Below are 72,089 nucleotides of genomic sequence, written 5' to 3' on the forward strand. Positions count from 1 at the left end.
ATACACAGGCAGGTGTCTCTAGCCAGTGAATTTTGTATTTATAACTATGCAAATCCAAAACTTCACTGATACTAAGAGACACCACAAGGTCTTAAATTAAAAAAAAAGTGAACCAAGAGAATTAGGAAATTTCCATTCAGAGAGCACTCAGAGCGGTTCCAAGACAAGCAAGATGTGGCTGCAGCCAGACCATTTGCCTTTGACTCTCAATCAGGAACCAAACTGTGCAGTCAAATCCGTAAATTCCTTGTATCCAGTGCAGCCACGATGTCTCAGAGGGGCTGATCCAAACACCAAATCCGCTTCAAGAGATTTTCCTCTCTGCTGACCAGAGCCCTCTGTGTGTCGTACCCTGATTAGCAACCAGATTAGAAGAATCTAGCAGAAGCCGCCCCATAAAGTTTATTTTCCAGGAGTTGTTGTGTAATTTCTCTTAGAATTGGTGAGCCTGATTTTGAAACTCTTGATATTGCATGGAAATCATCACTGTGCTGATTCCAATCAACTTAAAAAAAAAAAAAAAAAAAACTAGGGCAGAGGAGTCGAATGAAAGAGGAGACGAGGCCTTTAGTAGTGGAAGACACACCTACACAGTAGCGTATTTTAGGGGAGGAATACGGTCAGTTACAAGCTGTAAAGAGAGCCAGGCCTTTCCTCCCACTCCTTCCTATTTCTCCTGCTCACCTTGGGTCCCCACTTCTCACATACTCACCAGTGACCTCAGCTTCTCTACCTTCTGTAATTTCACCTCCTGATGTGGGGGTGGTGTGATAATGAGGTCCCCCGAGCTGGGCCCTTGAGAAAGGAGAATGATCCCCGGTCTGCTGGTGTTCCACATTTCTTCTGAGGCTTCCAATGGCTTAAAATAAGGCTCTTCCTTATTTGAAGGGTACCGCAGACGTCATTAAATTTCTGTATTTTAGGGTCAAGAACTGAAGGAAATGAAACTCTTGTGGCTGGGTCACAGCTTCTATTTGATTCATTTCCAAAGCCAAGTTTGAGAAGCTGTCATTATGTATGTTTAAAAATAAAAAAAGGGACCGAGAAACTCTTTAATAAAAAGTGAGAGAGAAGGAGAGAGAGAACAAAAGCTGCAAAAATAAGGCCAGGACTCTATCATTTGCTCTGACATGAACTCACCCGTCTAGGTTTTCCCTGCACCATCCCGAGTTTGCAGGAAGAGCATAGAGAAATAGACGCGGCCCCATCTTCTGGCAGTCCGAAGTAATAGCGGAAGCAATTTGACTTCTCAGCTGTGGTTTGCTTGGTTTATACTTTAAGGTATTCTTCAAGATTTGACTTTCCTCAAGGTACTTGTCAGAGGATAACCGTGAGAAATGCTTCGCCAATAGTTCTGCTCCCAAAAACAGAAACACGGGGCCCAGTTGAGTGGCTGTCAAGGAAGCTGTGGGATCTAAGGGCAAGCACATCACATGTCTGTCTGGGTAGAGGTCAGACCTCAGTGTAGGAGCCTGTGGCTGGGCAGCTGCTTTCGATCCAGAGAAGTAGTGCCCCTTGAAACTGACACCGTGAACCTGAATGTTCCATAGCTGGAGACAGCGCCTCCAGCGTAACTAGACAGTAACCTGAGGTCTGCAAGAACGACGGGTGATGACACAAGCTCACATCTAATGTGCGTTACAGTGCTGAGGGCTGTTCCTCAAGACAGTCTCGGAGAGTCGAATTCACCCAGGGCTCACGCGCAACCAGGAATTACTGAGCTTGGTGCCGGTGGGTGAGGCCTGGAGGAGTGGGGGTGATGGCAAGGTGAACCAATGCTGCCTTTATTCCTGACATGAAAATTAGACTAAAGAGAAGGGCGAGAAGCAGCTGACTGAGTCTGAGGGTTGGGCAAGAGCATCTGCTTGTTTTTCTTCCTCTGAGGAGTCTGCATCCCCAGGCATGACTGACTGTGCTGAGACGGACCCAGAATTACCAAACTCGTTCCAGCGGAGGTGGGTCTGGGTGGAGAACTGAGCTAACCCGCAACTGCAAACAAGGCCTCTCAACATCCCACGGAAACAGCAACGTGTTACAGAAGGTCAGATCGTGGTGACTGCAAAACCCGGAACAGGGTATTATCCACCTACATAGACCATTAAACCCAGGACATGGGCCTCTGTGTTCTGAAGTCAGGTAAACGTCTCGGATTTCATATCAAAGTACAAACTAAGAAAAAAACACCTGCATGCAGCACCTGCCCAGACAATGACCATCACCCCTCTAGATTGTCCTCAGAGAACTCCCTCCTGTCTCCACCATCCAGCTTGGGTTTGAATCAGACTCACTCTAATCATATTGATGTCAATAATAGCAACAGCAATCATTAATCTACCTTGTGCTTGCACTCTATGCCAGGTACAACATGATGTACTTTGCATAAACTGCCTCACTGAACTTTTAAAACAGAGCTATGAGATAGGAATACCTTTGTTAAAGAAAGAGATTTGTGAGGGCAGGCAAGGACACACCAAAGATCACCCAGTTAACTTCCTTTTTCATATGTTCACGAAATCACAGGATTTTTTCTTGAGCCATGGTTGTCAGACCCTACTTGGGGCAATAGGGCTACAACAATGCACAGAACATAGCCAGGTTTTGTGACTTTATAAAGGCCGCATCAGACAGATGGTAAATAAATGTGCCACACTATGGACTGAATTGTAGTCCCCTCAAAACTCAACTGGAGCATGCAGAAGCCCTGATTCCCGATGTGACTCTTTTGAGAGAAGACCTTTAGTAGGCAATGAAGGTTACAAGAGGTCACACAAGTCGTCATAACCCTCATCTGATAGGATTGTGTCCTTGTAAGAGAAACTCTGAGAACACACTCCGGGAAAGGTCACATGAGGGCTGCCCAGAGAAGGCCACTGTCCACAAGCCAGGATGAGGGCCCTCAGCAGGAACAGAACACTGTCAGACCTTGATCTGAAACCTCCAGAATGGTGAGAAAGAAATTGCTATTGTTGAAGTCACCCTGTCTGTGGTATTTTGTTATGGCAGCCTGCGCTGACTAATCCATGTGGTATGTCAACTGATAAATGCTATGGAGATTGCTGTTTTATATTTCAGGGCTAGGGATGGCTATTTTGCATAAGGATTAGGTGTCTCCTCTCTGGTGGTAAGCCTTTAGGGGAGAAATGCAAAGTGGTGAAGCCAGCTAAGTGGGTGCCTGGAAAAGGGGTGATGTCAGCAGAAAACACTGGTGTGAGAGCTGTTGGAACACCTGAGGATGAAATGGGGAAAGTGGTAGGGGAAGTGGCATGGGGATTCAACTCCAGGCAGCCTGCTCCAGAGCTTTGCGCTTAAATAGTTCACGCAGTGTAAGAGCCTGGCTTTATTTTCTGATTCCCATTACCTGGTAAAACTTTTAGCTGTTTGGCTGGAGTAGAGAGGTTACGATCTGGGAGTTTCCGTCTTTCCAGACTGTCCTGTTTTTGGCCTTCAGCTGGAGACAGCAGATATTCCTTAGGGTTCTTGGTGTCCGCGCTCACTGGCTTATCTGGTCTGGTAGCTCCTCCACCACCCAATCCAGGATGTACGCATATTAGACAACAACAAAGCTCAGGAAACTCATCACTGTCTTGGTTTCTCGGTTTCTGGGTCCTGAGTTCGCTATAAAGTCTGCCTTCACTCTATTCTGTGTCTGCTTATGCTTGTCTTATATATAAGGTTCAAGTTTTTGCTTTTTGCAGCAGTAGGAATATAGAAAATTGTATCTTCTCCATCTTTCCAGAAGTAGAAATCTCCATTATTTAAAATTGCATTCTTTCCTCTTTGTCAGAATGTGTAGTAGCCTACATTTAATTTTCCATAAGACATTTCATCAGTGTCTTCCCAGTCGTCTCTGGGTTGATTGAAGCTCATTCTCTGTAGGAAAAGCCTGCCCCACTGTTTCTTTTCTTTGTATGCTGTTTGAAGAAATCTAATACCAAATTAATTATCTTGCCTTTCTATGTTATTCTGGTTTTTTTTGTTGTTGTTCTGCAGAACCTGGATATTTCTTCTTTTCCTTTCTTTTCTTTTTAAGACTTATTTATTTATTTGAAAGACAGAGTTACAGAGAGAAGGGAAGAGACAGAGGGAGAAAGAGAGGTCTTCCATTCACTGGCTCCTTCCCCCAAAGGCTACAATGGCCAGGGCTGTTCCAAGCTAAAGCCATGAGCCAGAAGCTTCATCTGGGTCTCCCACATGGGTGTAGGAGAGCAATTACTTGGGCCATCTTCCTCTGCTTTCCCAGAAGTGTTAGCAGAGAGCTGGATTGGAGGTGAAGTCTTTATTGGATGCCAGCTTCGCAGACAGTGGCTTAACCAGTTGTCCCACGATATCAGCCCCTCTTCTTTTCTTTTTAAACAATTTATTTATTTGAAAGGCAAAGTGATAGAGAAAGAGATCTTCCATCCACTGATTCACTCCACAAGTGGCCGCAACAGCCAGGGCTTGTCCAGGTTGAAACCAGAAGCCAGGAATTCCATACTGGTCTCCCATGTAGGTGACAGGAGCTCAAGTACTTGGGCTATCCTCTGCTGCGTTCCCAGGTGCATTAGTGGGAACACCAGATCAGACATGGGATCACCAGGACTGAAATTTACATTCTGATATGGGATGCTGACATTGCAAGCAAAGCTTAATCTGTTGCTCCACAACACTGGCCTCTCTTCTTTTTTTTTTTTTTTTTTAAACTTTTATTTAATGCATATAAATTTCCAAAGTACGACTTATGGATTACAATGGCTTCCCCCCCATACCGTCCCTCCCACCCACAACCCTCCCCTTTCCCACTCCCTCTCCCCTTCCAATTTAAAGTCTTTATTTCAATAGTCCTCGGCCCACAGTCAGTTATTGCAAGTCAGTTTTCCTTAGTACCCTGTCCATGTGTAAAGTCAGTTCTTCTACTTCTTAAACTTCTGGGTTTACAGTTTTAAATACCAGTACTACTCTATTATTTTTATTTTCTTCTTTGGTTTGCCAATTATAGGTATGTTGGACTTCTATTGCCAATTGTTCTGCATTTCAACCACTTTGACTCTTTTTACATTGTTCTTTCTGTCATTTTATTCTTCTCATTGTGGATTAGCTTTTCAATATTCTCTATCACATTTTTACTTGATTCTTTATTCCTCCTAGCTACTTTGTAATTTAGTCTTTCTTCATGAATGAAATAATTTTGTTTTTTGCTCCATTTCTTTCCAAAGTCCTTTCCCAATACTCTTCTACTCATTTCTTCCTTTCTTTCTGGACTTGGGAGCAGGGAATATACTATTCTACTTCTGCTCTTAGTTTCTGTATTTGTAATTCAAGTTTTTTTTCTATCCAAAATTGATTCATTTTGAAGTATTGTTTATAGTTGTTTCAGACTTTTGTTCTGCACTTTGGTTGGATTTCCTGCCAAGAATGTCCATTAGCAAAAATGATTTATCCTTATTTGCTAATATTTTTAGAGTAGTGTTAAATCCATGTGATCTGATTTTCTTGATTCTTATTCCTTTCATGAGCTCCCTTTCTTACATTTCTTCCCTCTTATGTGAAGTTCCTTTTCTGGATGATTTTGGTTAGGGTGGGGTGAGGTGAAGGAGAGTTTATTTCTTTTGGTGACTCATTTATATTCCTTGCTTATTTCTGTCACTGGTTTGGTTCCAAGCAGTATTTCTTCTTTCCTAGTCATATGTCTTCCAGAAGTAATGCCTCTCAAATGGTACTATTTCTATGCTCTCGCACACTCAGGTCCTTACCTTGTATCCAGTACTGTGAACTTCCAAGTCACAGCTTACAATTTTTATTTTAACATTTATTGCTGTACATTCTATTTCTGGATCTGTTTGATTTGTTCTTCATCTAAGTTTTCTGCTAGTCTCTACATTTCTCATGGAATCTTTTAAACCTCTCATTTTATACTCTCTCACTCACAGGTGGGGACTCTGTTGGAATTCATCTTTAGCTCTACTTATGAGTAAATTAGGGGCTGATACATCTCTGTCTCCTGGTAACACAGAAAGGATGATCATGTGTGGTTTTATTTGCTCCCTTTGTTGATTCTGTGTGTTTTCCTTTTGGGAGGGTGCAGGGATGTTTTGAAGCCTTCATTGTTCTCTAAACCCAGAAGTGTCCCCCGCCTGGCTTGATTTCAAATATTCAGCAAAGCAAACTCCTCCCACTCTGCTCTACTTCTTACTCAGTCTCAGGCTTGATGAGACATTCTGTCCCACAGCTCCAGTTGTCTCTTTCTTTAAATTATTTTTATTTTCCCCACAAAGACATAATGTTTTCAATGATTTTTGTCTACCAAGAAAGAAAATCCTATTAAGTAATAATTTCATTATTGATCCTCTTGTAACCAATGATGTCCCATCTGACAGTGGTATTAGCACAGAGCTGATAAAATAACCACTGAGCAAAAAAGGCATTTCATGCAGCTAGAACTGAACTGTTGAGGAGAGACGTGCAGTTTCCACTAACATCACTTAGCTTTGAAAACAGCTTGGGACTCATGGTTAATGCTGTTGTGAAACAGTACCCTAGTCAGGAATTACTGCCCTGCCCACTCAATCTCATTTAGTCAGCAAACATTTACAGGGGACTGAGGGTGCAGAGTCACAGCCTATGTCAGTCCCCAGGGAAGTCTTCAGAAACTGGAGGATACAGATAAGGTACTACGCATGGTCAAAGCCCTTAATAAATGTTCATGGTAGAGCAGGGACAAAAGGGCAAAGAGATCAAACCTGCTTGGGTAAATCAGAAAATGTGTCACAAAGTGTATGTCTAAATGGGGTCTTGAGAAGATGAGTAAGGAAATGTCTAAGTACACTTTATTCCAGGCTTCATTACCTCTCAAAACTCCCTGCTCCAAGCAATGAGCCACACAAGATGGACTCACCTCCCCGCTTTACCCCTCAACACACACATGTACACTGTTGGGAAAATGGCGCAGTCTTATCTATGGCGCGATCTACACCCTGACACCATCCTAGGCTCTAGCCCCCGCCGCCATTGCTGAAAGCCAGGTGGTCACATGGCCCAACCACCATTGTCAAGCTCCACCCACATCCTAATGGGATTCGCTGTTCCTGCTTCCCTGCCCGCCCTCCGGCAAAGTTTTAAAAGGACCTGTTCTTGAACATGTGGCTCTCTCTAGCCTCCTCCTCTGGTCTCCTTGCTCTTCCCTCTTCTATCTCCTGCTTGCTCTCTCTTCTCTCATCTCTCTTCTCTCCTTGCTAGTTCCTCTCCTCTCTCTCTCTCTCCTTCTCTCTGTTACACTCTCCTTCTCTTTTTCCCTCTTCACTCCTTCCCTCCGGTCTGCTGGGTTTTCTCCAATAAACCCTTTCCCTTACTCTGGTGTTTGGTGTGTTTTGTGCTGGCCTAACATACACTAAATACAGTCTTTTTTTTAAGGTGATGGTTCTGATCATGGGAGTATGTGGGAATCTTTTAGGAAGCATTTTTGTTTTCAAAATATCCAATCAAGGGACCTCTCTGCTCATAATCTTTCCATCACTTTCAGTGTGAATTGGGATTGAAGCATTCATAAATTTAAAGTCTTAGGTAATTTTTATCTTTAATGTGGAGAGAATTAGACTAAAAACCTGCATGTCTACTACTCTAGTTTTCCCCAGGGCACACAAAACTTCTCTCACACACAATGATAAGAATAAGACTCTCCTACAGAATGCAAATAATGTCAGTCACAATACCCTTGAGAATTCCCAGCATGAGATATAGAATGTCTTCAATTTCTGAAGAATAGGTTCATGTCCTCCATAAAGGGTTATGGGAGCTATTTCTCCGCCCCCTGTCAGGCTGTTCCAATCAATACCACTATCAAAGTGCTTTCTTCTGAAGAAAAACAGCAAGTCACTCTCCTAGTTCTCTCTTCCAAGAAAATATAACCCCATTGAATTGGTTGTTCATTTGTTCATTCCACTTTGTTTGATCAAAGCAGTTCTTTGGGAACCCTTTACGAGTGGAAGAGCCAGCTAATGGCAGCCCATTATCCAACTCCCTGACCGACAACCTAGTGAGAAGATGTAGAACATCATGATTCAGTGTTTGAGTCTGGCAGAGACAGCTGCAGTGGGATGACAAGCAGTGTATGGGCACACATCCCAGGAAGGTGTGCGGCTCACGTAGTACTGAGGGGTTTAGACTCAGGAGCCTGTTTTTCAGCTTGTCAGGTCCATGTCCCTTGAATGTTGAGGTGGATGGAAAGTAGTGTGGGAGGAGGTAGGAGGAGTCACAGACAAGGCTATTATTGGGAGAGATCTCACCTTCAAAGCTTCGATCTTGTACTGGGGACTTGCCTCCAGCTACAGCCTTGCTGTCTACACTGCCCAATGGCTCTTTGAAGAACCATAAAATATCTTCCACTTCCCATTCCAGTTCAATCTCAAATCTGGAATAGATTATAGAGTTTGTAGGAGAAAGACAACATTTTTTTAGAAAAACAAATGAATAAACATTTATTGAGTACTTACTAAGAGCTGGCTATGCCTTCTTATCTTCTCTAAGCTCCCTGCCAAGGAGGGAGCTGGACAAGGATACGGATGAATTATAAATCATTCAGAACTGTCGCAGAGCTCTAGTAAAAACATGGGTGCCTACAAACATGGAGCAGCCCAGTTATCTGCAGCCCCTTGCCTATCCACCAAACTTCCGCTCAAGCCATTCTCCCTCTTGCTAAGTTTTTGTATTTATTTTACATTTATTTCCTGTTTTTTTGATCCAAATTCTGAAGTGCTTTCTCAGCACAGGGCCTTTGTCCTCTCTGTAACCTCTACCTAAAACACTCTTTCCCTAGATTTTGGGAAGTTGGTCTCAGGTTCACCCCTCAGCTCCTGACTTTGATGAGCCCTTCTTTAATGACTACACTGTCAAAATGGGTTTCATAAGGCCTATGGGAGAAAGATTCCAGAATAAACTGAGCTCAGCTCCAACTAAGAGGAGACTGAAGCATTAAGGGGAGAAAAGAGAGGGAAAAGAGCCACAGGAATTGTAAAGGGGACCAAAGAGGACTCAGGGGGCTGTGGAGAAATGGAAAAATGTGGTTAATGTTGGCAGCACTGCCTTTTCTTGAGCAAAGTCTGGGCCCCGAGGGTGAAAGTCACCGTTAGGGACCCAAATTAGTACAAGTAGAAGCCTGGCAGAAGAGTGGTCAAGTCTGTTAACACAGAGTTCCTATAGGAATTTTGAGTATAGCTCACAATGCATGCATTTTTGAAGGTTTTTTTTTTAAATCACTATTTAGAGTTAATTCTTCCCAAACTGGATAAAACATAACCATGTTCTGAATTCCCCCATTTCCTTGCTCTGTTTTCAGTTACAGCATTGAGATCATCTAGGACTTTTTATCAGGTATTGTGATGATCAAAAGATTGTTAACAGCAGTAATATATTTTACTGTTTTTATTTTCTCTTCTCTATTTTACTTCACATATTCCTCTCGAATTTGTTTCGGTTTCTTTTGCCAAGCACAATTTCTAAGAATTCTTTCCAATGGAGTTCAAGAATGATCAATGCTCTGGCTCAGTGATAGGTGTCCTCGCACTAGAATTGACCTTTTGCTGGCTATAGAATGATGATTTTTTATTTTAATTTTTAATTGGTTTTTAACAGGTTCAATGTGATTTGTAGATACAATTATAAGAACATAATGGTATCCGATATTGTGTATGAGAACACTTATGACAGTAAAATTATTCTTTTCAGGCAAGATTTTTCTTTCTTAACCAAAACGTTTTTTAATTCTCTTTTTGTTTGATGGTTTGATTTTTTTCTACAATCTATCTTGATATTGATCTTCCATTCCTCCTGTGCAGTGCCTACTACATCTTTTCAACCTGAAAAAACTCACATCTTTCTCAAATTCAATGTGCTTCTTCCATTATTTTTCAGCTATGTCTTTCTATCTATTCTTTGTTTCTCTCCTTTGGAATTGCTCTTAGGAGTTTTTGTTTCTCCCTTTAGTTTCTTTTAGCTTTTGTGTTTTCATCTTCGTGTTTACTTCATGTTCTGAGGAAATTTCCAAACCAGCTCTTCAAGCTACTAGTTTTATCCTCAGTCCTGTACATTCTGACATCCAGACCACTTCCAGCTTTTCCTTTCACTTCAGCAACTCTCTGTGTCCAACACTGATAGTGGATTCTTTTTATTTGGATGCCAGTTCCTTTCTCATGTCACTCTACTTGCTGTATTAATATGGTTTCCTTATTTCTGACAACCTGGGTTGGTTGACTTTGCTGTCTCTCTGTTATGATATTGAGTTGTTTAAATGTTTGAGTTTTGGTATTGGCTGATCTTTGGGTTTCTGAGTCTCTGCTTGACTGTGTAAGAGCTTCCTGAGTTACACTGCCTATTGCCGGTGGCTGTGCACCCATCGAAGGGAGGAGGTGTCTGCTCACTGGGATGGCCAGGAGCTCGTCTCTTGGTCCCTTGAGCATCACTAACCACTCAGAGTACTGTTCTGCCTCTCAAGCCCAGTGCCTCCACTTACTGCTCCTGTCCAGGGACAGCGCCTGCTGCAGCACTCACAAGTGGGTGTTTACGGTGACGAGAGGGAGGAAAAGCAAGCACTCTGATTTCTTTTGTGGTGGTTATTGTAGAAGTCACCTTGACTATCAAGAACTCCCTAGGCTCCTTCCTGCCCCAGTATCTAATCCTCAGCATTTAGACAAAGTGGCTGAAGCCACTCCCATTGGGAGCTGGGACCTCCAGGGTAATGTTTAAGGATATGGCTTCATCAATTATGCATATCCCATCTGCCTCAAGCTGCTCAGAAATTCTTTATAATTTCTGTCATTGTAGAGTAGTACTTATTTTACAGTATTGCTATAGATAATTTTATTCTATGCATTTGGGGTAGGGAAAGAGCATTGTAGCATATGCTCTGTTTATCATCTTAATGGTATCTCTTATGTTTAATTTGTGAATTTGCTTTTGATTCATAGCTGTACAAGAACTAAAATTGTGATGATATATATCCAATTTATTTGTGCATATTGAAGTCATGTTGCAATTACAATAATTGAACAATACTGGGAAATCACCATATTTTATAAAAAATTCTTGGAAAGGTTGTCTATATATTATCCCTGTTTTAGAAATATTGTTCTGAGTTTTTAAATGAGAAGTTACTTCATCTAGATTTGATTCAAAATTTACATAGGAAAAGATTCACAAAACCTGCCTCTGCTTCACCCTGAAGCCTTAACTAAAGAAACAACACAAGTTCAGTTTTTCCCCTTATTTACAGACGTCATGGCCCATTTTGGCCCTGCCAGGATTCTGGATAAGCAGGGCATGTGGAAGGAAGGTAGAGAAAGCTGAGATGGAAGTGACGGCTTATGCAGTACTGTTAGTGTGTTGGGTAATATTCACACCTGGTGTGCTGATTAGTTCCAGCTCAAAAGAACTTTGGTCTCTTGATGTCAGTAGGTTGTGTCTTACTGTGATCTACAAAGGAGGAAAACAGGGAATCGGAGTAATCCAATGACATGCCCAAGGTTCCAGAGCCTCTCTTCTGTCTTGAAGTCAACATCCTTTACCAGGTGTATCAGTTGGCTTTCTAGCAGGACACAGATGGTGTACTGAAAGTAAAATTACTAAAGGTGGGACTGCTGACAAAAATGGTGGGGATGGGAGGGAGTGTAGTTAAACTGTAAGGAACAGCATAGTTCCACAAGGCTAGTAATAGTGGAGCAGTTACCACCATTAGGCAGACCAAACAATGCACCAAAGTGCTTTGATTCTCCTAACCTTGGGTCACTGTGATGCAGCCCAAAGATCCCTTTTCAAGATAATTTTTAAATGAGTTTGGAAGAATATTTGGAATTACAAAATAAGCCAATATATTAACAATCCAGTGACTAAAATGACTAAATAAAATGTTTATGGCTTATTAATATAAGTGCTTTTTTACTAACATGCCACCTAAAACATAGTGGTGGGTCTAATAATGCCCGTAATTTTGAGGTTAAAAACGCATGTGAAAGACACTTTGACATCTCTGCAATGTTAGGCAATGTGGTATTTCAAGTACTTTTGTGATACATTGCCTCAGTGGATCATGGAAGGAAATGGTCAACTGGTTAGAGGTTAGTGATTATATAGGTGGATTTCTAGTTTCTCCTTTAAAAATTCATAGACCTCAGATTAACAACCCATTCGCTATTGGAAACCTGAAGGAGAAAGTCACAGTAAAAAGCCGCTGAAAAGAAATAGCAACCTTTGGTGGAGGGATACAGCCGTGTTAAAGAAAATACCAGAGGAGGCCGGCGCTGCGGCTCACTAGGCTAATCCTCCGACTTGCGGCACTGGCACACCGGGTTCTAGTCCTGCTCAGGGCGCCAGATTCTGTCCCAGTTGCCCCTCTTCCAGGCCAGCTCTCTGCTGTGGCCCGGGAGGGCAGTGGAGGATGGCCCAAGTGCTTGGGCCCTGCACCGCATGGGAGACCAGGAGAAGCACCTGACTCCTGCCCTCGGATCAGCGCGATGCACTGGCCGCAGCGCGCCTGCCGCAGCGGCCATTGGAGGGTGAACCAACGGCAAAGGCAGACCTTTCTCTCTGTCTCTCTCTCTCACTGTCCACTCTGCCTGTTAAAAAAAAAAAAAAGAAAGAAAGAAAAAAGAAAAAAGAAATAGCAACCTTTGGTGGAGGAACACAGTCATGTTAAAGAAAATACCACAGGGCAGAAACTGGGTATTAAATACCCCGAATTCTTCCTCTCTTTTCCACCCAATCTCATGCATGCTCTTCCTGTTGATGAAGTCCCTGCAGGTTGGTTTTGCCAGGCAGAACAGGGTGAAGAAAATCTTGGAGAGTGAATCTGGGGGGAAACTGAATGTATCCGACCCTCAATAGTCTGCCCTCCTGTCCATTTCTACCCACTCACACACTTATACTGCCTCTTTGCTTTATGTATTTAAGACTGACTTATCTGAGTTACAGGAAGTCAGAAATAACCTAGAAATAATCTAGAAAACACTCAACTTCTTCCAACTTCAAAGGACATTTTCTTACCCTGGAAAAGTTTGTTTCATCATCTACAGCATATTATGTATTCTCATTAAATACATTAATTCTCCTTGAGAAGAACATTTCAATGAAAAATAAACATATAATTTATATTACCATTTGTTTAATGTTTCCTATCAATTTTATTTGCTGCAATCGAAAAGAGTAGTTCAAATAACTCACTTTTGTTTTCATTATGTAATAAGTCCCAGAGGCAAGCAGGATGGGGGCAAGTAGTGTGGTGGCACAATGCTGTCACCATGATCCTAATTCTGTTTCTGCCCCATAATCCTTAACATGTGCCTTCTGTTCACGAAGTTGCCTTTTGCTTCCAAGATGGTTTCTGGAATCCCAACCAGTTTGCACTAAAGCAAGAAAAAGGAATAAGACAAGGGGATACATTTGTTCACTCTGGACCAGTACCATTGTTTTGGAGATTTCTCTGGAGCTACAAGAGAAAAAATTAGCATGCAAGATGTTTGTTAGGGGTGCTTTTGTAACTGATTCTATAGAGGGGAGGTGATGGAAACAAGTCTGGCAGGGGAAGGGGAGCCTCTGTTAAGGACCAGTTACTGCCTTGACTGGCTCCTTGAGGAGCTCCTGAACCACCTGAGCTCTTCAGAGCTGTCACCTTTGGGCTAAGATGACCTATCCTTTATTCTCTCTCACTGATCACTGGTTAGTGGGCCACCTTGGAAAGGGCATGACCTTGGACAAGGTGGCTCTCTGCAGCTGAGATTACCCCTGCAGAGAGTGAAAATGAAAGCCTGGTGATCCCCAGATAGTGGCACAAGAAGCCCATCACAGCAGTGGGATCTTGAGGGTAGCTTCCAGTGTCCACCATACAGTAGTCCATAGTTTCTGATATATCCCATTGGATAGCATAGCCACCTCAGTCAGCACAGGATTCAACATACTGGTCAATACCAATAAATTAGAATTTTGTTAATGAGAAAGAAGGAGGGATTGCACATTAGGGACACATCTGGAGACCTATGCTGTATGTGGTCACGTGATCTTCATGACAGTAAGGAACTGATTTGATAGTTAGTGTCACAATGCCTGTAAATAAATATCTGGCAAACAAACGAATGACATATGAATTAAATGGACAAATCATACTTAGAGATCGTAATTTCAAGGCTTGTACTCTCGTCTATGAAGGAAGGAGTTCAATAATTTTTGTTCCAGATGCGTCCCTGGCCCCCTTATTGGAAGCTGCTGAAGGATGAAGGATTATCCATTAGGTTACCAAAGTTGCCAGAACAAAGTACTGCAGAATGGGTGGTTTAAGCAACCAAAATTTATTTTCTCTCAGGTCTAGAGTCTAGAAGTCCAAGGTCAAGGCGTCCTCAGTGTTGATTTCTTCTGAGGCTTCTCTCCTTGGCTGGCCATGGTTTCCTTCCCCCCTGCATCCTCATATGGTCTTTCCTCTGTATGTGTCTATGGTCCTAATTTCTTCTTCTCACACACTTGTCATTTTGGGTGAGGACCCCTCCTGATGAGTTCATTTTAACTCAGTTATCTAAATATTCTACACCCAAAGATAGTCACATGCTGAGGTACTGAGGGTTGTGAGTTTAACATAGGAACTTTGGGTACTCAGCTTGGATCACAACAGAGCAAAGGTTATGAAGATAACAGGGATCATCCCATTTCACCAGAGCTCTTCATCTTCATGGATTTAATTCCTGACATCTTGATCATCTGTTGTTTGCTTCAAGAAGGTTTTTCCCTACCCAGCAGTCCAGAGGTCACCAACCTGAGTATGATAACCCCAGTGAGAAGTGTTGAAAGTCTGTAGCCCAGAGCGGAGATAGAATAGCAGCTTTCCTTAAAACTACTCTGTTCCAGCATTCTTCTTCACTCTAATTGCATGGATTGTATTAACCAGTGTATGATGTCTCTTTCTCTGAGGGAACTATCCATTAAGTCATTTTTGTTATTCATTTACTAATTTATCTGGGTTTATAGCTGAGCCCCTGAAATTAAACAGATGTGATGTCGATTCTCAACTTTATTATTTCTAAGTGGACAACTGTTGAAGTCTCTTTTATAGTTAAAATTATACTATATATTTGCATATACAAAGGTATATTATATAATATATCAAATTATTTTATAAAATATATAAGTTTTATAGTAAAATTTATATAAGCTATCAATATTATTTATAATTATCATTACAACCTCATTGGATCATTGTAGATATTAAATAAGCTATTGCATTTGAAAGCTATATAGAGGTTAGTTGTTATTTGGTAAATGTGTTGAGTGTGGACTATGTGCTATACAACAGGGCTAAAAAACAACGCTAAATTTCCTATCCTGAGTCAATCCATCATGTACAAGGGAACAGCCAATCTGCTATGACAAGTGCTATAAGAGATGCAAGAACAAGTCACCAGGAGAATAAGAGAACACTTGGGCTAGGAAGGTCCCCTGGGGCAGATGAGCTAACGGCTGATCCTTAAAGGAAAAGCAAGAGTTAAAGAAAAGATTGAAGGGCCTTAAAGACCCAGGGAACAGCATTTGCAAATCTGGGGAAGCTGGAGGACCTGCCTTTGCAGGAATCAAAATAGGTCTTTGTGCTGGGAAGAGGAAGTATCAGGAAAGATGAAGCCAAATGTGGGGGACAATGGGAAGCAGCTCCTGGGTGTCTACAGTGGGCTGGGTATTCCTTCAAAGAGATGATTCATGTGTGAAACTGGGTCAGAGCTGCTTCTGGTGAGGGCGAGGATTAATGGCGATCTCTGTGTTACTGCTCTTATTAAAAAAATTAATAGTGTTACTGTTTTCCTGTAAGACTGATGCATGTTCCCAAAGTGGCCTCTCATCCAATTAGCTGCAGAAGACACGAGCACCAACATGATTTCTACCTCCACCTTTTTGACTCATCATGGGAACTCTGAGTAATAGGTCTTGTCACTCCGAAACCTTACCTAAGATTAGGTATCAAAAAAGGAACAGCGAAAACAGTTGGTGCCACCAACATCCTTTGATAGCTACATCTTCTCTTGTTTTTGTCTCATATTTTCTTTCTTCTTTTCCTACTTCTTCACCCTTCCTTCCAGCCATACTTTGGGCCACCTAAAAACCCTTTGATTAATCCTTTCAACATGACTTAGAGACTAATCTATGTTTCAAACTGAAAATGACAATCAACAAACATGTATCAAGCACCTCCTGTGTGCTATTTCCACAAGTGTTGTCATTTCTATTTTATAGGTGAGAAAAGCTGAATTTTAGAAATATCCAGTGTCTGATTCATCACTGTCCATGACCTCCTCCTCCCAGAGTAGGCAGCATTTCCCAGCCCATTTATATTTAGAGGGGGAGGCACACATGACAAGTTATCACCAATGGAATGTAAGTGTATGTGGTGTTCCACTTTCAACCTTAGTTGGTTAAAAGTAGATGGGCATAATCAAAGTGGAAGTTCTCTCCTCCCTTCAGAGAAAGGTACCTCCTTCTTTGATGGCCCGTTCTTTCCACTGGAATCTCACTCACAGAGATCTTTGATTTAGGTCATGTTTTGCCAGTGTCTTGGCTTTCCATGCTTGAGAAATTCTCATGGTCTTTTTAGCCAGATCCGAGTGTCTTAAAGGCTGATTTTGAGGCCAGGGTGCTGTTTAGGGCATTTGCCATTCTATGAGTCTGCTGTGTATCCCACTTCCCATGTTGGGTTGTTCTCTCCTTTTTAATTCTATCAATTATTATCAGCAGACACTGGTCTTATTTATGATCCCTTTGACAATTAATCTTATCTTTATAATCAATTATGAACTTGAACTGATCACTTTAATTAGTAAGATGGCATTGGTACATGCCAACTTAATGGGATTTGGAGTCCCATGGCACTTTTCTAGCTCTACCATTCGGGGTAAGATCAAGTGAGTGTGTGCTGAACTATACATCTCCTCCCTCTCTTATTCCCACTCTTATTTTTAACAGGAATCAATCTTAATGTATTGTACTATGCAAATTAATGGTAAAACTAGTATTCAAACAGTACTTTATACTTTGTGTGTTTGTGTGGGTACAATCTATTGAAATCTTTACTTAGTATATACTAAGTTGGTCTTCTATATATAAAGATAATTAAAAATGAATCAATGAAGAATGGGATGGGAGAGGGAGTAGGATATAGGATGGGTTGTGGGTGGGAGGGTGGTTATGGGGGGGAAAACTGCTATAATCCAAAAGTTATATTTTTGAAATTCATATATATATATTAAATAAAATTTTTCTCATGAAAAGTGGATGGTCTTCTCTACACTCTAACTCTTTCTTGGATATAGAGGACCCACTGGAATACTCCAGAGTCCTTGGGGAAGACAAAGTCCTTGAGGGAAAGATACTAACCCCCTGATGACTGTGTGGAGCAGAACTCCCCTGACCTTACTCCCCTCCTTGTCCCACAACCAACATACATTGGACTCTGAGCCAACAATGTAACTTGCCACAAGGAAATTTGGGGATTGTATGCTACAGAAATTAGTCTACACTGATTAATACATCTGAGGCAAGATTCACATCAATCAACTAACACTTGTGGAACATCTTCTGTGTGAAGGTGCTGTCTGTGTAATTCAGGGCATTATATGGCAAATTCCAAGTGAGTGGCACACACAGGGTGCAGATGATAAGCTCTTGGAGAAATTTTGCCAACAAGATTCCCAGACCAGGTGAATTTTGAGGATTAGGTGACTTTGAGTGGCGTCCTCGACCACATACAAGGCAGAGGCCTCTGTAGTGAACAAGATCCTCTCTCTGGAGCTGGAGAAATCATGCTGCACTCTAGATTTGCTCTTTATTAACTGAATGGCCTGGTGGACTCTAAACTTCAGTTTTCCTATCAATAAATTAGAGAAAAAGAAATACCTTTCTTCCAAGGTTATTGGTTACTCTGAAGATGAAATGGAATAATGTGTATACATTGACATAGTAGGTCCTTGATAAGCAATAATTATTCTTCTTATTATCAATGTTATAAATATAATTAGAAACGTAATTTCTCACAGACTTTTCCCCCACTTCCCCACTGGCTTAGACACAATCAAACCAAGTATTTCCCTTCCCCATAGATATTTTTTATTCTATTGTATAGTGGCATGGATGCATCAACCTCACTGATGCTTTTATTTTCTTTAAGAATCATCAAAATCTGAATCTAAACTTTGTGATATAAAAGATTCCACATAATTTTGGCCCTCACCTAATTCTATCCTTTTATCTTTGACTTAAAGTTTGGGTCATTCCAAGGGTGGACCTGGCCAAGAACGTGGTGCTTCTTCTTGGCATGTACCCTGGCTTGCAGACTGATATTTCACTCTGTTATTTAGATTCACAAGATACTGTAAGATATTACAGCTGACAGGGATTCTCAGGGCATTGATCCACTTTATCATTTTATATGTACAGAGAAGTGAACTTGGGCCCAATGTTAGTGTGTCACAGGTGTCAAAGTACACATTTTTTATTTCTCCCAAGCTCAGGTCCTATGATAGCTTAACTAGATGATCCAACTGCCATTTACAAGTTTCCATTAATCAAATTGCACAGGGAATGAGGTGCTATGGCCATTTGAATTTTCTGATTAGGTCAATTGACAACACATTTTATATATACAAAGGGTCTGCAAAGAGTTAATGAAAATATGTATTATCTTTTAAACCTATTTTTCCAGAAATATTTTTAAACACCTTCATTTACTCTTGTGTGTGTGAGTCTGTGTGTGCGCATGTTTGTGTGTGTATACACACACATTGTTCCACTCTAAAGTACACTAATTCCCCTTTCCTGCCTTCTTAGGATAGTCTAGTGAACAGAATCAAGTGTTTCACTTAGCAGCAAAAGGAACCTAGAGATCACTTAGTCCATATTTTTCATCCATCAGGTACAAAAATAGAAAGTTTTTAAATCTTTACACTGTCTTTTAGGTGCATCATCATTTCCTCAATAATTCAGGTGAGAGAACTAAAGCTCCCAGCTATTGCATGTGTTCCTCTAGTAGACCCAGTAGCATGAGTACCAAGCCCAGTTACTGTGTCTCCTGGGCTCATGGTCAGCCTGTGCTCTCCGGCCCCTTTGCAGCTGAGGTTGGCCTTGTAATTGAATTCTAAGCAGCAGCATGTGAACATAAGGTGTCTATGCTAGTCCTCCATTCCCATCGGCTTTCCTCCACGTCCTTTCCCTTTCCAGCTGCCCGCAATAGAGATGAACCCCAGGTGAACCTGGAAGCCATTAGTAAAGATCCTGAAAGCACAGATGAATGGCACTTGGGTGTTTGAATCACTTTCTATAATAAGAAATAAATTTACATCTTGTTTAATCCATTGTACAATTTAGGATTGGTATACCAGACCAGGCTGCACATCCTTAACCAATACATAGATCATAATGGCAGAATCAGAAATACCAACTGTAGGCAAGGCATCACACTAGGTTAAGAGTTATGAATATGAATTAAAATAGTTTGGGGCTCTTAAAAAGCATTAAATGCAGTAGGGCTATAAAATATGACTAGAAATAATGATCATTAATACAAAATGGATATTTACCATAAATATAAAAGGACATAGGAATTCAGAGAACAAATAAGTTGGGGACTGTGTAATGAGTAGGGTGAGGGGGGAATCCTCAGGAAATAAGTGGGATGGAGACAGGACGTACTCATAAAAAGAATGGTAGCACAGGGCCTCACTGTGTCATTAATGACTTTGAGTGTCTTCTACAAGTTCGGCTGAGCATTGTCACCCACACACACTGGCTGTTCTGAAAATGGCAGCTCTTGAAAATGCACTGAAAGCCAGGCTCTCAGCATCTGATGATATTCCTGGGGTCACAGAATGTGGAGGGTTTTCATTTCTGAGAGGCTGAGAAAAGCAGAGAAAAGTAGGAGTGGAGGAAAGAAGTAAGGGAAGAGAATTCAGAATCTGTCCACCCTGGCAGGTGTCCAGTCTATATTAGTAGGGCTTTTGTTACTACAACGAAATACCTAAGACAAATTACTTGTGAAGGAAAGAGGTTTATATCAGCTCACAGTTTTCTGGGCTCACAATCCAAATTTGGGCAACCCCATTTGCTCAGCATCTGGTGATGGCATTTTTTCTGGGAGCACATAGCGTCCTATGGCAGGAGGACCCTTGCCTATGTGATTTCTTAGAAAGCCACCAGGATTTAATCACGTGGGTCCACCCTAGTAACTCAATCCAATCTAATCCAATCCTTCCCAAAGCTCCTACTCTCAAACACCTTAAATAGATTAAGTCTCCACCCTCCTAGTGCCATCAACATAAAACTTTAGGGACAAAATCTTTAATACATGGGCCCATCAGGGACCCTCAAAAACCACACTGATACCCAAACCATAGCACAGTCTCTGATATGGTTGAAGAGAAGGTGATCTGAAAAGCTTTTCGTTCCTTTGCCATTGAAACTTTGCTTGGAAAATGTATGTTGAGAACCTCTTTTTCCCCCTTGGTAGTACATATGGAAATATGAAGGCCATATGGAGGAAAGTGCGTGTTTTGAAATCAGGGCTCCTAGGAAACAATACCTAGGAAGTCAAAGCTTAAATTAAGCTAACGATTTAGGTATTTTTCACAGCTTGACTTAGTGTATTCTTTTCTTAACTTAAAAACTAGGAAAGTCACTTTCTGGGTACATATCTCTATAAAGTTCAAGTATCTCTTTCATTATTTTTATAGTGCACACATGGATCTCAAGCTTTAAGTGTCCTTTTTTATCACTATAGCTGGAAGAAAAAAAGCCACCCAGCTGCTCAGTTTGTTGATGCCAAATCTTGTCTCTGCTGAATGCTACAAATCCCATTCAGCAAAATACCCCAAATGTACAGAAAGGTCAAGCAGGAAAGAAATGGAGACAACTCTGAATTTTCACGTCATTTTGAAGATAAATCAGTTCGGTATCAGATCCTTCTAGCTTAGGGAAAACACTTCCTTTTGTACTCTAGGTCATGTTTTATTTCCCTACAGGGATCTTAATCTGAAGTACTCTTTGTTTCATGGAACAGTCTCTGATACCGCATCATATTTATGTCAAGAGGAAGAGAAAGAATATAGCCTCATTTACTTCATGCTTCTATTAATTCTTTAATTACTGAAACAATCCTATGTTACGGGAATCCATCTTCCCAATTTTCTGAGTAGGAAACTAAAATTTAGTTAAGAGACTTATTCAAGGTCGCTTTACTCTCAAGAATAGTGATAAAAGCAAATTTGTCTGGCTTGAGATTGCATGCTATTCAGTTGCTGAGAACCAAATTTTCAGTCCAGTAATGCAGGTTTTGTGAACAGGCATAAGCAGGTGAAACAGACCACAATGGAGCCTAGGTGAGGTATCACAGATCAGGGAAAAGGTGCGTTCGTTCCGAGGCTCAGAGAATTGAAGGAATGTGCAGGTCTTGAAAGCATGCTGACGAGTGCACGAGCAAACAGGAGCAGGCCCGGGAGGTGAACTATGAATGCCAGGGGTCCACGGGACACGTTAGAACTTTCCCTTCTTTCTCGACATTTTGGAGAAAGGCATCCGTGTGATTACATAGGTAAGCTTGCTTTCTTTTTAAAAATACTCTCCCTCTATTCAGCTCATGACTGTGTAGGCTCCTTCTGACACAGGTCACTGCCAGGGAAACAGACCTTTGCTTGCTTAATCTTTTGTGGTTTTGCAAGAGTGGCTTTATGGTCCTGCTCACAGAGTAGATACAACTACTTCCGTTCTCCTAAGTCTTTCATAATAAAGACACTTCATCAAGTGCTGAACGAATGCCTGTATTTAGAACATACTTTGTGAGGGTTGTGAGATGCTGTATTAGAAATAGCATACAAATATACAAAAACAAACATGTATTTGAATTGCAGGTTACAGAGGGGAATTGAAAATAATTCTTTTGGAGAGAAATTAGAGAAGCAGGCCAATGCCTTCTTACAGTCCTGCTGGAAGACAAGAATGAAGGCTGGAGACATGATCAAGGTCATTGCAGATCCTATTAATCTTCTTCTTTGATGGGAATGATAATAAAGATAACATCTTTTATTTGTGGCTCACGGAGTTTTCAATATGTTTTCACCCACGTTTTCCTCTGGGAAGCTGGTGGGAAAGGCAGAAGAATTTGGAGGACCAAGGGTGCTCCCAACCAGACCTTAAGGTTAAGTAAATTTCAAGTAGAAATGGGAGCTATCAACCAACTTATGATCTATTTTGTCTTTGACACCAAAGCAGATTTCTCAGAGGACAAGGATGGCCTCTACATTTCCAAACATAAAATTTAAAGATAGCACAAGGACAATTTCCCCTTCTTATATAATCTATCATGTACAATTGTTTCTACAAAAGAAAAAAAAGCACTTAAAACTGTGTCAATTTTTAGCTTCTTCCTGCCATGTAGAAAGGACATACAAATTAAATAATTTTCCTTTCGTGCACTTAACTTGCTCTCTTATACAGTAAGCAGTATTTCATACTTAACTGTGATTTCACTATTAATAAAGAGGACTTGTTTTGGAGATATACCCAACCAAAATAAGTACAATAATCAAAGAACTGATTAAGAGATTTAATGGAAAACAACAAGAGGACCAAGAACTGGGAACCATATGATGTGTGTGAGCTATGAAGATAGAAAAAGGGCAACACTTAGGGAAAATCATCCTAACCCAAAGTGTACTCTGTGGAAACCAACCTGGTACATATTTCTCTGAAGAAAAAAGAGGTCTTATGGTCAAATAAGTGAAATGCATCCTGTTTAACACTGTGCATACTGGCTAGCAAAGGCTCTGAAGAGTGCAAGGAAAAAATGTCACAAAACTTTATTTCATCCAAAGTCTTTAAAGCATTTGACTACAGATACAGATCCTCATGTAGCCCTCTGGATCAGGGTCCCATGAAACCCACGTTGAGAATGCCGCTTTGATGTTAAGGGAAACGACCAAGAGGCTGACCCATATTTGGGCAGAAAAGGAGACCAAGCAACACTCCTATCACATAGAAAAAGATTATCGTCCCCAACTCTTCAATCTTATTTTACAGTTTGGGGAACTAAGCATTTGCAAGGAGAAGCATACACGTCGAGGTGAGTGATCTACCCTAGAAAAGAAGGGAGTGAAAGGAGAGAGGGGGAAGAAGCAAACTGAAGGGCCTGCCAGGAGAGCCTGTGGGCTGTGTTGTAGGAGGAAGTGTAAGTGAAAGAGGAAGGAAAGGCCTCAGGGCAGCTTGGGAATCAGTTAGGTAAAGGACTTTTAGAACATGCTGTTGGGGCATATAGATGAGATTTCCTTAATACTCTTTGAGAGACCCAGTATTGAAATTGCTTTTATTTCTTGTTTCCTGGACTGCTTTTCTTTATATGTGATATCCCTTGGCCCTGTCTTGAAGGCTAGCTCTGCTGTCTGTGGGTTATCTTCCCAGGGCTGTACAACTTCTTCAGGTGGTAGACATTGGGTGGGATGAACACTTGGGAACACCAGGTAGGGGAATGGAGATAAACATCTCCTTTGCTCATTGATGTGTGGGCGTGGGTGTGTTACCCAACTGCTCCATGCGTGAGTACCACCCTGTTCTTCAAAATGGTCTGAACTTCAGGGATCTGTGGCAACTCATTTGTGGGGCTCCTAGGGTCAACATACATGGACAGCCCGTTCAAGGACTCCTTGAAATGTGTGACTAAAATCTTTAGGTGTGGAGAAGAAGAAGCCTGAGCCAACACATTAAGCAAGAAGATCAGGCAAAGCTATCATTTTTGGCCACATCAACCTCACAGCTACCAAAAGAGTCCTTAGCCCAGTTAATAAAGTCCATCATTTTAGGTCTTTATGTTGAACCAGAAATTTAGGACTGTGGACTCAACCTTTCCTTTTGTTATCCAACTCCCTCAAAAGCAACACTCACTCACAGAATTTCTTATACCAGGTTATGGAGCAAGGTTCACAAGGTCATCTCACCTTAACTTCACTAGGTACTTTATCGAAGTTGGTCATGCACAATAACTGGATCAATTGTTTTGACTCTCTGACTGATGGGTCACCAGAGTCCCATCCTTCAGTTAAAGATAGGCTTGCATTATCTGTAACCCTAACCAGGTCAGAAAACCAGCCCCAATTTCACTGGCTGCTGAGGGCTTGCAACTGCCACATCACTCTGGTACTGCTAGATACATCACCAGGGTTCTTCATGTGGGGAGATGATTCTAGGTAGCCTAAATGGGAAACAAATTGATCAAATGCATGTTGGTTACACATGGTTTCTAAAGAACTCAAAGAACCAGACTTCCAGGCCACACAGCTAAAAAAATAAATAAATAAAAATGAGAGCCACAGAATGGGTCCCTGGCTGCCATTGCTCTGGGTGGACCCCAAGGCTACACACTGGACTCTACTACTAGAAATACTGACATGTTTCCTCTGCAAGGATGGTGTGTGTTGTTGCCTCCCCTAATTCTACCCATGGCCTGAAAGCAGTCAATCATGTCTCTGCTTTGGAAGGACACTGGCTTCCCATTCAAAGTTGGGGGAGGCAGTTCTGCATAGGGGAGCTTAGGTCATTTGTTGTCTTAGGGTACTGTCCCCAGAATCAGACTCTGATAAAGGGTTATATTAATAAAATGGTACAGTCTTGTCTGTGGCACAATTTACAAACCCAACACCATCCTAGGCTCCAGCCCCCACCGCCATTGCTGGAAGGCAGGTGATCAGATAGCCCAATCACAGGTGTCAGCTCCACCCTCACCTACCCTAATGGGAGATAAGCTGCTCCTACTTGCCTGCCCCCCTGGCAAAGTTTTAACAGGAACTCCTTCCTGCATATGTTCTCTCTCTCCTGATGTCTCTCTCGACCCCCCTCTCTTACTCTCTCACCCGCTCCCCTGGCCTGTTGGGCTTCACCTACCTGACAATAAAGCTTTCCTTTAACTCCAGTGTTTGGTGTGTTTTGTGGTGGCCTTACATTGGTACCGTGACTCGGATCCAGGCTCTTCCATTGACCTTGCTCTTCTACCAGGGATCTGAGCTGCTTTGGGATCCTGGATTTCTGCCAGCCACAAAACACACCCCCAGATCTCCTTCCATGCACCAAACACTCTGTAATCTCCACCCACACACTGGCCTGTGGTAAGACATGAAATGGGGAATTCTCTCATGGCAACCTGCACTACAGGTTATGGTTCTCTCTGCCAACCTCCCGTGGCCTTTCCGCCTTCCACAAACCTGCCTTTCCACAGGCTCTATGCTTTCCAATGGGGTCTGTGCTTCCCACAGGCTCTAGCCCTGGGTCTCCAGTAAGTGCGTGGGTGACAACCCCCACTTCCTGTCCCATACCCTTCCTGTTGGACTGCCATGATCTTGGAAATGCCCGATATCTGCCAATCCGACTCCACGGGTCACTATGAGAAGTTCCCACGTTCCATCCAACCCTCCTCTCGGTTGCCTCCTACCACGGCAACCAGTCCACATCTGACCCTCACACTATTCAAGGTTTTTATCACTTCTGTGAGCATTCAGGAAAGTGGAAGAAAATCTATGTTCAGGCTTTCTCCTATCTCAGCTCTAAACTAACTCCCACTCAAGTTCTCTTAACTTCCAAAGTTCTCCCTAACAAGCCAAACTCTTTTCTCCTATGTTCACTGCTCCAGCTCTCACTGTCTCGCTGTACCTTGCCCTCCTGCCTGGGACTTCCAACCTGATCTCAGAACCTCGTCCAAAGTCTACTCCCCCTGCCTTATCTATGGTCTTCTCTAACACCCTCCTGCCAGAGAAGTAGAGGCAAGTTTGGGAGCAGGCGGTCTCCATGCCATCACCCTCCCGACCTCATTCTCCAACCGGTGGGTCTTTGCCCCTCCCCATCCTCTTGTAATTTTACCGTAAGAATAGCAAGGGAATGGTGACTCCATCCTCCTGAGGTTTCAAGTCCCCTATCCCACCCTTCTGATGGCTCCTTTGCTCTATCATGAACAAGCCAGACAGGATACTTAGGTCTTTTGATGGGTTTTGTCCCTGCCTTGTAACTGAATATCAAGATGACCTTGTCAGGTCTCCTCAATTCCTACAAACTCGATTTCCTAGTCTATTAGTGAGCATTGCCTAGATCTCTCTCTCTCAATCTATGTGAAATAATGATCAAGACCACTGGCCCTTCAAATCAGCAGGCTCACCAGGGCAATTATTATTTCCAGACGTATCTCCTTTTCTCTAATTGCCCCTTACTCTGTCACCTATCAGATTCTCCTCCTTAAAGATCTCTCTCCAACCAAAGGGGTGTCCATCTACTCTGATGGATGCTCTCCCCCATTAAACCTAGCATAATGGTGAACAATCTCCAGTGGACTTCTTGTCTCTGGCACATTGGCCCCTATCCCACAGTCACCCTTGGGACCTGTCTGGCAGCTGCCTGAACTTTTGTTTCAGAGGCAGTCCCAAGTGGCTGACTGTTGACTATTTCATCATGGGCCTGAGGTGTTCTTTGGATAAAAAAGAAAAGTAGACTCAAATTCAATTAAAATCTAAAATGATGTCTTTGGTAAATAAAAATCTTATACATGAAAATTTGGTTCAGCTGTAACTGGACCTTGGGTTTAAAGGAATTTCTTTCTTCGAATCTAGGAAGATCACTGAATTTAAAAATATTGCTTTGTAACTTGCCAAACTTATTTTGCAATTTGTTTTAACAGGTTTCCGATGATATAGAAATGCGTAATCAGTACTCATTATAGCCCCCAAGGTAGATTTTTGCAATCTCTGGTTTAATGTCATTGATCTATAGCTAGAATTTAATAAAAGGAGTAGAATTCCATATGAATACAATTTTGACCTTCATTCAGATAAGGGTATGATAGAATATCAGCATTCTCAGTCATGCAGTTGTAACTGATAAATGTAAATTGAGTAAAGGCAAATGAGATAAATATGTCTAAATGTAAATGCTGGGATTCTTAACACCTTGTATTCTATAGAAAAACTATTGGGGTTGCTAATGTTTTCATAAGTTGCCCAAGTGAAAATAGTTCAACACTGTTTGAAAGTAACTAAGGTTGAAATTTATTGTTATCTTATTTAGAAAATGTTGACGTAATTTGGAGAATTCTAAAGGGTGATTTCAAAATGTAAATCAAGGAAATCAGCAGGTGGAAGGCAAAAGCTATTATTTGACATAGAACTAGAATCTGACCCTCTGTTAAAGCCATGAGGTTTTTATAATATTTTAAAATCATCTTAAAAACCTGTTTAAGCATTTCCTGCAGCATCTTTTGACAGTTTTGCCCAATTGATGATTCTCTTCCCTAGTTCTGATTCTGTTAAAATTGTTCCAACTTATGGGATAATTCCATGTGCTAACTAATTTAAATTTTTTTTTCCAATTTTTGGAGTGACCAAAGAGACTACTGTTAAAGTAATCTGTTGTGTTCTCTACTGTCCCATTAAGCTCTGACTGTTTAGGAGCAACTGAGTTTTAAAAGAGTTATGGTTTGTTTGAATATACACTCATTCTTTTTTTAAGATTTATTTATTTATTTATTTATTTTGAAAGTCAGTATTACACAGAGAAAGAAGGAGAAGCAGAGAGAGAGAGATCTTCCATCTGCTGGTTCACTCCTCAATTGGCCACAATGGCCAGAGCTGCACTGATCTGGATGGGAGCCAGGAGCTTCCTCCAGGTCTCCCATGCAGGTGCAGGGGCCCAAGGACTTGGACCATCTTCTACTGCCTTCCCAGGCCATAGCAGAGAGCTGGATTGGAAGTGGAGCAGCCAGGACTCAAACCAGTGCCCATATGGGATGCCAGCACTGCAGGCAGCAGCTTTACCTACTACGCCACAGAGCCAGTTCCTATACACTCATTCTAAGGCATCTGAGTAATGACCTTGTAACAATGATCACATCTGGTCTATATTATGTCATGATGTTAAGGTTTCCTATTTCTACCCTATATTTTAAATCTCCTTGGCATCCTTGACAGGCATTCCAAAAAAAAAAAAAAATCAAAGTTCTAAATCCTCTGGACTTTGATATTTCCAGTTGGACCCCTAGAAATATTAAAGGTTATGGCCGGCGCCACAGCTCACTAGGCTAATCCTCCGCCTGCGGCGCCTGCACACCGGGTTCTAATCCCAGTCGGGGCGCCGGATTCTGTCCCGGTTGCCCCTCTTCCAGGCCAGCTCTCTGCTGTGGCCAGGGAGTGCAGTGGAGGATGGCCCAAGTGCCTGGGCCCTGCACCCCACGGGAGACCAGGATAAGCACCTGGCTCCTGCCATCGGATCAGCGCGGTGCGCCAGCCGCAGCACGCCAGCCTCGGCGGCCATTGGAGGGTGAACCAACGGTAAAGGAAGACTTTCTCTCTGTCTCTCTCACTGTCCACTCTGCCTGTCAAAAAAAAAAAAAAAAAAAAAAAAAAAAGAAATATTAAAGGTTATATGTCTCTCATCTTGTAGAGACACCAACTAATTAGGCTTTTTGGGTTATACTACCGGTACTGTCAAAATGTGAAGTGGTGTTAAATTTCAAGTTATGATAATGTAAAATGCTACTGATGCTACAAATGTCCAAAAGTTAAAAAGTCTAATGATCTTATGTTACCAGACTGATGGTTATCTTGAGAAAGGCCCAGAGGCCTAAAAGTAATAAATGTTTTGTAAGAGCCTACAGGTGCTTTCAAAAATACTGTGTGGAGTAATCAAGTGCCTCTTCTTGGTTAATGAGTTTATAATTTTAAACATGGCTATTTAAAGTCTTTTGTACTGTTTTGTGTATCAGATTTGCTGTTCATAAAACGAAAACATTGTTGGTTGTGTGTTTATCTGTGTCCTCCTCTGGGTTCTGATGAACTGTTTCCAATGACTTTTATTGTATTCAGTACTTTGGGACGGCTCTGTAAGCAGGTGAAGCCAATAATGGACTACAGGTTCCAACTGAGAGAAAGTATGGTTAACTGAAGTTATTAAGAGAAGAAAGTGATTCAAAACCATTGGTAATTTAAAGGTTAAAGATTTTAAGAAGCTATTACTGGAACTGCTTTATTGTTCTATCTTGTATGTTATGTTATACATATATACATATTGTATGTCTACATGGGAAAATTTATTCAAGAACTGTTTTAATTGGCTTATAGAAAAAAATTATCATAAATTAAAACTGCTAAGTTAATTGGATATACATTTCAGTTCGTGTGACCTGAATCTGTATCAGATGTTTAAATTTGTTGGTAGAAAGAAACTAAAACTGCTTAGATCGTTGACATGTTTGTACTTGAGTTTGCTGGTCAAACAAGTTACATCATGTTAGACATGTAAGAGATGTTTATAAATACAAGTATTCCTGTCTTAAAATTTATAGAAGGCATTGGACCTTCTGGTAAATGTTTTCATAAGCTGTTATTTAATGGTTGAAATTGCTTGCTAAGTTTGCAGTTGATATTGCTATTGTCAGTAAGTGATCTGGGAAGTTTGACTTGTTCCCTCATTTCTCTGTTCTCCTGTATTTTATTTTATTTGGCAAACATTGGTAACTTTTACTTCAAAGATTGTAGAATAAATAAACAGATACATCTTTCACTGAGCTTTCAAGCAATATACAACAAAACATGTACTTTTTAGCAACATCACTTTAAGACAAACTTTAGATTTGACCTGTTGTAATCCACTATAAGGTTTCCAAAACTTCTGCACATTGTGCTTTTCATATCAAATTTTTTTATTAAAGATCTTAGCTATTCTCTAAATGAATATCCTTTTTATTGGATTTTTTTCCAACTACAAATGAAATTTCATTTTATATCTATAATTAGAAGCAACATTTACAATGGAACTGTACAAATTTAGGTCAAAATAAAAATAAATGTATTTGTGGCTTCATAAAACATTTTTGTATCTTTAAAGAAAGCAGAAGTAACAGCAATATATGTAGAAGTAATGATTTAATGATTGTAAAGAAGACAAAGCAATAGAATTGTGATCTTTTGCAGACTGGGGACAATGAAATGTTTAGCTACAATTTTCCCATACAAACATGGAACAATATTCATATAGAGTAAATACCCTTACAAATAACTGATCAGTGATGAACATACACCAGTTTAGACCAAAGCAAAACACAAACTGAAATTTGTTGGGGTTACCCATATTTTAAATTCAACATGCTTGCTCTATTTAAAAATACCCGTAGAAGCTCCCAATAAATTGCTTATATTTCCAGTCATTACAGAGAAGGTATATTTGACTGTTAACTGATAAAGCAACTCTTAAATTTGAAATTACTGTTGTATCACTTATTAAAATAATTTTAGATAAAATGTCATTCACCCTGTCTTTCATACTACTGTGTCTGTTTAAGTGTTTACGGAAGGTGATAATGGAATGAATCAAACCTTCACCAACCAGGCAGTCAGCCAAATGCTGCTACAGGGATATACTCAGCTCCCCACCCAGGGTATCGCAGCTTGACACATGGCCTCATGTCAGCGGAGAGTAACTTGTCACTCCACGTTAGCAGGAAGTAGCTCTAAAGACAGATCATTGTCCCACCACCCCTCCTGGACTTTGGTGCTGATGTAATCCCATACAACACTTGCTTTATGAAAAAACAATGCAGGGGGGGAATGTTAGTAAAATGGTGCGGTCTTGTCTGTGGCATGATTTACATCCTGGGCACCATCCTAGGCTCCAGCCCCTGCCACCATTGCTAGAAGCCAGGTGACCAGATGGCCCAACCACAGGTGTCCGCTCCACCCCCACCCCGTTGGGATTCATTGTTCCTATTTCACTGTCCGCCCCCTCCCCTCAAGGCAAAGGTTTAACAAGACCTGTTTCCTGCACATGTGCTCTCTCTCGATCTCTCTCAACCTCTCTCCCTCTCTTACTCTCTCACCCTCGTCCCCAGCCCGTCAGGATTCCCCCACCCGACAATAAACCTTTCCTCTAACTCCAGTGTTTAATGTGTTCTGTGGTGGCCTTACATGTTATGAAGTGATTTGTTAAAGAAGAGCTTAGTATGTGACATGAGAAAATACAGTATATGTTATAGTAAGTAAAATAATCTAGCTCAGTTTTCATTCTTGCATTTGGGAATCAGTATAGTGCAGTGGAAAGCTTCACATTTTAAATATTTATTTATTTACTTTCACATTATGTGTAAGGCGGAGAGAAAAAGGGAGAAGGAGGGAGAGTGAGAGAGAGGAAGGAGAAAGAGAGAGATTGAGAAAGAGATCCAATCTATTGGTTCACTTCCCAAAGTGCTCCCAACAGCCAGGGCTGGGGCCAGGCCAAAGCCAGAAGACTAGAATTCAAAGTGGATCTCCCACCTGAGTGGCAGGAATCCCCAGTATTTGACCCTCCCAGGGTGCCCATTAACAGGATGTTGAAATGGACAGCAGAGCTGGGACTCAGAGCCAGGTACTTCCATGTGGGACATGGGTTTCCCAAGGGACATCTGATTGCTGTAGTAAGTCTTTTTTTTTTTGGACAGGTAGAGTGGACAGTGAGAGAGAGAGAGAGAGAGAAAGGTCTTCCTTTGCTGTTGGTTCACCCTCCAATGGCCACTGCGGCCGGCGTGCTGCGGCCAGCGCACTGCACTGATCCAAAGGCAGGAGCCAGGTGCTTATGCTGGTCTCCCATGGGGTGCAGGGCCCAAGCACTTGGGTCATCCTCCACTGCACTCCCAAGCCATAGCAGAGAGCTGGCCTGGAAGAGGGGCAACCAGGACAGAATCCGGCACCCCGACCAGGATTAGAACCCGGTGTGCAGGCGCCGTAGGCGGAGGATTAGCCTATTAAGCCACAGCACCAGCCTCTGTAGTAAGTCTTAAACACTGTGCCAAATGCTTGCCCCAAACCTTTACAATTAGAACCTCTTGGGTTTAGATATGACACCAACTAGCTGTATGAACTTATTTAAGTAGGATATTCAGGGAAAAAAGAAGAGTAACAGGGTTAAGTTTGCATTACAGATAAATAGCATTTTTAGTATATTTTTATCAATTGGCACATGTGTATACTAAAAGTACTTTTTGTAATTAAAAAATTTTAATTGCCTGGGGCATTTACATACCAAAAGTTACCATTTTTTGATCTGATAGTTAAATTAGCTTTTCTTACTTTATTTGCCAACTTCAGCCACCCTAGGTTGAAGTCCCTAACTTCTCTGATCCTTGGTTTCCCTATCAGTATAAGGGTCCACAGGAGACTCTCAATACGTCATTGTGACTTTTGATTTCCAGGGCGGTTTGCGTCTAGCACAGCTGCATCTGAGGTACAGCAGTCATGAGTCAGGTGTGCTTGCATTTTCCTTCTCTTCCTGAAACGTGACCTACACAGATTGTTCCCTTATCAGAGGAAGACGTGTAAGACACGGATGGGTACAGGTGCTTCACGCCATGTCTGCATTCCAGCTGCCCACCTCCGGGCTGGGCAGTCAGCCCACAGTGTCCTGGGCTCAGCTTTGCTCCCGACCGGCGGAAGGCAGTTAACGGCGAGGCAGGGCTGCTCAGCTGGTGCGTCCTTCTCAGTGGCTCCCTCTCCCCGCCTCTTCTGTGCGTGACACCTACTCAGCAGCGGCTTCCTCCCGGACTTGTTATCTCTCAGCCAGGTTCCTCTGGGGGCAAGGCTGGATGACGCTGGACTTGATAGGAACCACAGTCCTCTGAATATTTCAGTTGAAAAGTGATTTATGCTACTTACTATTTGTCAAAATGTTCCTGTTGGATGATTTCTAGTGATTCAGAAGAATTAAGAGCAGGCCATATCCCATGCTGAGTCTGGAATCTTACTATGTAATCCCACTCCTCAGAGGGAAACTTGGGGAAGACCTGCAGATTCTGACTTGGCCCTCTTGGCGACCGGGGGCAGAGGCCTCAAACACGGCCTTGTTTCCTGCAGACGTCGAGTTGACCTCCTCAAGGTCAAGACCCTGGACACTGGCAGAGTGGACAGAGCCTCCCTGCCTGCTTCGTGAATATGCTCTTCCCATTGCCCACGGCTGCCGCCAGGGACCCGAGGGACTGGACCAAGTCCGCATCTGCATTTCTGCTCTGTTCTCTCTCCTCCTGATCTTCTCTTCAGGTCTCCCAGACGATACTCAGGGGGGCCTGGGCTCCTAAAAAGATGATGCAGGATCTGTGAAGGGAAATTGAGCTCACAGCTGCTGGAAGGGGCCCTGTGTGGGAGTTATTCACTTTCTATGGATGTTGACCCCTAAACCCTATTTTCTATCCATCCACATAGCATTAAGTACCACATTATGTGTTAGTGTGGAGTCCCCAGAACCAGGTTCAGAGACTGGGATGTGTCTGAAAAGGACCCCTCAGATATCCTGTCCAGAGGCCCATGATTGACCTTATGGCCCTGGCTCTGCCTTTTGGAATCATGTTCACTTCCATAGTGAACACGTGCTTTTCACAGGCCAGCAGCTGAACACAGCAGGTATCAATCCAGGCCCCTTGCTATGTGACGCCAGATCCTGTGCCTGAGTGGCCTGGGCTCATCAGCCTGCTCAGGACTTCCTGACAAGTGCTCCAGAGTGCAAGGCTCCTCCATTCTGCACTCCATCCTTCCACCTCGCCTTCTCAGGGATCATTCCAGCATTGCAGGGGAATTGCTCCCTCCCCATCCCGGCACAAACGTTTCTTCCAGTAAATTCCTGGTATCTTGGCCTTGTCTTCATGAAAGATGCAAACTAACAGAGAGCAATCCTAGAAAGTGCAGTGAGTGAGCAGGGAGGAAAAGAATTGGGGGTGTGGGCAGGGCTATGTCTGTGGGCGCATGGAGGCTCAGCCCTGCCCTGGACCTCTGAGAATTTTCAGAGCGCCACTCAGAATTACATCACGACAAATCATGACACGTGGAGTATGTATTCCAAACTCCTGTCCTCGTCAGGGTGGAGGGGCATTCACTGTCTTACACGCCCAGGCTGGCTGTGCTACCTGTCCAGGGGCGATGATGGGACTGAGCCAGGCCAGCCAACACCTGAGCCCAAGCTCTCCATCACCAAACCATGCTCCTCAGACTTGTACAACACTTGAAAGCTTGAGTTTGAAATCAACGTGATGTCTGCCCATCCGTGACTTTTTTTTTTTTTTTTGTCCCAAGTTAGGGACAATTTAGAGAAGCATCTTTTACTACAACATTCCATATTAGCAGAGGGATAATCTAGCAAGCCTGTGGGAGACTTGATCACCTGTAGCTGTGCGACCTTGGGTGGATGATTCAAACTCTCTGTGCTTCAGTTCTTTCACAGCTCAGAAGTCAATAATCATTCATCATTCTGCCCCTGTAGGGCTATTTTACAGATCTCTAGAGCACATGTGTATGAAGGAGCTTTTTAAATTGCTAAGCTAAGTGCCATCCAAGTGGAGTGGATTATGCTTCTTGGATAACCTTGAACTTTCTCACCACTTCCCTGCTGTGCTCTAATTCTGAAACAAATACCTACATTGTCCCCTCCAGCCTTTCTCCAGCTCCACCCCCACTGTGTTACAGGAGCCCTCTGCTGATGAAACTGCTTTCACAATCTCACCAGTACAGGATGTTTCATTCTGCCCCAACAGAGCTTAGATAACGCAGATTTAAGAGCTTGTAATTCATCCTTCATTGATCAATGTTCTTCACTGTTCTCTGCTTGCTGAACCCTGTCCCATTCACTTGTAAAGCCAGAGACTTAAGAGCAGTGAGCAGTGCCAGGTCTCTCTCATGTCAGGAAGGCAGCTTTCTCTCACCCCTCCCTTCCCACAGAGGTTCTAAATCTCACTGGGTAATTAAAGTACCTCTAGGAGACTCTCATGAAAGCTAAGGCCCCTCTCCTCCGGGGCAGGAGGAATAATAATAAAAACAAAAGCACATGCAGACACCCCCCCCCCCCATATATATAGAGGCACATCGATTAGGCAAGGTTTTGCAGATAGTCACAGCTCCCTGAAACCTGTGGCTGAGTCACCGCGGCAAACATTCAGTCTCTGATGCCAGCTACATCCAGTTTTAAACACTGGGTGTAGTGAAACATCCCCCCACTGGTGCTAGCACACAGGGGTCAACAGGGAAGAGCTGTCCTTAGCCTCAAAGTCATACCACCTTCCCCAGAAGCATATCCTAGTCCCAGGAAATGTGTGAGGGAATGGCTGGGCAGCTTATAGCAGATGGGACAGTTTTCTGAAGGGAAGTTGTTGTGAGCCTTGGAACAAGCTGGTGTTGGCTCTCCCTCTGCCGGCCCGTGGCTAACACACACCCTTGGTTTGGATTCCTCTGAGTGTTGGCTGGACCTACGCAGAAGGCAATGGAATCAAAGATGGGAGATAGAGCTAGGGAGGCCATCTGGGTTAGCAAAAGCTAAGGAATTGTGTCTTTCCCTGTGTGATGCCTCAATTGTTGTTTGCTGGGCAAATCCCTCCGGAGTGTCTGCTATGGGGAGGCTTTGGGACAAGGAGGTCAGTGAGACACAGCACTGCTCACAAGCCCCATCACAGGAAGATGGCCTGTACCCTTGGACTTAGAGATCCTGCAGAAATTGACCCGCATGTGGTAATAGTTAATAAAGAGCAAGGACTTTGGGCTCTGAACCCCAACTCTGTCTGCTGGTGGAGTAATTGATTGACTCACTGGTGCTTGAGCTCATTCAATCTCAGTTTTCTCATCTATAATACAGGCCCAATGATAGTCTCCATATTACATCACTGTTGAGGGGATTAGGTATATGTTGAGTTCTTAGTAGAGTTTAGCAATAAAAAGAACTTATTAAGTGGAAGATGGTAGCATAATTTTTTATCCTAACATAGGAATAATATTTTTAAAAAAGTTTTTATTCTACTTATACTTGACAATAAGACTTTCTTGTTGAATGAGATTGAACCACTTGAAATTGTTCATATTCAGCTAATGGAAGAATTCAAAAATTCAGATTAAAAAACCAGAAATTTCTCATCATTTAGGTGGATATTCCTGACCTTGTATACATGCAAGTAAATAATGCTAGTTTGAAGTAGGCATGCAGTCTCAACCAGACCAGACACTTGATGCACTCAATCTGCCAGCTGGCCACGGAGGATCCACGTGTGCCTGAGAGGGTGGAACTTAGGGGCAGGGAGGCAGGGCCAACATCTATTCTGCTTGAAGGAGACCCTGGGGCTCTATTCTGTTCCATTAGAACTCTTTGGGCTGCAGTGGCCAGGCCCTCTGCCTCTCCCTCCCCAAGGGCAGGCTGCTGCCTCAGAAGAAACACTTGGCCCTGGCAGTAAGGGCTACAACCTCTGCAGGCAATGCCATCAGCTCCTTGAGATGAGATGAATCATTGCTTTGACTTTGTAATTTCCCAACCACTTTGGGTAATCAGGAATCCTGCTGGAGCACAGTGACTTAGAGTAAAACTGTGGTGGAGTTCAACCCACCATTTCCCTTTGTTGGCCTAAGAATTTTGCCAACATAAATAACTCCTCACTATTTTTAGAACAGAGGCAGGACATAGCTATCAAACTGTGCACAGCCTAGCAGAGTTTAGCAATGCATTTTGAGTGCTTTGAAAATATTTGGCTGCTCCTGCGAAGGGGTGGAGGAAGCTAGTGCCAGAAGGTCTGCTCTTTGAGTTTTCTGGCCCCTGCACTGATGAAGCTCTTGCTGATGTAGACACACTTTAACCACAGCGTTGCCACACCCCATTGAGACTGTTCTCATCACTCCAAGTTACAGAAATAGTGGATGTGCCTGAGTGAAGGACAATGGATTAGGAGACGAGAGCCCTGGGCTCTACCCCTGACTTTGTTACTCACCAGCTCTATAAGCAGGAGCAAGTTACCCAGGTTCTCAGGTCTACAGTCACCTCCTCCATCCGCCAAAAAATTAATAATAACCAAAGTGATTGAGTCAGATGATCTCAGAATAGTTTTAAAAATCTATATTCCTAGTGGAAGTCTTGATAGCAAGGAAAAAGTAACTTCTGAATTAAGGAGTCTATGAACGTGAACGTAACAAGGATACAGAAGTTTAAGGGCCCAAAGGAACATTAGAAAAGATAGGAGTGTATTTTATTCATTAAAATATTATTGAGAGGATGAAAAGGTCAAATTTCAGTACATACATTGACATGTAATCAAAAACTGCTCTACGTCAGTAAGCAATAGGGCAGATGACTCAAAAATAAAATGATGAAATATTATGCTTGAAAGGGTAGACAACTGGTAAATTTGTAGAAATTTGCTATTCATCAAGGAAATGCAAATTGAAACTATAGAGAGTATACACACCAGAATAGCTAACATGACAAAGAGTGATGAGGTTAACACTTGGTAATGTGAGGAGCAACTGGAACTTCCTTCGTTGTAGGATGGGATATAAAGTGGCACAAGTATTTTGGAAAACAGTCTGATATTATCTACAAATATGAACACATCCTGATAGTCCCCAACTTAAAATGGTTTGAGTTCAGATTTTTCAGCTTTGCAATGGTGTGAAAGTGTACTAATACCGTCGTTCAGCTCTAACCGTTGCAGCCAATTGAGGAGTGAGCCAGAGGATGGAAGACCTCTCTTTCTCTCTCTCTCTCTCTCTCTCTCTGCCTCTCCTTCTCTCTCTGTGCATGTAACTCTGATTTTCAAATAAATCAATAAATCTTTTAAAAAAATTCCCATAGGATTTTGGAGCCTTGAATTCTAGCTAGTTCTGTATTATCCTTTATGGTCAAAAACATCAATTCTGTCTAACCCTCAATGTACCATTTATAACATTTGCAGAATAACCTGACTTTTTTCATGATTCCTCTGGCTTCACTGAGTTAGACACACTTTTGGCAGCTGATTCATGCTGGATACTGTGCTTTATACCCCAGGGGTGTTGCAATAATGAGACTGAGTCCCTGGCCCCAGGAGGTCTTTGAATGACTGGGGAAGACAGACTCATAAACGGAAACTGTCTCATCAATTCATGAAGTGGATGGAGACAAAGAAGAGTGTGAGTGGGTCAGAGAAAGCTTCCAGAGGAGGGAATGACCCTAGAGCTGAGTCCTGAAGGATAGGTAGAATTTGGTCAATGGTTCTATGACCAATTGGAATCTCTGGATGCGAAGCAGAGGTGCAGAGAAGGCAAAAGTGGCCAGCATCAGTATATGAAGTTACAGACATATGCAGGGGCTAGGTAATGAGAGGCCCTGAATGCCAAGCTGAGGAGCTTGGTCATTGTATGTGGAACAGGGTTTGACAAGCTGAAGCTGAGAGCCAAATCTCACCTTCCACTTGTTGGTAAATAAAGCTTTATTGGAACACACTCACACTTACTCATTTGTGCTGTCATTGGTTGTTGCTGCACATCAATGGCAGAGTGGAGCGGTTGTCACAGATTTGGACAGTCTAGAAGATGACTAGATGATGATGAGCCACTGTGGGCTTCAAAGCACAGGGTAGTGGTAACTCATGTGAGAGAGGTAGGTTGCCCTAACATTCAGTGGAATAGAGATAAGTGATTTTTGCTTTTATGGTACAGAAGTACCTTTGGGGACCCAGTCAACTTGAGTACTGTATTCTCTGAGGCCAGAACTGTGCTGAGCCCTTCTCCACATCCATGAACATTGACCAACATGCTGTATGAGTTCATGAATGTAATTGGACTTCAGTACCCTGAACAGGAACTGAACTGATGCAGGCAGAGCCCTGCTGACCTTGAGTTGATGTTCCCCAAGCTTCAGGTTTAGGGTGCTAAAGAATGTCATTCTTTTTCTTCTTTTTGAGTTGGAAAGCAATTGATAGAAAATCTTAGGCCTTAGGGAAATAGAAATCAAAATATTTAATACTTCACTCATAATTTAAACAAATTCACTATGCTAGACACTGGAGGGCTGAATGACTTCAAGGTTTTTCCTATGAAGTCTTGTCCTTGAATGTTCACCTTTACAACAAGCAGTGATGGGTAGAGATAGAGATGGGGAGTAGAAATAGAGAGAGATTCTGAGCTCCCTCTGCAAACACACAGATCAGCTAAGTCTCTGTTCCTTCTCTGGGGAGATACTGAGGCAAGAGCACAAGAACACCACTCGTGGAGCTCTCTCTCCACGTGGAAGTACAAAGGCAGAGGAAGGGAGCTGTCCACCACCTCACTGTAGGGTTATTTCCCATTGCAGAACTATGTTTTTGGTAATGTATTGATGTTAGGCTATTATGAGATTGTGTATTTTTTGAAGATTTATTTATTTATTTGAAAGGCAGAGTTAGAGTGAGAGAAGGAAGACAGAGACAGAGACAATCTTCCAATGGCTTGTTCACCCTCCAAACGGCCACATCAGCTGGAATAAACTGAAGGCAGGAGCCTGGAACTCCATCTGGGTCTCCCACATGGGTGACAGGGGCCCTAGTACCCTGACCATCTGCTGCTGCTTTCCTAGGCTCATTAGCAGGGATCTGGAATGAAGCAGCCAGGACTCCAACTAGCACCTATATGGGCTGCCAGCATTCCAGGTGGTAGCTTAACCCTCTCCACCACAACCCTAGCCCTGGATTGTGTCTGTTGGGTCACTGGGCCAGAATATACTCCTTGAATATGGTTTTCCTTAAAGGGAACTGAGGTCCCCACTATCAACTGTACTGAGGGAAGATCCTGATGCCAAGAAAGGAAAAAAAAAAAAAGGTCAAGCATGAGTAAGACTGGGGGAGGGGAGATGAGTTTGCCCCAGAGGCTGAAATGGGAAGATGGGTAGAATGGCTTTAATGGTCAGAGGTAGCTGAAGGACAGGCATGGGCAGGACAGGCCACCAGGACAGGAGGTGTTCTGAGAAGAGCCTCGAGGAGGAGACAGAGCCCATAGGAAAGGACTGTGAGTTGTTTCTCACATTACACAGTTTGAAACGTTTATTTATTTTTGTGTAAATGAAAGTCAGAGCAATGGTAAGAGCAAGAACAAGAGCTAGAGCGAGAGTGAGCGAGCAAGAGAGAGAGGGAGAGAGAGGTCTTCCATGCACTGTTCACCCAAGTGCCTGAATAGGCATTCAGATGTGGGATGTGGGTATCCCAAGCTGCTGCACCACAATGCCCACCCCACAGCCCATCCTTATCCCTAGAAGTTCAATGTAATTCTGTTCCACAGGCCAGTGCCTATTTATTTATTTATTTATTTATGGCTGTTGCTATCTAGTCCTGTCCTGGGCTTCAGATGGAGTAGCAAAAGGAAGAACAATGCCAATATCCTATGAAGCCAAAAGATAGAAAGGGACCAGCAATCTTCCCAGAGCATGGCCACCCCACCAGCCACTGGAAACAAAGTAGGGGCATTTGGCTCAGTGGTTAAGTCTCCACTTGAGCTCTGCTTATGAGTCCACCCTTCTGCTAAGGTGCACTCTGGGAGGCAACAAACCCAAGAAATTGTGTCCCACCCACCATTGGAAGACCCAGATTGAATTCCAGGCTCTTGGTATGAGCCTGGCCCAGCACTTAGAGAGTAAACAAGCAGATGATCTCTGTCTCTGTCTTTCTGCCTTTTAAATGCATAACTTCTTAAAAAGAAAGAGAAAAAGGAAGGAAGGAATGAAGGAAGGAAGGAAGGAAGGAAGGAAGGAAGGAAGGAAGGGAGGGAGGGAGAGAGGGAGGGAGGGAGGAACTAGCATGGAGCCATACCAGGAGATGTGGGCGGAGGAACTCAGGATGCATGTCTCTGAGCATCTTGAACTTCCCAGACAGCGTGAGAAAGACCACTTCTCAGAAATCACATCAGCAGGCCCCAGCCTGTCACTTCTGCTTTAAGGCAAAGGAGGTGCTGTTCTGTGCTCACAGGAAAGGCATACAGTACCCCTTCCACTTGCCAGCTTGTAACAAGGAATAGCTACTCAACACTCTGGGACCTTTGGTTGTTTTGATTGCTCTATTATCATGATCTGGGCATCCTGACTTTCATTTTCCTAGAATGATAGATTGATAGGTCTCTGAGTCTTTACAGCTATTTGGGGAATGCAGTGAGGCCCTTGACAAGGATATGTGGAGAGGAGGGTTCCAAGTTATTCCCAAAGTACAGTAGGGATTCAACCTTGCAGACACAAAGCAGGAGCTTTGCAACATGTGGGGCTGGGTCACTGGGAGCGGGGCTGTCTGGGGAGAGGCCTGGCAAAGGACGGGGGACACTGAGAGTCAAGAGAGGAGGAAGAGATGTAGGACGTTTATACAGGGTGATTTTGTAAGAGATCAAACCTGACATATTTTTAGGACCCGTATGAAAAATGCAAAACAGCCATCTCTTTTAAGAGCCGTCTTCGAAATTGCAATAAATTCTCCTTGACAGAAACTCAGTCAAGTCCAGCATGTAATCTTCTGCTGTCAAGAAGAGTAATGCCGAGTGGTATATACTCTTCTACTCTATGGGCTAAAAGAGGTGGCTGCTTGCCTGGGAAGCTGGAAGTTAATTTGCCAAAACTGCTTTTCAAGGCTCAGCTTTCTCCCCTCATGGGATCTCCTTTTTATCAGGCTCATGAAAAATGAAAACTTTTTAGGGAGGCCCTCTTTGGCCAAGCCCTTCTAACCACTTGTTTTCTACAAAACTGATGTGACAGAATCTAGAATTAGATAAATTGGGGCAGGAACCCTAACTCTGGCAGATATTAGCTTTGTGGCCTTGAGCAAGCTGTTCACTGCATCTAAGCCTCAATATCTTCCCCGTAAATGGGCGTAATAGCTGTGGCTGCCCTATTGCCTTGTTAAGATGATCAAGTGAAATAGGTATACGAAAGGCTACACCCACAAACATGGTATTTCTCAAGTGCTGATAAATGTTAGCTGCTATTTTCATCATCATCACCACTGTCACTATCATCCTGTTTTTCCTCTTCATAACTGTTTTTCTTCTCAACCATTTTATTATTTTTTACAGAGTGTTTTCCTGATTCAATATCAGAGTCTGGGATCTACAGTCAAGGTTTGGGGGCCATCATGGAGGGTGAGTTTGAGAGAAAGAAACCAACTGGGCTTTAATGAGCTCTGCCTCTCTGCTATTTCCCTGAGTAGTCCCCCTCCTCTGTGTGTGTGTGTGTGTGCACACGCGTGCACGTGGCATGTGCCTTCCCCTATTTTATTTAAAAAACTCTATTCCTATTTAATCATGCAACAAATATCTTTGGAGAGCTACTATAGATCATCCCTATAAGAACATAAATATCACAGATATCTACCAATTTTAAAGATAAGAATTCTTTTATGACTGCTGTCTTTCTCCAACCACTGGTCATTTATCTGCTCCTCTTCACAGCAAAACTTCCAGAAGACATATTTGCTGTCTGCATGTGGTCATAGAATTTTTCCTTCCACCACAGGCTTCCATCGCTTTCACCACTCTTTCTACCTTTGTCAAAGCAGTGACCCATAAGTTGACAAATTCGCTGGCCAACCCCTGCCTGTGGCACTTTATTTTACTGCAGCGTTCAGCTGGCTTGAGCCCTCCCTTGCTGTCAAATGCCAGCATCTCCTGGTCTGCATGCGCTCAGTGTTCCTAGGGTTTCCTTCCTCTAACTTGCTGAGCCCATCAGTTTTTCAAGCTGCGGTGCCCCAGGGCCTTTCCCAGGCTGCTCTCCCTTCCCAATCTATACTCTCCCTCAGGTCACCCAGTCCACTGGATTTACAGTGCATCTATGCCACCTTGAAGTCCAACCATTGTCTCAAGCTTTAACCTCCTTCCCTGACTTACATAGAAATTCCTATTACATGTCATCTCTTCTTACATGTCTTATTCTCAGTATGCCTAAGGAGAAATTTCACCATATCATACCCTCATTTAAAGTCTATCAGTGTTCTTCAAAATCTGGTCCCTGCCTCGTTCTCCAAGCCTCACTCTCAATATGTCCTAACCCTGGTTACCCACAATACTCACCCTGTGCTGCACGACCGTGTCCTTTCTTCGGTGTTGTGTGCTTTTTAAACCACCTGCCTGTTTGTCTTGTGCATTTCCCTTTTTACTGAATCCATTTCTTCCTGTTGTTTGTCCAGCAACACTCCCCAATTGATAAAGACACTGCTCAGACACTAATTAACCATCACACGTAAATGCCTCTCCTTGCTGCTCCCATGGCATCTTGGTCACTTGTCCAGCACTGATCACTTGCTTGTATTGTGGTTTCCTTCCCTCAGTGGGATGTGGGCATCTCAAGAGTAGAAGCTGCAACCTTAAGTAGTAGAGTCCTAGCACCTGCCACAGCATCTTGCGAATAACAGCAGTGGAGTTAGCAACAACATTGAAGGTTTACAGTTTACTAGGTATCAAGTAGTGTGTTTCTATAAACAAACTCTGTTGTTAGGTAGCAATATTCCTGATTCTTTTTAAAATGTTTATGTATTATTTTTATTTTACTTCAGAGAGAGAGAGATTTTCTCACCAACTGATACACTCCCAAAATGACTACAACAGCCAGGGCTGTCCCAGGACAAAGCCAGGATCCTGGAACTCCATCCAGGTCTCCCATGGGGGTGTCAGAAACCCAGGCTCTTGGATCATCACCCATGTTTCCCAGGTGCATGTTAGCTGGAAGCTGGAATCAGAAGCGGAGCCAAGATTCGAATCCAAATCTGCTGCACCAAGTGCCTGTCCCACCGTCCTCATCCCTGAAGTTCCTTCCATACTATTGGAGCAAATGGTCCAGTATGCTATCCCTCTCTTCTGATGGAACAGTTTAAGAAGGAAAACGAGGCAGATGTAGCTCAGCTCTACTGCGTTAGCTCTCTCCTAGGAATGAGTTGTCTTCAAGGAGCACTTGCTTCTCCATGCCAACAATACCCTTTGACCGTGTGGATCTGTCTTCATCATCCTGGGTGTTGTACTATGTATCCCACTTGTCTGATTTTCCAGTAAGGGTGTTGTTTATCTTTTTTCCTATTTTCATTATGTTTTGGGTTCATTTAGGAGAAAATGGAGGCTTTTTATTGATCAGGTTCTTAGTCCATTTCCTGTTGATACAACAAAATATATAAGACTGGATAATTTATAAAGAATAGAATGGTAAATCCAGGAGCGTGGTGCCAGCTTCTGCTAGGCACCGGGTGAGGGCTTCAGGCTGCACCATAACATGGCAGAGGGTATCACATAGTGAGTCAGAGCAACTGTGCAGGATCGGGCCTCTCTTTTGATAGCGTCACTACTGCCTAGCATGGGAGACTGTCCTCATGACCTCATCTTATCCCAGTTGCCTCCCAAAGCCACATTAACATGAGTTTGGGAAGTTTCCAGCACATGAATTTTGAGGATATATAGTTAAGCCATAACTGATGTCCACTCAAAGAATCCCACACATTGAAGTCAATTACTGACCCACGTACTAGGTTCTCAGTAAATGTTGGTTTAACTAAAATGAAGTCTAGCACATTTATGAGTCAAAAGGTAGATAGATTAAGCTGTGGTAAAATAGTAACATATAATTTCATCACTTAACACACACATTTATTTCTCGCTCATACCACAAGTTCAATATAGTTTAGTTGGACAGACTAGTCCCCAGGATCGCAAGCATCCAATATTAAGGAGGCACCACAGGAGTGATGATCATCTTGTGATGATGTCATCCTAGCGCATGACTTCAGGGCACTCAGCAAGACAAGAGGAAGTGGAAGCTCACATTGTCCTGTATTGTTTTCAAGCGGAAGCACCACTTCCATTCACAGCCATTTGGCAAGGGAAAGTATTACAGCTCTGGCCCTGTTCACGGAAACCTGGGAAATGAAGCAGAGCATGTGAGTGTGTAGTAAGCCTTACTGCCTCTGCCACAGAGCACATGAGTACCACGCACACAGAATTTATGTATATTCTTGCTTATTATCTTTAAATTTGTTTTACTGTTTAATTAGTTTGGAACAGAGTCAGTGTAATTTGTAGATGCAATTCTAGGCACATAATGAGATCCCTCCCTCCCCCTTTCTTTGGGTTTCTTCTTCTACTTTTTGATATGACACATTTTAAAATCACATTACAGTAAAAAAGCTTAATACTTCACAGTTACAGAGAGAGAGAGAGAGAGAGAGAGAGATCTATGTTCTATCTGGTTTGCTTCCCAAATAACTGCCAACAGCCAAGATTGGGACAAGCAGAAGCCAGGAGCCAGAAACTCTCTTACCTGGGTAGCAGGGGCCTGAGCAATTGAGCCATTATTTGCTTATCTGCTTCCTTCGTAGGCTTGTTAACAGGAAGCTTGATAAGAAGTAGAGCTTAGTGTATACTAAGTTGATCTTCTGTTTATAAAGATAATTGAAAATGAAACTCGATGAAGGGTGGGATGGGAGAGGGAGTGGGGGAGGGGAGGGCCACAGGAGGGAGGGAGGGAGGTTGGGGGGGGGGAGCCACAGTAATACAAAAGTTGCGCTTTGTAAATTCACATTTATTAAATAAATAAAAAAAAAGAAGTAGAGCAGCTGAAACTCCAAATAGAATGCCAGCCTCACAAATGGTAGGTTACCTGATGGACTACAATGCTGGTTCCAAGGAAACATTTCTTAAAAAATGGAAAATGCTTTATCCAAAGGTTAAATCAGTAAATGATGTAAACAGGCATTATTAAAACCCAGGTCATCAAAAAATATAGAGAGGTGGTCATCATGCCCAGTGGTAAGACGCCAGCTGAGATGCCTACATCCTATACCAGACTACCTGGGTTGGATTCCAAGTCCCAGATCTCAATTCTAATTCCTACTAACTAAAATTTTGGGAGGCAGCAGATGATAGTTCAAGAAATTGACTTCCTGCCACCCACATGGGAGACTGGAAGTGAATTCCTGGCTTCTGACTTTGGCCCAGCTTATCTCCAGCAATGCAGACATTCGAAGAGTGAACCAGAGAATGGGAGTGTGCATTCACTAGCCCCCTCCTCCTCTCCCTCTCTTCCTCTCTCTCTTTTTCTCCTTCTCCCTCTCTAATAAACAAATGCATTACACGTATGGCAGAATTTCTTTAAGAAGGAAACATGGATGAACCTTGAGGGCGTAATGCTAAATGAAATAGCCAGACACAGAAAGATAAACACTTATTTAAGATTCCATGCAGTGAATCATACATTATTTATAAAAGTTGAACTCACAAAACCAGAGAGTATAACATTTGTTGTCAAAGGCTGTGGATGAGGGAAATGGGGAGATGTTGATCGAAGGGTGCAAACTTTCAGTTGTGAGATGGGTAAGTTTTGGGGATCTCACGGATGGCATGAGTGTCAATGACAGTTGACTAGCTTGATAGTGGAAATCATTACTGACACACTATTGTATTACACATCTTGAATATATTCAGTCCTTGTTTCTCAATTAAATATTTTAAAATTTAGAAGACGTATTAGACACATGAATACTGCACATAAAGTATTAAACTCTTCCAATGATGTAATTGTCAAGTGAAGACTGAATGATGAAACATCTGCTAACAATTCTCTAGCCCCATGTTTTGAAACTGCAAGTTGCAACACATTAGTGAAACATGAAATCAATTTAGTGGGCACCCAAACAGCACTAGCATATATTATATCTTGTGTTTTTGTGTCTTAAATCACATACAGACACACACATGCATACTCATAATCAGAATACAGTTAGTAGAAGACAGTGTAATAAAACTGACAATTTCACTTAACAATAAACAGAATAAAAGGACAACTATCAATGTAGATAAGGGTAAATACTGTGAAGTTTTTCAGAGATGTATGTGTGTGCAGGCATGTGTGCATGCATGTGCCTGGTTGTGGAACACAGTTTCTTTCTTACTAGACTTTGCATATTAAAAACCTTTGAAACTCATTTTAGTAGAAGGAGCTTTTACAGTGGGTGTGAAGTTGGATGTGATGACCCCTATGTTTCCACTCAACTCTAGGTTAATAATTCTGGAATTCTCAGAACAGAAGAAGAAAAAACGCTGTCCTCCCTGAGACCAAGGAGATGGCACGTTGTTCGGCGTTGCTGAACACACACGAGACCCCCGGCCGTCCAGTAATTGCAAGCACATTGCCCAAGTATTCACCAGCCCCAGGGAAAAGTCCATGGAGAAGTAAAACCCAGAAACTCTTCCACTGCCATTAACTTGAACGCACTTCAGTGGTTAAATCACAAATCCAAGGATTCTAAATGGTCAGCCTATTTAAATTTCTAGACAGAGCAGCCTTGTAATCAGTGAACGTCTAATCCTCAGTTCTTCAGAGTGACCTTCATTTGTGCTAATAAAATTCTCAATACTAGGCCTCTTACTACCAGTAATATTTCCCACAAGGCCTTGGGTCTGTAGTGCATCAACACAACTGGAGACCAAACACAATCTGACCACAGACCACTGGAACACCTCTTAAAAATTCCAAGACAACTTTTAAAAAATGAAGTAGAAACATTTTTCCTCTTAAAGGATGAAGAATCACCACTCGGCAAGCGGCTCTATGAGTGTATGTTACTGTAAACATACTTAGCTTTTTTGAAATAAAGTGGCTGAAACTGAAAAAGCTGGCTAGATTAATAACTCTTCAATGCTTCTGCTCACAAATGCAATGACCCAACTTAAAATAAGTTAACATTTACTGGGTACAAACTACATGCCAGGTGCAGTGATGAGTGCCATGGGTTGGTCCTGCTAGGAAAGTCTCAAGGATGTACGATTTAATCATGGTAATGAACTGTAGCCAAGTAACAACTAGGGAGGGCAGACTTTGCTAGGGACAAATTAACTTTTTTTTTTAAAAAAAGATTTTATTTATTTATTTGAGAGTCAGAGTTAACATACAGAGACAGACATAAAGGTCTTCTATCTGCTGGTTCATTCCCCAAATGGCCACAATAGCCAGAGCTGGGCCGATCCAAAGCCAGGAGACAGGAGCCTTCCACATGGATGCAGGGGCTCAAGCACTTGGGCCATCTTCCACTGCTTTCCCAGGCCATAAATAGAGAGCTGGATCAAAAGAGGAACAATTGGGACACCAACTGGTACCCATTTGGGATGCTGGCGCCATAGGCAGAGGCCTAGCCTACTGCACCACAGAGCCAGTCCCATTAATTTAACTTTTCTGAGTGAAAAACCTTTCAGATGAAGTGAAGACCGCAGACTCCCTAACTAGAAAAATGCATGCACAAACACACACACAATATATATATATATATATGTATATGTATATGTATATGTATATGTAATATATATATATATATATTCGCTTACAATGTAATTATGGTGCATTCTAGGTTTCAAACACTTAAGAGAAGTTCAATAAAAGCTTTGTGGAAATGTAAAGAAATTATTCACAAGAGAAATTCCCTTAACTAACCTCCTTTTAACCAACACACTGGTTTAGCTAGTGCCTTTCATTTTCTTTTTTGAAAATAGCAGCTGATGCCAAGGTATGCTGAGTGTTCCCTGCTCAGAGGCCGTTTTCTTGACGTACTTCTGCTCTTGTCCTTTGAATATTGCAATGACCCAGGGTCAGTGGTGTTTGTTCCTGTCTTAATCTGTTTGGGCTGCCCTATAAATATAGATTGGAAGCTTAAACAACAGAAGGTGATTTTCTCAAACTCAGGAAGCTAGAAGTCCAATATCAAGGTTCAAACCAATTAGTTTTGGTAGTAAGCTCTCCTCCTGGTTTGAAGAGAAGGGTGGGGAAGGGGAGGGAGGAGAGGAGAGGAGAAGAGAGGGGAGGGGAGGGGAAAGGAAGGGAGGGAAGGAGAGGGGAAGGGAGAGGAGGGAAGGGAGGGGAGGAGAAAGGAGGGGAGGGAAGGGAGGAGAGGAGAGGGGGGAGGGGAGAAGAGGAGCGGAGAGCAGAGGGGAGAGGGGAGGGGAGGGGAGTGGGGGGGAGAGAAGACACTCTGGAGTCTCTTCAGGACACAAACTCTATTGGATCAAGGCTCCACCTTTAATACAATCTTTAACCTTCATCCTCTTCCAAATATAGCTACTCTGGGAATTAGGGTTTCAATATATGAATTTGGGGCGGGATGACACAAATATTCAGACACTAACAACTCTCAAGCCTAGTTCACACTTGCAATTACACAATATTCTCAAAAGAATGTAAATCAATGTAAAACAGGTATAAGCTCTGTGGTAGGCAGGGTAACCACATCTTCATCCCCAAAACCAAACTAGGTTAAATAACATGACAAAAAGGAATTAAGGGTGCAGATGGAATTAAGATTACTAATAACCTGCCTTTAAAGCAGGAGTATTGACATTAATTTTCCAGATAGGAAAAAGTGAAAAAAAAAAAAGCTTAAAATAAGAGAACCAGAGAGACGGCAGCATGAGAAGGCATCAGCCTAATGTTGACTTTGAAGATAGATGAAGAATGTTCCAACGTAAAAAGGCTGACAGCAAAGGAAGATGACAACAACAAAGGTTCCCCTTAGAGCTTCCAGAAAGTAAGGCAGCCCAACCTTGACTTCAGCCCAGGGAGAACTGTGTTGGACTCTAACCTCCAGATTTGTAATGTAACACATCGTGTTGTTAAGTCATAAAATTTGTGGTGTTTTGTTACAGTAATAATTGAAAAAAATAAGCTGCAAGATATTTCAATTATATATAAACTAAATAACATGTATGGAAAGTCTTGATGACATGTTGAGACCAGTTAAACATTTGCTGACATATTAGATATCTATACAGATATACATAATATATTCATATGTACAAATAGGAGATAGATGTCATGAGTGATACATAAGGTATAATATAGATGCTATTGATTGATAAAAATAATAGAGATGATAGATGATATGTAGGTGATAGATGATAGATGATTGATAGATACATACATACATAGATACATACATACATAGATATCCTATTTATCTGAGGGACTAGTTCATACAATTAAGGAGGTTGAGAAGTCCCATTGTCTGTTGTCTGCAAGTTGGAAACACAGAAAAGCTGGACTCAGATTTTGAAGGGCTGAGAACTGAGGAAATCAATGGTGAAGTTCCAGTCAGAGGCCTAGAGATGATGGAGGGAAATGTCCCAGCTCAAGCAGGCAGTCAGGAAACCAAAGGGAGACCTTCTTCCTTCCTTAACCTTTTGCCCTGTTCAGTTCCTCCAAGGATTACCTGATACCCACCTACACCGGGGAAGGTGATCTACTCTGCCGAGTCTACTGGTTCAATACTAATCTCATTGAGACACCCTCAGAGATACATCCTGAAATGATGCTTAGCCTGAGCACCCTGTGGCACAGAAATTCACACATAAAATTAAATGTCACACTTACTGAAAAAGGAAAAGCCTACTCCAATAAGACTCACATTCAAAGAATAGCCCTACATGAAAAAACGTATGGACATAGATTAATATATTTAGGCTAAATAAAATGAACAAGAATTAATGCTGTGTGTGAGTGTGTGTGTGTGTGTGTGTGTGTGTGTGAGTCCTTACTTTAGCAGATTTCACTTGCTTAAATAGCCAGCTATCCACTCTGATTGTGCTTACTATCTTACACAAAATGAGGAAGCCACAATACTCTCATAGGATCGTGTAATACAAACCATCAGTGAGCTGAACTAAGGTGCTGTGTGTCTCTTTGATGAGACTTTGTGAGTCCACCAATTCAGTAGGTAGTCATGTTACTTGCAGAGTGCCTGGTAATTTGCTGAGCACAATGGGTATAGAGAAATAACTATATAAATGGCTTCTTTCCCTGTGGAGGTGTCTCTCTGAGAATTAATTATGGGGGAGAACATGTTGCAAGGGGCAGAAAGAAGGCAGGGGTCTTCATCTTACAGACAAGTGTGGGAAGGTATAAGGCTTGGTAAGAAACACCAATCTGGGGTCAGGCATTGTGGCATAGCATCTGGTTGAGACACTGACATCCCATATCAGAGTGTCTGGGATCAAATCTCGCCTCCACTTCTGATCCAGCTTCCCATTAATGTGACTGCGAGACAGCAGATGATGGCTCAAGTACTTGGGTCCCTGCTAATCATGTGGGACACCAGATGGGGTTCCTTGCTCCTGGCCTCAGCCTGGCCCAGCTCTGGCTATTGCGGGTATTTGAAGAATGAACCAGAAAATAGAAGACCTCTGTCTCTCCTTTCTTTCTGTTACCCTGCCTTTCAAATACATAAAACTTATAGAGTAAAAAAGAAAAACTTAAATACCAATCTGATAACAGTAGGAGTTATAGAAAGACAGAAGCGAGAACTTATATTTCTCTGGAAGCATTTTGTTGTACCCACCTACAGACTGATTATAGCTAGTTCAAAGTTGAGGACAATTTCTCCTGGGATTTGCATATCAAAAAGCTTTGGAGACTGAAAGATACAGAATTAGGTTGCTAATAAGCGAATGAGCAGATGCATCTTTATTAAATGCTAGAAGTCCTCTCTTGGTGTACATTCATGGACATTTCCTTTTAATTTAAAATCACTGATCACATTGTTCCTACGTTCAAATAGTCTCATGACATTTATGCCTCACCTAATTGTGCAGACTAAAACTCTTACAGAGGATGACAAGAGGGAAGCAATATATTATAATAGGACATTTTCTGGTTAAGTTGGTTTGATGCACTCATTAGCTTGTGTTCTCCTTTGAAGCTCTACTAAAACTGAAATAACTGAATTTTTAAGGGATAAACCCATAAAGCCAAAGAGAATGAAAGAAGAGATATCTCATAATATTTTAAAAGATGAAGATTACTAAGACTGGTAACTGGCTTAACAGACTCAAAAATATTCAGTTCTAAGAAGGCAATGGGGAAAGGCAAGAGGCAACGAAATTTACATCACAGAAAATGGAAATTGTCAAAACAATTCAAGAACTGGCAGCACCCTCTCCTTCAGGAAGGGAGGGAAAGACAGAACTAAGAACAGGGCTAATTGAAAATTTACTTAAAGAACTCTCATATGCTCTCCTTCATCATTTCACTGGTATTCACCTATAGGAGGAGCCCCATAAGGAGATAAAATGAAGGCTCCATGATTCCAGAAATAAAGGATATCATATAGAGAACTGGGATATTAAAGTGGTTATACCAAATATTGAAATTCTCAATCAAGCCTATCCCTTCAACACTAAAACATTGAGTATTTTCCCCCAGAGGAATCTTATCAGCTCAAGATGAAAAAAAAAATTAGTCAATAATAAACTGACATTTGGAATTTTCCAGAAAAAAAAGTGTGCCCAGATAACCATTCGATGACATACACAGGAGAGCCTTCAGTAAAGTACACAGGAAATCAGCCCTATAAACACAGACTTTTATTCCCCAAATCTTCATGTATGTGGAGAGCTATGAATCATCAGATATTTGAAAAAATGTCCAATATGAAAGACACACCACAGCAAACAGAGAAAAAACACCTGTAGAAAACAAAATTTATACAACAAGAAGAAAAAAAGAAAACTAAACATTAAGATTCACAGACATGGGGCAGGTGCTGTGGTGTAGCTCTGACTCCTGACTCCAGCTTCCTACTAATGCTGACTTTGGGAGGCAGCAGCTGATGGCTCAAGTAAGTTCCTGCCATCCTCACTGGAGACCTGGATTATGTTATTCACTCCTGGCTCCAGCCCTGGCCCAACCCTTGCCATGTGGGCACACGGGATGAAGCAGAAGATGGGAACTCTCTCTCTTTCTCTTTCTCTCTCTGTCTCTGTGTCTATTTCTCTCTCTCTCTGTCTCTGTGTCTCTATTTCTCTCTCTCTCAAATATGAATTATTATTTTTAAATAAAAGAAAACTTGAAAGAACAACTAATGGCCAAAACTATAATAATTTGAGCAAAACTAAAAACAATAAATATTGGGTTATAATCCAAAGAACAAGATAAAAATCCATGAGCCCAAACTAAAATAGTTAAGTGATTGCATAAACCAGTTAGTGAAAGAGAAGGGGAAAATGTTCCTGATTGCAAAATTCCAAATAATAATTGAAGAACGAATGTGGGAAATGGAAAATCACTATTAGTATATCACAGAAATATTTGCTACAGTCAAGACCTACCCGTGACTGCTAAAATAATGGGGCCAACTTTAAAGAGAAATAGGATATTTGGATAACATATAGATTTTTCCTCTACAATATTTATTAAAAATTATTAAGTTTAATGACCCACTTCTTTTTAAATAAGTATGGAAAAGGAAAAGGCAGCTTTACAATGCAACCTTGAATTAACACCATTAATAGTTATGTTATGTTGATGATGGATACCATGACGACAGGATATGCAATGGGCACAGCATTCTGAAATAGTCCTGTCCAAGTCCATAACCCAGAAGTAATCGTGAGAATACAAATACTTCAGCTGATATTTGGGATCAAAACAAGAGGGATTGGCATTGTGGCTTAGAATGGAAAGCCATTGCCTGTGAAGGCAGCATCCCATATAGGTGCTGGTTTGTGTCCTTGCTGCTCCACTTCCAATCCAGCTCTCTGCTAATGGCCCAGGAAAAGCAGTGGAGGATGGTCCAAGTGGTTGGGCTCCTGCCGCCCAGGTTTGGAGACCTGGATAAAGCTGCTGGCTGCTGGGTTCAGCCCTAATCATTGCCACCACCTGGGGAGTGAACCAGCGGATGAAAGATCTATCTCCCTCTCTCTCTGTAACTCTTTCAGTTAAATAAATAAATCGTTAAAACAAACAAACAAACAAACAAAAAAGCTGGACCAGAATGAAATAAACTGAATTTTCTTCAGACATGATGTTTGAAACGTCTTAAAAGTCAGGAGTTTTTCCTATATTTTCTGAGTCCTGCTGGTGAGAGACAGGGAGACCTCTATCTAAGCTGACTGAAGCGGTCCAATGATTGAATGTGCTCCTATAGTCAGAAAAATCTCGCCTGGCACGATCTAAACACAACCAGAGCCAATTATATTGGAAAAAGCCTGAGGATCAAAGCTGGGGAAGCTGGATTCACAAAGGAAATCCAAGCTGCAGGCAAGAAACGAAGCCACAGGCCAGCCAGCGAGCGGGAAGCACCTGGGAAGGCAGGAGCTTGGGCTCACGTTTGCCGCTGCCTGGAGGTGTGCGGTTGGCTGGAAGTTCAGATTGGGGAAGACTTGCGAACTACAGAGAGATGCGCTGACAAAGATGGAAGCCTGCCACGCAGGTCCTCCACTGAAGTGAGGTCACAGTGTGTGCTACCTGCATCACCAAATCCTCCAGGCTTCCTGCTTCGGTGGAACAGCTCCCCGAAGTCATCTTCCACATCGCTCAACTCGCTGTCCCTTAGCTTCACATGTCGCCACGGTCTTAGCATTTACAGGCCATGTTTTACAGCTGTGTGTTAATGTGGTCCTTCTCAGTGAACAATCTGAAAGTCTTTGAAATGGGCAGAGGAAATTCGTGGATGTCCAGTCTAAAATAACCTTACAGATTATCTCTGCATTTCGCTGGCTTTGAGCTCTTTGATATTCTGGAAGTTGCAGAGAACTGATACTCACGCAAATGATTCTTGCTCAGAGAAATGCAATCGAATGTGTCATGGAATGCGATTGACTATTGCTTTAAGTACTGACCAGTTTTCAACTGTTAGAAAACAATCTCAGTATTCCTAACAAGATAAGAGTCGGAGAACTCAGAGGGCTTCCATAGCCCTGGAAACTCATGACTGGAGCATAGGGAGATTACTGATGCCATAGACAGGAGTGTCAATTGGTAAAGTCAACAACAGGAGTCACTGTGCACTTACTCCTCATGTAGGATCTCTGTCCTTAATGTGCTGTACATTGGGATTTAATGCTATAACGAGTACTCAAACAATATATTTCACTTTGTGTTTCTATGGGGGTGCAGACTGTTGAAATCTTTACTTAATGCATACTAAACTGATCTTCTGTAAAAAAAAAAATTATCAATTCCCAACTTGACTCTCACTGGGATTAAACATGACAATAGGTCTGATCTGATTTCATCATCATTTAAAAAAATCATCTATTATTTTTCACTTTATGTTTCTGTGTGGGAGCAAACTGTTGAAATCCTTACTTAATGTGTGCTAGGCTGATCTTCTGTATGTTAAGATAATTAAAAATGAATCCTGATGTGAATGGAAGGGGAGAAGGAGCAGGAAAGGGGAGGGTTGCACGTGGGCGGGAAGTTACGGGTGGGGGGAGCCATTGTAATCCATAAGTCGTACTTTGGAAATTCATATTCATTAAATAAAAGTTACAAAAAAAAGAAAACAATCTCAGTACTCCTGATCATCTCATTGTATCATTCAAAAAATGCTTGTTGAATGAATGAAGCTTAAAATAGAAACAGTAAGAACCCACCAACTAAAGTGCATCATTCTTACCGGTAGGAATGAATTGGTAGAGCACTATTCACCTCCCAGCCACTGAGTGACATTGTCCACAATGAGTCCAGACCTGTCGGCCTCCAGGGGCTCAAGCACACTCTATTGCTCACTGTGCTGTGTTTCACAACAAAGGGCACCTCCACTGCTTGTATTTTTCCTCCAGTCTTTGAGAGACCTCACATGGATGGAATCTTTGATCTCCTGTTGAACAAAGACATTGGGCCACCTGAAGGGAAACTGTAGAGTTACAATAGGACTATCTCTCTGTAGAATATGGCACAACAGTTGAGAGATGGATAGATGGATGATAGAGAACTCACTCAAGATCTATAAAGTTCATTTCCTTAAAACACTCCCACATGTGTTGGTACACTCATTTAATAAAGTGAACACGGTAATATGCCCAATCTTTAAGAGAGGGTTGGGGTTATGCAAAATGTTTCTTTTACAGGTGATATACTTCTGCAATGCCTCGATGTATCTATAATAGTCACCTGTTACTGTTGTAACACTAAAAAGAAGAACTACACATATTTAAACCAGGGGGAGAAAGGCAGTTGATTCAGGCCACTATAACAAATGGCCATCAATGGGTTGTCTGATCAACAACAGAGATTTGTTTCTCAGTGTTCTGGAAGCCCAAGAACAAGCAGCCAGCAGACTGCACTGTCGGGGAAGCTCATCTCTCGGTTCTCAGGTGGCGCCTGCTTACTGTGCCCACACGCGGTGGAAGGTGGCTCTCTGGGACCTCTTCCATGAGGGCACTAATCCTACTGGTGAGGGCCTCGTCCTCCTGCACGAATCACCCCAGTGCCCCGCCTCCTGGTGCTATCATGTTGAGTTAGATTCCACATAGGAGCTTCCAGGAGACAGAAACACTTACAGCATGGCAGGGCCCCAAGATGCAGGACCCAAGAGAGCTCCCCTGGGTGTATGATTCATTTTTAGGACAGGATCGCATCCTCAGCCGGAACCAAGAGATCCTAGGAATGGGGTCAGCCCTTAGTTCCAAACACAGAAGGCGACGGTATCTTTTTTTTTTTTATGTGTCAACCGTCAATTCATTTTTTTTAACTTTTATTTAATGAATATAAATTTCCAAAGTACAGTTTATGGATTACAATGGCTTCCTCCCCCATAACTTCCCTCCCACACGCAACCCTCCCATTTCCCGCTCCCTCTCCCCTTCCATTCACATCAAGATTCATTTTCATTTCTCTTATATACAGAAGATCAGTTTAGTATATATTAAGTAAAGATTTCAACAGTTTGCACCCACATAGAAACACAAAGTAAAAAATACTGTTTGAGTACTAGTTATAGCATTAAATCACAATGTACAGCACATTAAGGACAGAGATCCTACATGAGGAGTAAGTGCACAGTGACTCCTGTTGTTGACTTAACAAATTGACACTCCTGTTTATGGCATCAGTAATCTCCTTAGGCTCCAGTCATGAGTTGCCAAGGCTATGGAAGCCTTTTGAGTTCACCGACTCTTGACGGCATCTTATTTATGGTGGACTTCAAAGTCCTCTGACAGAAACACACCTAGAAAAAAAAATGGACCAAAATGGAACCATTAGAATGTCCCCACTGTTTGCCAGCTGGCTTGCAGCTGACAAAGCGCCTAAAGCCAGGAGTAGTTCATCAAAGGCATCTTCATACCACTTACAAATCTCAAGATGCTTTCTAAGTTTATATGCACACCAGTGTTGAGCCAACTTGCTTCTTTTTAAAAGCATTGAATGGGTGCCCAATCCTCTAGCAGTTTTGTTTGCACACCCACTCACTTTTGTTTATTGATGAACTTCATTTAGTGGATGCTGTTTTCCCCTCTTTTCACATGAGAAAGCAGACGTTCAGGGCCAATGGGGAATTCACCGCAAGACCAGACAGTGACAGAAACTACCTGGTGAACAGCCACGTCCACAGAATTATAATGGGGGAAATAGGGTGTTCGGCCCAGGTCCACAGAGGTAATCAGACTCTCGAGTCTGGTTCCATGGGCTCGCTCCAGGCTGTGGGCCCAGAGTTCTTGGCTACACACGTTGGGCATGCTGCTCCCCCACTAAAGTGCAGAGGGCCCTAAGGTCCACATACAAACTTCCAGGGAAACGCTCCCAACGTTCCAAGACTGATAAATAGCCAGGCTTCATATGAGCTTGATCCAATACTATAACCACAAATGCCCCAAGAGCCTTCTACTAAAGTGTCAAGAAGAGGCTATGCCATTGTTCTGACTTATGGGAAGTAATCCTCATATTCTAGTCTCTGTCCCCTTACGACCATTCTATTTTGGGTTTGAAGTGTGTGTTCACCACACTGATACTTGAATTTTAATACTCCGGTGATGTCATTGAATGCTGGCGATGTATTTCACCTTTGAGATAAAGAAACATGGAGTGCGGTTTTATTTCTTTACTACCACGAGGGGGCAGCAACGTGCATGTAACGCCACGGTGTGGCTGCCTGCTCTGCTCCTCCGGTTTGGGAGGAGTCTGTGGTTCTTGGACCTGTGCTTTGAAATAATGGTAACGTAATCATTCCAGGTCTGCTCTGGAAACCGCCAGAGCTAATTCGTTGCAGATCAAAACGTACCGGCTGTGCGACTGTGCACCCAAATCAGTCTTTGCAGGATGCAGGTTCTGCTCACTCAGCCATGGGGTCACCTAACCTTTACTGAGGACCTACTGTGTGCAGTGCAGGCCAGGCTCCACTCCAGTGCAGAATCAGACGTTAAATGCTCACACCTCATCTAGAACCTTGATCCTCCTCATTTCTTCTGTCCCTCTTAAGTATTGATTTATTTGTTTTTTTATCTTATTTTTGGTTTGTCCATACTGCTAGAAGTTAACTCCTTGGCAGCTGAACCTTGGATTTGTTTTGTTCATTGGTCTATTCCCCCAGCCACGGGAACAGTCCCTGGCACATAATAAGGGCTCCATATATATTTGCTGGAAGGCCAACTGTAAAGTTATTGAGACACAGAGGTGGGTGGGTCTGGCTTCCTCTGACTAGGTAGTGCTAACTTGTTCACTTGTTCATTTTACCAACCCCCAGCAATGGAGGAGCAGGGTGCCCCAAAACAATAGCAAGTTACACCATACTAGCATTGGAAGGAACTTGAACATCATCCAGGTTCTTTATACAGAAGGCGACATTGAGCCGAAGTGAAGGAGAGGTTTGTCCAGGCTCTGTAGATCTCAGGGAGGGTCAGAATTCCACGCCAGAGCTCCTGGCGCCAGCCCCCCTGAGTCACCATGTCCTACTGCCTTTTTTCATTTTCTTCAAATGTCCCCTCCTAGAACAAAGCACTGCAGACGCTGGTGACCTGATCCGCAGAATATGTAGTTGGGGATTGGCAGAGACAAACCTTGGTCGTCTGCTTTCAGGGTCCCCAGATCAAACCCCAGGGAGGCACCTCCTGTGGGCCTCTCTGCAGGAGAGCCGGTGCTGAGCTCCCGCTGTCTGCTCCCTGCATGCTGAGCGGTGTTTCCTCCCCAAGCACGTGCTGTTCTCCCCAGCTTACCACACAAAGGTTGGAGTCACGCGTGCACTGCCCATCCAGGCATGGAGCAGACCTCAGAACTGTTCTCAGACTCTGCCCCCAGGCTCCCAGGATTCCCTGGCAGCCTCCAAGGTAAGTACCCTTGTTCTCCCCACATGGGCTTGTGGTCACTGAGGTCAAGGGAAAGTCTAGATGCTTGCCCAAGGCCAACACGCTAGGAACGCACAAGTCTACATTCTGTGTCGTCACTGTGCTCCGTCTCCTTGCAGAAAAAAGCAAAGGCTCAGCACTGTGCAGTCACTGGCACAAGGTCACACAGCACGCACCACCTGCCCTCACTGTTGTCCACGGTTTCCCCTCAACATCAGGCTGCAGGCTCAGGTCAGAAAACACCTCTGTTAGAAAGCCACAGGGCTGCAACTCAGCAGAAGAGAACACATAGTGGTGATGCTAAAGCAACTCCCTCCCACGTTTCCCTCCGGATCTAATTCCCTCTCATTTGGCATCATTTGCCAATCACTTTCTGGGCTGCCACACAGAGCACTTGAAGAGCTTCCAGTCCCTGGCCTTGGGACAGCCCTTTGCAGGGGACAGGACTATTTCTACCCCTCCATCCAGGCATTGAGACGCTGGGCCTGCCCTGGGCGTGGGGACATTCCAAGTTGACTACTCCAGTCTAAACTGGACAGTGACCTTGAGTAACCTCACACAACTTGGAAGTAGTGTTTACGAGAATGAAGCTGGTTCTCTCCGTTATCCCGTCAGACTGATCTGGGCTCCAGGCCCCTGGACAGTCATCAGCAGAACACAGTCTAACAAGATCGGCAGGAAGTGATTTTTTTGCTGGCCAGAGGTGTTCTTGCTGACTGAACGTTTACATCTGGTATGGAACAAATGAGCAGAAAGGGCGTGGTTTTCTAATTCTGCACCCTTGGTTCATCTGCACAAGTTGTGAAACCAGGACACACCAGGGCATCTCAGAGTCTCTTCCCAGTGGTGTAAAACAGCTGGCGACAAGACTTTTGGAGTCCAATGGACCAGTGGTAACCACGTTGGCCAGTCTGTCGCCCACGGCAGAGGAAAAGGCTGATGACAACATGCAGGGGTCAGGGTAAAGTCATTTCCTGCCTCGTATTCTCTTTTTGTTGACATCTCTTAAAGAAATGACAGGAACCACCTTGGACATACCTTGATGGTTCTCATTCACAGTCTGGGGACAGAAGCAGGTGGGTCGTGCAGAACGAAGGGACTGGAGTGCAGGAGGTCACTGCCTAGTCAGCAGCAGCATCTTGCCTCTCAGGGGTTGGATGCGAAGCATTTGGCCCTCTCCACAGGGCAGAACCCGATCTCTTCTTTCCTGCTTGCTAGGGCCTCTCATGAAGTCCTTCTCCATGGGAAAACTTTAATTTGCAAAGTCACAAGTTGAATCCTCTACCACATAGTCCAAATGGGGAAAAGAGACAATAGCTTTGCCACCATAATCCTTGACTTACAGGGCTGATGCAGGCAGCTTCTTCTCCCCTCCCTAAGATGCTATTTTCCTATGGGGTTGTTTTACTTCTGTGAATGTAGACCAGATTATTAGATGTCAAAGCCAAGCAGTCATCTCCACAGAGAAAGCCTCCTTCAACTCTGAATACACACACACACACATAAGCAACTATGTACACACACAAACACACACGCCACTGGAGACATATTTAAGGGAAATACTTGCTTCTAAATACACATTTCTTGGCAGGACTACATTTCACAGCCAAATTTCCCCCCTGAGCAGCAGCAGCATCCAGAAGGGTGACCCATAGCCTCCAAGTCCTGGGCAGACAGGGGAGGTCCCGGGTCTGTATCTTGACACAACAGAGGTTTACTTCTTGGTGTGTCACATTTCAATGATGGTCAGCAGCAAAGGAGACTTCTATTTCATTCAAAGATCCAGTGATAATCATTTAGGGGCTTGGGCTTCTTCATCTACTGGGTCCTTCATCCCCCAGGGGCCTCAGCATCCTCACTGGATCATATCCTGCATCCAAAGAGAAAACAAAGGAAGAGAGAGAGAGCAGCAAGGTTTGCCTGGGAGATTTCTGGGACCAGGACTTTGGGGGACTTGTTTTTCTTGTGTGCACTTTCTAATGAACAGGATGCTGTCATGTGGCCACCTAACTGCCAGAGAGGCTGAGAAATGCAGTCTAGCTATGAACCTAATCTGTGTCCCTAGTTCCTGGAGCACAGCTCCTAAAACCCTTGGAATTTTGAGAATGATAAGCATGTCTCGTTTTCATGCTAATGAGAGGACTAGGGGTTGGAAGCCCCTTGGCAGCTTCAGGCTGGGGGCCTGTTCCGCAGAAAGACCAAGGCAAAATTGGAAGGTTGAGACTTACAGCTCCAGCCTCTGAGGAAGGCAGGGAGACCAGAGAATGATTTCATCAGCCATGCCCAAAGGCAGTGCCCTGGGAAGGGCTTGGAATCCTCCTACCTTGCCCTGTGCGTCTCTGCTATTGGCTGTTATGGGGCCGTATTCTTTCTACTAAGCCAAGACACACATGTAAAGTGTTTCCTTGAGTTTTGCGAGCTGTTCAGCAAATGATCAAACCTGCAGTGGAGGCCATGAAAACCTTAAACATGTTGGTCCATTTCCCAGTGCTCTAAAAAAATGCATGAGGCTGGGTAGTTTGCAAAGAAAAGCCATTTATTCAACTCACAATTCTGAGGTCCAGGCGCAAGTCATTGGCTTCTGCTCAGCTCAGGTGAAAGCCTCCTGGAGCATGGCATCATAGTAGTAGGATCACACGGGGGAGACAGGAAGCCAGGGGATCAGGGACCAGTCTTGCTCTTTCTGTGATAATCCATTCTTGGGACAACTCATTCATCCTTTCTGAGGGTGGCACCCTGGAACCACCTTCCATCTCTTAAAGGTTCCAGTACTTCTTACATCGCCACCTTGCAGACCAAGCTTTCAGTGCATGTACCCTTTGGGAGATAAGTCACAACCAAACCACAGCACCCAATTTAGAGCCTGCTGGTCAGAAGTACATGTGGCCCAGGACTTGTGGGCAGTGTCTGCAATGGGAACAGTCTTGTGAGATTAACCCTTAACCTATGGAATTGTGCTAGCTCTGAGTAGTTAGTGACGGGATTGAATTGAAATATAGGACACTTCACTCATGTCCAGAGAATAGAAACCCCGTCCATTTGGTATCACAGTGTTGTAAGACCAGCTCGGGGCCGGTGCCACGGCTCAATAGGCTAATCCTCCACCTAGTGGCGCCGGCACACCAGGTTCTAGTCCCAGTCGGGGCGCTGGATTCTTTTCTGGTTGCCCCTCTTCCAGGCCAGCTCTCTGCTGTGGCCCGGGAAGGCAGTGGAGGATGGCCCAAGTGCTTGGGCCCTGCATCCCATAGGAGACCAGGAAAAGCACCTGGCTCCTGCCTTCGGATCAGCATGGTGCGCTGGCTGCAGCGCGCCAGCCATGGCGGCCATTGGATGGTGAGCCAACGGCAAAAAGGAAGACCTTTCTCTCTGTCTCTCTCTCTCACTATCCACTCTGCCTGTCAAAAAACAAAACAAAACAAAACAAAACAAAAAAAAAAAAAAAGAAGAAGACCAGCTCGGTACCCAAAAGACAAAGACAAAAGGAAACAGGAACGGCAGGACATAACAGTGCAGTTGCTGCTGAAGTTACAGAAGAGCTACAGCCACAGGAGAGGCATCTTCTCAGGACAGGCTAGCTATGGGCTTTCTGTTGTTGAGAACATTTTGAAAGTCAAAACTCCTTAACCAGAAAACCACCATCCTTTCATAAAGATTTTAAGGAAACAGGAGTTAGGGATGATGAAGTAAAATTCAGGAATTGTAGAAAGCTGAAAGATAAAGAGAGACCCATTATGTGAGTTACTGGGAGATTTTGTAAAGTTTGCTCTTCAGGTCGCACCTAACAGGGCATGTTTAGAGAGATTGTCTCCCGGAGCTCAGAGAAGCAGTGTGGGAATGCAAACTCCATGGAGGGCAATGTCAAGGCTGCATTGTAGAAGTCAAAGCCATTGCTGGTTCCAACAGAAAACAGGAGCCAGGAACAGAACATTTAGTCCAAAGGGGTAAGGAGCCAGAAAAACACAGAATATAAGTAGGGTTAAAGGCAGTGAATCGGAGAAGCCAAGGACTCTGGCATGAACACGTCTCTCCCTCATTCTCTGAGTGTTGTTAACAGCTTCCGTGTGCCAGTTTCCATGTTGGAAAGCATGATAATGAGGGGAATCCTTGGGGTGGACACTAGCCACACGGTGTGCAGTGGGCTTGACTAAGTCCAGGGTCAAGGAGAAAGGAAAGACACGTTCACCACTCCAGGCAAAGTGCACTCCTCCCAATGTTGTTTTCCTTCTTTTTAACACTCCAAGGTCATCCCATGGCCAGCCCACATCATGGGAACACTGAATTGGGGAATTTTAGAGTTGAAAGAGGTCTTGTAAATCACTTAGTCTGTTTTTCCCCTTTCGCCAGAGGAAAGGAAATCTATGACATGTCGGTTCCCAAGGGACTGTGAGAACTGAGCCTCAGACTCACTTTCACACCCAGATCAGGCAGTCCACCCTGCTTCCCTTGGTGTAGCCTGAGAGCTGTGAGAATCGCAATGGCATCTATGTGTGAGGACCTGGCAAAAAATCAAGCACAGCAAAGGCAGTGGCTGTGAAGGAGGGGGTCTCACGCGTGTTTGCCTGATAACAAGAAGTATCACCAAAGACTCTGCCAGAGTCATGACCTTGCACAGGGGCCACCACAACCTTACATGGATGTAATTCTGCAAGAACATCTGCCCACCAACTGCCAGTTTAATCTGTGACTGATGCCTACGTTAGTTACTTAGTTACAGTTAGTTAGTCAGCTCATTTATTTGAGAGGGAGAAAGAGAAATGGATAGACTACATAGAGCACCCAGATGCTGGTTCACTCCCCAAATGTTCACAATGTCCGTGGGTGGACCAGACCAAAGCCGGAAGTCAGAAACCCAATCTAGGCCTCCAACATGGGTTTCAAGAACCCAAGAATTTGGGCTGTCAGCTGCCACTTCCCAGGGTGCACATTAGCAGGAAGCTGGAATTGAGAGAAGAGCTTGCACTCAAATCCAGGCACTCTGATATGGAACATGGATACCCCGACCAGCATCCTAACTGCTGGAACAAATATCCATCCAAGGCGTGTTTCCTTGCAGTCAAGGTTTACTGTTTCAAAATGACTTAGGTAGCTTTTCTCATTCTTGTCTTTGAAAATTTCTCCTTTCCTCAACCTCCTTGAATGCACTCATACTATGCCATGGTCTATGCCTTCCCATTGCAATGTTCCACTAGTCCCAAATAAATATGAACACTTTTAGAGAGTGTCTTTCTGTGTTATTTAGGTTGACAGTAGCATAGTAATGGTTAAAACTATTTCATTTAGCAAGCACTATTGTACTCTCACTTATAAGAGCCACTCACATTCCCTGATAATTGACCCTTATATTGCTGTGATGCCTTCTACTCCAACTAAGCCACTACTGCTGTTCCACCGAATTTCCAGTCTTGATTCTGCTCCCTGGAGCTCTTACAGAATGTGTTTGATCCTGCCTCCATATGAATATGTGTAATTATATTAAATACTTGCTGCACCCATTAGAATCTCAGCAAGACAGAGAGCACATTGAGATGAAGTCATCAAGAAACACTTAATATAGAACACATTTCCTAAAGTTTGGGTTGGGTTAAAATGAAACAAGTTATGGTGCATTAACCAGAGCTAGCCACAAAGTGGAGCCATTACCACCTCTCCCAATCTGAAGGGGCAAGAGGAGGGCACCATTCACTTCAGGAGAGAGAGAGTCCAGACAGAAGCAGTAGTTTCAGTAGAAAGATTCAGCCTACAATTGCAGCCTGTGGACTCACCTGGGAAGGGACAAAGGAAAGAAAACAGCTTTTCTTCTTCTGCCCATAAATCTCCTGTCTGTGCTTCCCATTGGCTGACCCTCACCTTCGGTGGACATAACACTGAAGTTGGGACCTTAAGTCCAAGGAGCCAGTCAAGTAGATAATGGGATTGCAAAGAACCCAGGTGAAGCCAACGACACAAGCAGTTCTTCAGCTATGTGTTCCTTGAACTTGCTCTGAATTTCTCTGAAATACACATATGTTATCTCCTAGGGATCACGCCCCCAGAAGCATTCAAATGGAACAGAAGTGCCCTGGTGAAACAAATCCTCTCCCCAACAAGTGCCCAGATAGAACAGACAGAATGGAGTCAACCAGGAGGCCTTCTGCCAACCCTGGCATGGCCTCACTGGCAGATGAGGTTGCCCAGGTCACTAGTGCTCCCTTTGTCCTAATTTACTAACTGAAAAAATGAAGATTTTGTCTTGTTGGCTTTCGATATCCTTTCCAGTTCTAAACTCTACTGTGATCCATGGATTCTATTCATCTTTTCAAAGATGATTCTCAAAATTCTACTTTCTGCTAAGTGAATGCCCAAGAGCCGCTTGAATGCTCTCTAGATCTTCAGATGAATGAGATCTGTGCTGAGCACTAGCTGAACTCCATGCACAATTCTACAGGGATTGAGCAATATTTTTTGGTATTTGACCAAAGAATAAACACAGAGCTGTAAAACTACGAAAAGTGGCTCTGTGATGGGCTTAGGGTTTTAGGACTAGCAGCACGTTTCACAGGAACAGAGACTGTGTGGGTCGTCTCTCTGACACATTTCCAGAGCTCATTCCCCTTCCAGCAGCCCTGCTCTGCCTAAAGATTCCTAGGACAAGTGCTGAGAAAGCTTATGACATGGCTGGTACACACTGGCTTCAGTGAACGTCTCCTCAACCACAACTTGAAAATCTGTCTCCTGGGTGTTCTGTCAGATTCCCCTTCATTCAGGGTTGGGTCCTAAAGAATCGGATGCCTTCCAGAAATTAATAGCTACGTTCCCTCCTCCTTCCAGATCGTCATTCACATGCTCCGTTTGGTCATCCTGGAACACTGCTCACCTCCCTCATCCAAACTCCCAGCTGCTCGCAAGGCAGACCAAGACTGCGGGTCTCGGTTGAAATGTCTCTCCCGCAGGGCAGCCTCCACTCACTCTCTCAATTAAACTGGATTCCTTCTTGTCTTTCACACTTCATAGCAGTCTCTCCCAAGCTTCTTGCTTTATTTCCTGTCTCCCCAATGCAATTCACTGCTCTAGAAGAGGAGAAAACAGACCCCCTTGCCTGCCAAGCGATAATGGAAATTATTTCAGCCTCAGTGACAGATTTTGAGAAAATTTGAGTGTTGCTGAGACTCTGTTGTTCACAGACTGAAGGAGAGTTTACTCTTACTACAGAGAATGATGTAAATGACATATTAAGGGCATAAGGTGTCATCGAATGTCTGTCTCTCATCAGTAAGAATACATTAAACACAGCGATGAGAAGCACAGGCTGTGTCTTGCCTGCTGCTAGTGATTTCCTATGCATCACACATTGCAAACCAGGTGTATTTGTTAAATCACAACAGCGAGTTACTGGGGCCAGCGTTGTGGCACCGCGGGTTAAGCCTGAGCCACGGGCATTCCATTTCAAAACTCCAGTTTGAGTCCCGGCTGCTCTGCTTCTGATCCTGCTCCCTGCTAATATCCCTGGAAAGCAACAGAAGATGGTCCAAGAACTTGTGCTCCTGACACCCTTGTTGGAGACCCAGATGGAGTTTCTGGCTCTTGGCCTTAGCCTGGCCCAGCCCTAGTTGTTGCAGCCATTTGGGGAGTATACCAGCAAATGGTAGAATGAACTCTTTCTCTCTTTCTCTCTTCCCCTCACTCTTTCTTTCACATTAATAAAATAAATCTTTTTATCTTTTTTTGAACATAAGTTACTAAGGCATATAAGCTATGTGACCCAGTTTCTGTGAGAACTGGATTATCCACACGCATATACCCACAGAGAGAAAGGAGGACCACAGGTTTTATAGAAGTGTAGTAGTAGAATACAGAAATGTTTAGAATCCTACCGTCAAATGAGAGTTATATAAATCCACCGGCATTTTTAAAAAACTGTCAGAATTCGAAAAACCTAGAGGTCTAAGTGAATATTTCCATGTTTATGCTGCTGCTGGGGTCCCCATTCGGCTGTGAACCCCAGGCCTTGGGTGCAAAATCTCAGGGTGACCACTGTTCATCCAAGATCCACTCTTTTTTCAATTGTTTTTATTTTTATATCCTCAAACAATGCCAACAAAACTTTCATTTAGCAGAGGTGTTCTAATGGGAGCACCTTTCTCAGAATCAACAACTGTGGAGCCAGATATTAGATGCAATGAAGTGTGAAGACCACAAAGTCACCTGAGATGACACACTGAGCTGTGAATTTGGGGTGGGGAATGCATGAAAGGAAACAATGGCTGGCCAAAATCATCAAACAGCCAGGAAACGGAAATGAAAAACTGGAGAAAAAAGTCTGGAAACTGGGCTACAGGACCTGCATTGCAAAGATTTCCTCCAGCTAAAGGGTTACAGGCTCATGTGCTGCAAACACAGCTTTCTATGTAACTTTTAGGAAAGAATCTGCTTTGAAGTTTGTTATTTTTAAATTAAGTGAGCTAATTTTAAAAATCCATCCCTCAAGTCAAATGGAAATATACAGATAAAACCTGGGGTGTTAAACACCAAAACATTAAATTTTGAGTTTTATTTTAGAGGTAATATAAAGTTGTAAGTGGCTTGTATTATCTTTGTTATACTTATATATTAATATTTATTGACTGTAAGTAAATAAATGAAGCATTGCGTAATCTGTTTTTAAGGAAGAACGGATGCCAGAGGCAGTAGACTGTGGAAGCCAGCAACCTCTGCATCCTCTGGCACGTTCCTTCCATGCCAGTGTGTCATTGGCTGACACAGCACAGATGTGGCCCCAGCATCCTGGTGTTGGAAATGCTCTCATCACCACCAGGAGTCGTATTCATTACACCCTCATGAAAGGGGGCCCAGAAGCAGGGAGAAATGGGAGAAGAACTTTAGATACCTAAGGGCTGTGAACGGCTGTGAGTTAACACCACTGCCTACAGTGAAGTCCCAGAATGTCTGAGACGACATCTTTGTTTCTTCAACTAAATTAAAAAAAAAAAGAGTCCCTTTCCAAGAGTTTTATCTGTGATAAGTCCATGGTTAAGACTTCCACACTGCTGTCCATCTCTGATGTTAGGGTCTGAATTATCCTTTTGTCTGAATTTGTAACCAGTGTCTCTGGGTCATCGTCTAACCAGTAAGACTGAATAGACCAACTGCTCATTATGAGAACAAACTTTAAAGCAGCTTCTTCCATCACAATATTAAGTATCAGAGGATATGTTATGGGCAGATACAGTGGGCATAGGATTTTGGCTTCACTACAACTCCTAGACCTGGGCTGACTTCATTCACTCATTTGTATATACATTAATTTATTAGGAGAATTTACTCAGTGCCTTTATGTCTGAGGCACTGTGTTAGATTCCAGGGAAATAGAAATGACTCATCTGATTATGATGCATATCGGACTTCCAAACTCTGTACATCCTATGCTTTTTTAAATGTGTGGCTCCTATTTGTAATTCCAGGCTACGAGGTATTAAATGGACATCTGCTCTGCTGCCTTTATGTATCATTCGATCAGATATTCCATGCTCTGTCTCCCCTAAGGATCGGTCTTCTCAGATACTAAAGAATCAGAAGGCAAATGCTAGCAGCTTTGGAGTAACCTTTATTTTTTTCGGGAGGCTGATGAGAACGTCAGTGAGCACCTAGCCAACAAAAATCTGTTGTATAGTCTGGCATGGAAAATTGACCAAGATGTTTATGCTTCAGCATCTGGCACATAGATGTACTACATACTTTTGCTGAGTAAGTTAACAGGAGCCATCATGACCCCCTTTCCATCTGGTATGGAGCAGCTTGCTGCAGTAGCCATGACAATTAGCCACCAGAACCCAGACCACAGAAAGCGGAGTACAGTGCCAGCTCAGATGCTGTGCTTTGGAACCCACTCTAGTATCTGCATCAAGGTTTTGTCTCAGTTGGGTAGCTCCTGGCAAGGACTGAGTATGGCGGAGATACCAAGGAAACTAAGAGCCCTTTCTGATGGGCAGTTTTGCTTCAAGGATTCACCAGTGGCTAGGTTGAGTCCTCCTTTGACCTCATGCTGGGAACCTATGATGGCTACCCTCTACTCCCCTCTTCCTTCAGTTGAATCAGATTGGCATCAGGTTCTGATGACCTGTTAGCCTTTCCTAGCTCCCTGCATATTTTCTCAATAAAATCCTTGCAATTTTAACTCCATCTTGTCATGTACTTCTTGGAGGATCTAGCATAACACTCACTATCAACTCATCCCATTTTCAAATTGAATTGTTTGGTGGCTGCCTATGGAACTTATGAGAACTCAGCATGAGCCCAGTGGGATCAACATCTATGGGGCTAGTTTAGAGTGGGAGGATCTTGGGGCCAAGTTGATAAGGGCAGGGTGTTCACTCAGGGCAGTTGAAGGGGAGCCAGAGTTGTACCTGGGAGAGTAGAAGAAGTACTACATCTGAATATAAACCCATCATATGATCTAACCATCCCACTCCTGGGAATTTACCCAAGCCAAAAGAAATCAGCATTTGAAAGAGTGATCTGTACCGCCATGTTTATAGCAGCTCAATTCACAATAGCTAAGATATGAAATAAACCCAGATGTCCATCAACTACTGACTGGATAAACAAATTATGGTATGTATACACTATGGAGTACTACTCAGCTGTAAAAAAAAAAATCTTGTCTTTTGCAACAAGATGGATGCAACTGGAAACCATTATACCTAGTGAAATAAGCCAGTCCCAAAAAGTCAGGTATCATGTTTTCTCTGCTCCCTGGTAACTAATAGAGTACCTAAAATGTGAAATGGAGTGAAATGGACATTCTGAAATTCAATGTTTACAGCCCTTGTCTTTTCCATTGAGGAACAGTGTTCTTTTTTTTTTTTCATACTATTTATTGAATTATTTTACTTAGTATAGGGGTAAATATACAATCATCAAGTAAACTGAAAATAGGTCTTTATAAAAATGAAGAGTGAGAATGTGAGCGGGAGGAGGAAGGGTTGGAGCATGAGCAGGAGGGGTGCAGTTTAACTATGTTCCTAAATCTGTATATATAAAATACATGGCTTGTATCAGGCCAGCTGATTCTCAGGATGCAGACTGATACAATTGCTCTCATTCTACTGACCACAGCTTGGCATTCCCAGAGCACTCATTAACTGGTCATGACAAAAGAGACTTCGCAGTGGGAGCACTGTTTTAAATCCAGGTAATTTAAATCTAAGCCTAGCACCCTTTGTTCTTAACTCCTCTGCAGACCTGTTCTAAGCATTCTTCAAAATCCTTCAGCTGACGTAAGAAAACTATAGGCAAATTGTAATGGAGTACAATTAAAATATAAAATACACATATAGAAATTATTTAGGTACATTTATTAGTATATGTATTTCTAGTGATAAGGGAAGGATTCAGAATTAATGTTGGTTATATTTTATATACCATAAGGAGCAGGGATGATGCTGTTAGTATATTTTAAATTTTTCTTGGATTTACTAAATATCTGCTCTTAATGGCAATTAGAATATCAGTCTATGTGTCATACTTGCTGGATGATGGAACAGTTTTAAAAGCTAATGAAATTTCAGCCGGCGCCACGGCTCACTAGGCTGATCCTCTGCCTGCGGCGCCGGCATTCTGGGTTCTAGTCCCGGTTGGGGCGCCAGTTCTGTCCCGGTTGCTCCTCTTCCAGTCCAGCTCTCTGCTGTGGCCCAGCAAGGCAGTAGAGGATGGCCCAAGTGCTTGGGCCCTGCACTCGCATGGGAGACCAGGAGGAAGCACCTGACTCCTGGCTTCAGATCAGCGCAGTGTGCCGGCCTTAGCAGCCATTTGGGGGAATGAACCAACGGAAGAAAGACCTTTCTCTCTGTCTCTCTCTGTCTAACTCTGCCTGTCAAATAAAAAAAATAAAAAAAGCTAATGAAATTTCATCAACATTCCTTGGCTTCCCAGTTTCTGAAAGTCTTTTATATATTAGACCCGTCTCAATTGTTGACATGATAAACTATTAGACTTTCATGTACCTGAATTCCTACATTTATTCTAGTTCTTCTACCAAGTCGACAAGATTCTCTGACATCTTTGCCAATGTTCTTGAAAAATGTAGTCCATTAACTATATAAGTCAGCTTTTCATCACTATAACAAATACCTAAGACAAGCTGCTTATGAACAAAGGAGGTATATTTTGGCGTACACTATTAGAAGTCTGCAACCTGAGATCAGGAAGCCCCACGGGTTTAGCCTCCGATGAGGGTGGTGGATGAGAATCTGTAGAGGAGGGATCACGTGGTAAGCCAGGAAGCAAAGAGCAGCTAGGTCAAATTTGACTTTCATAATAAACCCTTTCATGAGAACTACCTTCCAAGGACACACCCACAATGACCTAAGTACCTCCACTGGGACTACCTACCTCCTAGACACCATAATTGGGTCAAGCCTCCACCTTCTTTGGACCGCTATTTCATGACTTTAGGACTTAAAGTTCTCAGGACTTGAGGATTCAAATCATCTTCAAACCATAGCAGATGCACTGATGGTAGAATATCTCACTGATACAGTACAATTTCTCACTAATGCTCTCTTCCAAAGTTCTCAAACAAGTTATTATTAAGGATTTCTTGAGTTACTCTGAAAAGAAATCACTACATTCCTCCTGATGTATTAATTTACTTTAGTGTGGGTTTTCACTAGGATTTTTTTAAAAAGCTTTGTATATTTGCATGTATTTTGTCCTCATGCACTTTCCCTGAAGAGAAATTTATATATATTAAAATATATATTAAATATATATATATTTAATGGTGGAGTAGGAGGTGGGGAGGATGCCTATATCCCATAACAGAAGGGCCCAAAAATAGCAACAGTCATAGAGTCACTAGATTTAGAAAATAATATAATCCGTGTGAGAACAGCAGCTGTAATTGGACAATTTTAAAGGAACTTTAAAGTAAGTAAAGCATGCTTAAAATAAATACGAAGAACATAAGAATAAAATATAAGAATTACTTAAATAAGTAAGCAGCTGATTTGAAAATGAGCCCCAAAAAGTTAGAATTATAGTACTTGAGACAAAAACTACTTAAGCAGTGGATTAGAGACAATTAAAAAGAGACTAAAAAAACTTCAGAATAAATGTGAATAGAGCAGAAAGTAGAACAAAGAGATAATGAGAAAGTAAAGTAAAGTAAAACTATGAAGTTAAGAGTTATGAAGAAGAAGAAGACAGAATTGAATAGCTATTATCCAACAGAAGTCCCACAGTTGAGAATGAGGCAAGGACAGTAAGATTAAAAGAAATATCAGAATA

The 72,089-nt window shown here is 42.8% G+C and overlaps 1 long non-coding RNA gene across 1 annotated transcript; it reads left to right on the plus strand.

The window, feature by feature from the left end:
• The first annotated feature begins 2,855 nt into the window (after window positions 1-2,855).
• LOC138848431 (uncharacterized) lies at window positions 2,856-44,496 on the plus strand. The gene is made up of 3 exons (XR_011386191.1): window positions 2,856-2,945; window positions 41,823-41,888; window positions 43,669-44,496. It is a non-coding gene; the product is annotated as an uncharacterized lncRNA (long non-coding RNA).
• The last annotated feature ends 27,593 nt before the right edge of the window (window positions 44,497-72,089 follow it).

This window comes from Oryctolagus cuniculus, chromosome 2, assembly GCF_964237555.1.
Source record: "Oryctolagus cuniculus chromosome 2, mOryCun1.1, whole genome shotgun sequence".
NCBI lineage: Eukaryota > Metazoa > Chordata > Mammalia > Lagomorpha > Leporidae > Oryctolagus > Oryctolagus cuniculus.